Source organism: Pseudophryne corroboree, chromosome 5 (genome assembly GCF_028390025.1).
Source record: "Pseudophryne corroboree isolate aPseCor3 chromosome 5, aPseCor3.hap2, whole genome shotgun sequence".
Taxonomy (NCBI): Eukaryota; Metazoa; Chordata; class Amphibia; order Anura; family Myobatrachidae; genus Pseudophryne; species Pseudophryne corroboree.
The window spans coordinates 833,222,242-833,294,330 of record NC_086448.1 but is presented as its reverse complement, the minus strand read 5'-3'; the positions used below and the strand labels follow the sequence as shown (position 1 = coordinate 833,294,330).

Below are 72,089 nucleotides of genomic sequence, written 5' to 3'. Positions count from 1 at the left end.
TCTCTCTCTCTCTCTCTCTCTCTCTCCTCTTTTCTCTTATATCTCCCATAGTATTATAGTATTGTATTGTATTTCATTTAGGTCAGAGTAGTATTGTCTTTTTGTATTTATTGTTTAGTTCTGCGGTTAGGAAGTCTCTGTTATATTGTAGTGTATCATTTGTACTGTTATCCCCTTTTACAAGTATATTAGATATAATACAGTTAATAGGCTTTGGAACCTAAACCAGTATCTGTGCATTTTCTATAGTGTTAAGTGTTCACTTGAGCGTCGGTGACGCTCAAGCAGCTTTGTAGTTAGTCAGGTTACACAAGGTTGCATTTACACCCTGTACTCACATTAAGGTATTCAGTGTATTTCATTGGTATAAGGTTTTAACATAAAGGTATAGTGTTGTGAGCGTCTGCATCGCTGGTGACCTCCTCGTGGTCTCGAGCGCACGCTACGCTACAGCGAATCATTCCCCTAGTCATAACCAATAACGTGTCCTGTGATCACTGGGCCGTGAGCGAACGTGACGCTTGAGCGTCTCGCCTACGGCTGAGCGATCGCTACGCCAATAGCGTACCATTACGGTACTTCTTAAGCAAACAGCGTACAGTGTTCTTAGCTTCATAAAGGGTTGTTTATACGACAAAAGTATTTTGCATTGTCAATGGACTTTCACCATTTGAGATACTGTTTGGCAGGCCACCGCTAACAGGCCTTTTCTTTCCACAAGAATTGCATGGACAGTACGCTTCTCTTACAGACTATGTTGTTCAGCTTCATAAGCAACTGACTAATTTGCATGGCAAAGTGTTTTCTTCTTTACCAGATCCACAAGACACATCTGGAACCCACCACCTACAACCTGGAGATTGGGTGGTAATAAAAAGACACGTCAGAAAACATCTGGAACCCCGATTTGATGGCCCATACCAGGTGCTATTGACAACAGCGACCTCCGTCAAGGTGCAGGGCAAGCCTAATTGGTTACATGCTTCGCACTGTAAGAAAATTAACTTTCAGGTCAATGATGCAAACTGGTCCTAAAAGCATGGGGCCCCCCGGGGAGAAGAGAACTGAATGGACTGTTAAGATACGCTTGTTTTTCAGCCTGCTTGTTTGTGCTTTATATCAGTGTGTGCAGGTGAAAGGAGAAAAGCAAAAGAACTCTATATGGCTTCTACATCAGCAGACAGCTAAGGAGCTGAACGCCACTGACTGTTGGATCTGATCTTATGTTCCTGCTAACCATAAAGGAATCCCTTTGATTGGTATCCCTATCTCGATGAATGATCTTAACCTCACAGATTATAGCTATAATGTTGAAATAGACATAAATCACACTGCTCACAATGCTCTTTCAGACCTAGGAATATATTTAGAAATTGCTGGTATAATCTCTCCACCCACTATGTGTATAGGGCCTATGTTTATTAACCACGTGGCCGAACTAAAAGGTCACCTAGTCAACTTACCTAAGGTATACGTTGGAGAAACAAATTGTAAAAATGCTGCCTTAGTGTTTAACACGGAATACAATGAAACGTTATGTGACAATGTGAATGGTAACTGTAACAATCAATGTTGGTGTGCAAATATGAAAGCTCTTTGTGCCCCTAGGTGTGCCTGTCCTAACCAGATGGATGAGAATGATTGGGATTGTAAGACCCAAGTGCACAATAATATGGTATGGTTTCAGAGCTGGTTGGGAAACCATGGTAAGATAATCCCTAGGGTGCTGAAGCAAGGCCTATACTATATTTGTGGAAATAGGGCATACTCATGGCTTCCTATGGGAGCTTGGGGGAACTGCACTATAGGAAGAGTTGTGCCAGCCATAAGACAACGTGAGAACATCTCTTTTACCAATATGATAGAAACAAGCCCTAGAGAGAATAGATACAAGAGAGAATTGTTTACTGCAGCAGATAAAGCCTGGATGTGGTTCCCTGCCTGGACAGGCTGGGGAATTGAATTAGCAAATAAGTTAAATAAATATGCAAATATTATGGATGGGATAATTAATGAGACCACAAGTGCCATCCATGCTATCAATGAAGAAATGGCTCAAATTAGGAAGGTGACCCTACAAAATAGGATGGCTCTGGATTATTTGTTAGCTATGGAGGGAGGAACTTGTGCTGTTATAGGGGAGGAATGTTGTACCTGGATTGAGGACTCACATGACCCCATAGAAGCGCACATGAATAAAGTAAAGGAATTACAGAAACAAGCTAGAGACATATCCAAGGAGGGATGGAATCCCTTCTCCTGGATGGGGTCAATTGGTGTATGGTTTAACAATCTATTATCGGATTTAATAAAACCCATAGTGGTAGTGATAGGATTGATTGTATTTCTTTTGATCGCTTGGAAATGCTTAATGTGCTGTATTTCTCATTTCAGGAAAAATGTGGATTCGCTCGCCTAATAGGAAGAATGATAACAGCCACAGAGATGACCGTCTGATGGCCCAGCCCAACTGCCCATCTCTTCTGAGAGACCCCTCAGTTGTTGTAAGAGTTGGGTGGAAGACATCATCTCTGAAAGAGGGTCCCGCAGGTGCACTTCGACAGTTTGGACACCACCCCAGAGGGAGTTTATCCCGAGAAGTGATTTCGACGAGTCAGTCATTCCGATTCCAGCGAATTGACCGAGTGGTCTCTGTGCCCTAGTGCACCTCTGGCTGCTGTTATTATTCTTACAGCTAGATAGATAGGTGTGTGAATGCTTCAATAAAGGTGTGTGAATGCTTAGCAGAATAGCAACCGCGAGGCAGTACTTAGTCAGTTCTTCCTCTTGCGTACATCCTGTCTCAATTGGTACTTTGTCACATAATAAAACCTGGGGGCATCAGAGTACTGGGTGGACCTAATTCGCCCGGGAAAAGCGGCTGCTAAAGGACAAGACTTTGACCTGCAGGTACCAATTGACTGCGGGGTGTGGCAACAGAGTCAGGGTAGGCCCAGGTGTGTTTGTGGCTATATCATCCCCAGTCACAGTCACACCACCTTCTTAGCATTAGTAGTACTGCCATTGTTACCTTTTAGTTTATGTTTTTATATATGTGTGATAATAAAATTATCAAAAGGGTGAGAATTGTTAAGGAAATTTAACAATTTATAGAATCTATTCTGACTTTTTAATATCATGTAATACGTAACAGACATTATTATGTAAGATGTTTTGCTGACAAAGATTGTAGGTACGTGACAAGAACTTGCTTTACTTTGCTAAGTCACCCTAGTCTTGCTGATTTGCGTCATGTGCCCACCCAGGACCAGATGGTGTTCGATAAGGAGGAATGGGCCTCAAGGCCTGCTATGATTGGTCCAAGCTTGGGTGGAGTAATTCTTTGTAATATGCAATATTAGGGGCCATCTATGCCATGTTCGTGAGGCAGATGGAGCTCCCTTGTAATTACTTGTAAGTGCATGCTGACTGTCACTTTATTGTAATCTTGCTCTGCCATTATCAATATAAACTCTGAATCTGACCACAACTGTCCACGTTGATTTTTTTCCACAACAGTAGGGGTAAGGACGTTAACCACCTCGGAACATCCTCCCTTATACGTCACCTGCAGCGCATTCATCATAAGTCAGTGACAAGTTCAAAAACTTTGGGCGACAGCGGAAGCAGTCCACTGACCACTAAATCCCTTCCTCTTGTAACCAAGCTCCCGCAAACCACACCACCAACTCCCTCAGTGTCAATTTCCTCCTTACCCAGGAAAGCCAATAGTCCTGCAGGCCATGTCACTGGCAATTCTGACGAGTCCTCTCCTGCCTGGGATTCCTCCGATGCATCCTTGAGTGTAACGCCTACTGCTGCTGGTGCTGCTGTTGTTGCTGCTGGGAGTCAATCGTCATCCCAGAGGGGAAGTCGGAAGACCACTTGTACTACTTCCAGTAAGCAATTGACTGTCCAACAGTCCTTTGCGAGGAAGATGAAATATCACAGCAGTCATCCTGCTGCAAAGCGGATAACTGAGGCCTTGGCAGCCTGGGCGGTGAGAAACGTGGTTCCGGTATCCATCGTTAATTCAGAGCCAACTATAGACTTGATTGAGGTACTGTGTCCCCGGTACCAAATACCATCTAGGTTCCATTTCTCTAGGCAGGCGATACCGAAAATGTACACAGACCTCAGAAAAAGACTCACCAGTGTCCTAAAAAATGCAGTTGTACCCAATGTCCACTTAACCACGGACATGTGGACAAGTGGAGCAGGGCAGACTCAGGACTATATGACTGTGACAGCCCACTGGGTAGATGTATTGCCTCCCGCTGCAAGAACAGCAGCGGCGGCACCAGTAGCAGCATCTCGCAAACGCCAACTCGTTCCTAGGCAGGCTACGCTTTGTATCACCGCTTTCCAGAATACGCACACAGCTAAAAACCTCTTACGGCAACTGAGGAAGATCATCGCAGAATGGCTTACCCCAATTGGACTCTCCTGGGGATTTGTGACATCGGACAACGCCAGCAATATTGTGCGTGCATTACATCTGGGCAAATTCCAGCACGTCCCATGTTTTGCACATACCTTGAATTTGGTGGTGCAGAATTATTTAAAAAATGACAGGGGCGTGCAAGAGATGCTGTCGGTGGCCCGAAGAATTGAGGGCCACTTTCGGCGTTCAGGCACCGCGTACAGAAGACTGGAGCACCACCAAAAATACCTGAACCTGCCCTGCATTCATCTGAAGCAAGAGGTGGTAACGAGGTGGAATTCAACCCTCTATATGCTTCAGAGGATGGAGGAGCAGCAAAAGGCCATTCAAGCCTATACATCTGCCCACGATATAGGCAAAGGAGGTGGAATGCACCTGTCTCAAGCGCAGTGGAGAATGATTTTAACGTTGTGCAAGGTTCTGCAACCCTTTGAACTTGCCACACGTGAAGTCAGTTCAGACACTGCCAGCCTGAGTCAGGTCATTCCCCTCATCAGGCTTTTGCAGAAGAAGCTGGAGACATTGTAGGAGGAGCTAACACGGAGCGATTCCGCTAGGCATGTAGGACTTGTGGATGGAGCCCTTAATTCGCTTAACCAGGATTCACGGGTGGTCAATCTGTTGAAATCAGAGCACTACATTTTGGCCACCGTGCTCGATCCTAGATTTAAAACCTACGTTGTATCTCTCTTTCCAGCAGACACAAGTCTGCAGGTGTTCAAAGACCTGCTGGTGAGAAAATTGTCAAGTCAAGCGGAACGTGACCCGTCAACAGCTCCTCCTTCACATTCTCCCGCTACTGGGGGTGCGAGGAAAAGGATAAGAATTCCGAGCCCACCCGCTGGCGGTGATGCAGGGCAGTCTGGAGCGAGTGCTGACATCTGGTCCGGACTGAGGGACCTGCCAACAATTACTGACATGTCGTCTACTGTCACTGCATATGATTCTCTCACCATTGAAAGAATGGTGGAGGATTATATGAGTGACCGCATCCAAGTAGGCACGTCAGACAGTCCGTACGTATACTGGCAGGAAAAAGAGGCAATTTGGAGGCCCTTGCAGAAACTGGCTTTATTCTACCTAAGTTGCCCTCCCTCCAGTGTGTACTCCGAAAGAGTGTTTAGTGCAGCCGCTCACCTTGTCAGCAATCGGCGTACGAGGTTACTTCCAGAAAATGTGGAGAAGATGATGTTCATTAAAATGAATTATAATCAATTCCTCCGTGGAGACATTCACCAGCAGCAATTGCCTCCAGAAAGTACATGGGGACCTGAGATGGTGGATTCCAGTGGGGACGAATTAATAATCTGTGAGGAGGGGGATGTACACAGTGAAAGGGGTGATGAATCGGACGATGATGATGAGGTGGACATCTTGCCTCCGTAGAGCCAGTTTGTGCAAGGAGAGATTGATTGCTTCTTTTTTGGTGGGGGCCCAAACCAACCACTCATTTCAGTCACAGTCGTGTGGCAGACCCTGTCGCTGAAATGATGGGTTTGTTAAAGTGTGCATGTCCTGTTTATACAACATAAGGGTGGGTGGGAGGGCCCAAGGACAATTCCATCTTGCACCTCTTTTTTCTTTCATTTTTCTTTGCATCATGTGCTGTTTGGGGACAATTTTTTGGAAGTGCCATCCTGTCTGACACTGCAGTGCCACTCCTAGATGGGCCAGGTGTTTGTGTCGGCCACTTGGGTCGCTGAGCTTAGTCACACAGCTAGCTCATTGCACCTCTTTTTTTCTTTGCATCATGTGCTGTTTGGGGACAATTTTTTTGAAGTGCCATCCTGTCTGACACTGCAGTGCCACTCCTAGATGGGCCAGGTGTTTGTGTCGGCCACTTGGGTCGCTTATCTTAGTCACACAGCTACCTCATTGCGCCTCTTTTTTTCTTTGCATCATGTGCTGTTTGGGGACAATTTTTTTGAAGTGCCATCCTGTCTGACACTGCAGTGCCACTCCTAGATGGGCCAGGTGTTTGTGTCGGCCACTTGTGTCGCTTAGCTTAGCCATCCAGCGACCTCGGTGCAAATTTTAGGACTAAAAATAATATTGTGAGGTGTGAGGTGTTCAGAATAGACTGAAAATGAGTGGAAATTATGGTTATTGAGGTTAATAATACTATGGGATCAAAATGACCCCCAAATTCTATGATTTAAGCTGTTTTTTAGGGTTTTTTGAAAAAAACACCCGAATCCAAAACACACCCGAATCCGACAAAAAAATTTCGGTGAGGTTTTGCCAAAACGCGTCCGAACCCAAAACACGGCCGCGGAACCGAACCCAAAACCAAAACACAAAACCCGAAATATTTCCGGTGCACATCACTAGCACTGCAAATCATTTAAAAATACGCAATGTGTGTATGGTTTAATGTGCTAATGAGTGACACTGTAAGTTATTCATCAGACAATGCGTTTAAGTTTAAACGCCCCCTAAAAAAACGAGCCAGGCGCAACCTCCGCGGCACCTGTACAACCTGCTGAACATGTTCACTTACCTGGGCCTGATTTCTTGAGCAGTCTCAGGTATCCCCCAGCAACCAGAAAAACAGTAGCACACACAACAGCAGCCATTTCAGAGTGAGAGTTATTCAAAATGTGCCTGGGACTGTTTTATAGGGCCAAACATTCAGGTGTAAATAATGGATAATTGAATACACATGTAAACACGCTTATCAAAAGCAGGTCTACTTTTTTTAGCACTTTTTTACGTTTTGTAATTTATCATGACCGCAAAGGCATTTTCACGGTACACATTACAAATACGAATGGTTAGTAAATGACCGTGATTCATACCTAAACAGCCGCGTTTGACCGATGGTGTATTTATTCGTATTTTTTTTCTAAAACTTCCAAAGAAATACGAATGCCCTCATCACTGCCGTGATTTTTGCTTAGTAAATTCCCGAGATGACACTTTGAAGAAAAAACACCATCTCGGTCAAAATCGGGACCTTAGTAAATATACCCCACTGTGTCAGATCCCAATTACCCTACCAGTATGTGTATGGAGTGTGGGAGGAAACACACAAAGAAAATACAAACTCCACACAGAGAGTGCTCAGGTCAGGAAGGGAACTCATAACCTCAGGTCTGTGTGGCAGTCATTGTTACTTTTGTATAACAGGACATTCTGCGCAATTGTACATCCCCCGCCATCCTCATTCTTACTGGTAGTAATAAGTGAGCTATATGAGATTCTGTATTACCCTAGTCAGGCTATGCCCCCAGATGTGGGGAACCGGGTCACATTGGGCCCATATAAAGCAGATGGTACCCTGTACACAGGTTACTGTGACTCCTGCATTGGGAAACCATGTGTGGGTGACTGTGGGGCAGAGAGGTGAGGGTACAGGATGGTATAAGTACCAGCTCTATGGTATACTGCCAATACTAAACAGCACCTTTATTGTGTGACTTATATGTATCTGACACCCAACAGTGATACACAAACACACAACACCCAGACCGGCCTGAGAGAGTGACACAATTACAGGATAAATAATAGTGACTTCAAGATCATTTATTGTACAACGGATCCATCACTGATTTATTACTGATGTCTTTATATAGGAATAAGCTTGTAAATGAAAAATAGACAGTGTTGTGTATACATATCTTCATTCTGACATGTGTACAGCTGTACTGCGCCTGGGAGTATACAATAGACATGTGTACAAGCTGTACTGCACCTGGTAGTGTACAACAGACATGTGTACAAGCTGTACTGCACCTGGGAGTGTACAATAGACATGTGTACAAGCTGTACTGCACCTGGGAGTGTACAATAGACATGTGTACAGCTGTCCTGCACCTGGGAGTATACAATAGACGTGTGTACAAGCTGTACTGCACCTGGGAGTACACAATAGACATGTGTACAGCTGTACTGCACCTGGGAGTATACAATAGATGTGTGTACAAGCTGTACTGTACCTGGGAGTGTACAAGCTGTACTGCACCTGGGAGTGTACAATAGACATGTGTACAAGCTGTACTGCACCTGGGAGTGTACAATAGACATGTGTACAGCTGTCCTGCACCTGGGAGTATACAATAGACGTGTGTACAAGCTGTACTGCACCTGGGAGTACACAATAGACATGTGTACAGCTGTACTGCACCTGGGAGTATACAATAGATGTGTGTACAAGCTGTACTGTACCTGGGAGTGTACAATAGACATGTGTACAGCTGTCCTGCACCTGGGAGTATACAATAGACGTGTGTACAAGCTGTACTGCACCTGGGAGTACACAATAGACATGTGTACAGCTGTCCTGCACCTGGGAGTATACAATAGACGTGTGTACAAGCTGTACTGCACCTGGGAGTATACAATAGACATGTGTACAGCTGTCCTGCACCTGGGAGTATACAATAGACGTGTGTACAAGCTGTACTGCACCTGGGAGTACACAATAGACATGTGTACAGCTGTACTGCACCTGGGAGTATACAATAGATGTGTGTACAAGCTGTACTGTACCTGGGAGTGTACAATAGACATGTGTACAAGTTGTACTGCACCTGGGAGTGTACAATAGACATGTGTACAAGCTGTACTGTACCTGGGAGTATACAATAGACATGTGTACAAGCTGTACTGCACCTGGGAGCATACAATAGACATGTGTACAAGCTGCACTGCACCTGGGAGCGTACAATAGACATGTGTACAAGCTGTACTGTACCTGGGAGTGTACAATAGACATGTGTACAAGCTGTTCTGCACCTGGGAGTGTACAATAGACATGTGTACAAGCTGTACTGCACCTGGGAGTATACAATAGACATGTGTACAGCTGTACTGCACCTGGGAGTATAAAATAGACATGTGTACAAGCTGTACTGCACCTGGGAGTGTACAATAGACATGTGTACAAGCTGTACTGCACCTGGGAGTATACAATAGACATGTGTACAAGCTGTACTGCACCTGGGAGTGTACAATAGACATGTGTACAAGCTGTACTGCACCTGGGAGTGTACAATAGATGTGTGTACAAGCTGTACTGCACCTGGGAGTATACAATAGACATGTGTACAAGCTGTACTGCACCTGGGAGTATACAATAGACGTGTGTACAAGCTGTACTGCACCTGGGAGTGTACAATAGACATGTGTACAAGCTGTACTGCACCTGGGAGTGTACAATAGATGTGTGTACAAGCTGTACTGCACCTGGGAGTATACAATAGACATGTGTACAAGCTGTGCTGCACCTGGGAGTATACAATAGACGTGTGTACAAGCTGTACTGCACCTGGGAGTGTACAATAGACGTGTGTACAAGCTGTACTGCACCTGGGAGTGTACAATAGACGTGTGTACAAGCTGTACTGCACCTGGGAGTATACAATAGACATGTGTACAAGCTGTACTGCACCTGGGAGTGTACAATAGATGTGTGTACAAGCTGTACTGCACCTGGGAGTATACAATAGACATGTGTACAGCTGTACTGCACCTGGGAGTGTACAATAGACATGTGTACAGCTGTACTGCACCTGGGAGTATACAATAGACATGTGTACAAGCTGTACTGCACCTGGTAGTGTACAATAAACGCAGAGCCGGATTAAGGGGGGGGGGGGGGGTCCCGGGGATACGTACCCCGGGCCCCCCTTTCCAAAAGGGCCCCCTGCCACACCACAGATCGGATCTCTCTTCAATCCAATCTGCGGTGCTGCGCTCACGAGCCCCGGGTCCCCGCTGCCCTCAGAGGCGGATTTACCGCAAGCCATCCAAAGTGGATGCCTAGGGCCCGGTGAGTACCAGGGTCCGCCTGACTCACAGCATGCGCAGGCTGTTTTCATGGTCCCGGCAGGCTGTCAGTGTTTAGACAGCTGCCAGTGACCTGCTCCTCCAGCAGTCGCCTGTATCCTGTCCTGACTCCTTCCTGTTTCATGTGACGTCACACGCAGTCAGAGAGGAGCCGGTCGGGGCACGCTGCAACTGCCGCTGCTGGGAGGCGGGAGCCTGGGAGTGGGACCTGGTGATGGCTTTGTGTCCGGAAGCAGACTGTAACAGAGGGAGCGGTTTTGACATCCACAGTGAAGGTGCCGCACTGTCCTGCTGGTTAAAGGTGAGAGGGAGGTGGAGAGACGCCCTGATGCAGTATAGATGGGCAGAGGGGGCATTTGTGGCATTGGAGGGAGGATACTAATGTGTGACTGGTTATCCTGGGGTCTGGGAGTGAGTGGGTATGTGTTACAATGAGGTGTGAATAGGAATATGCTACAGTGAGTGGGTTTGTGTGACAGTGAGGGGTGAGTGGGAATGTGTGACAGTGAGGGGTGAGTGGGAATGTGTGACAGTGAGGGGTGAGTGGGAATGTGTGACAGTAAGGGGTGAGTGGGAATGTGTGACAGTGAGGGGTGAGTGGGAATGTGTGACAGTAAGGGGTGAGTGGGAATGTGTGACAGTAAGGGGTGAGTGGGAATGTGTGACAGTGAGGGGTGAGTGGGAATGTGTGACAGTGAGGGGTGAGTGGGAATGTGTGACAGTAAGGGGTGAGTGGGAATTTGTGACAGTAAGGGGTGAGTGGGAATGTGTGACAGTGAGGGGTGAGTGGGAATGTGTGACAGTGAGGGGTGAGTGGGAATGTGTGACAGTGAGGGGTGAGTGGGAATGTGTGACAGTGAGGGGTGAGTGGGAATGTGTGACAGTAAGGGGGGAGTGGGAATGTGTGACAGTAAGGGGTGAGTGGGTTTGTGTGACAGTGAGGGGTGAGTGGGAATGTGTGACAGTAAGGGGTGAGTGGGAATGTGTGACAGTGAGGGGTGAGTGGGAATGTGTGACAGTGAGGGGTGAGTGGGAATGTGTGACAGTGAGGGGTGAGTGGGAATGTGCGACAGTGAGGGGTGAGTGGGAATGTGCGACAGTGAGGGGTGAGTGGGAATGTGCGACAGTGAGGGGTGAGTGGGAATGTGCGACAGTGAGGGGTGAGTGGGAATGTGCGACAGTGAGGGGTGAGTGGGAATGTGCGACAGTGAGGGGTGAGTGGGAATGTGCGACAGTGAGGGGTGAGTGGGAATGTGCGACAGTGAGGGGTGAGTGGGAATGTGCGACAGTGAGGGGTGAGTGGGAATGTGCGACAGTGAGGGGTGAGTGGGAATGTGCGACAGTGAGGGGTGAGTGGGAATGTGCGACAGTGAGGGGTGAGTGGGAATGTGTGACAGTGAGGGGTGAGTGGGAATGTGTGACAGTGAGGGGTGAGTGGGTTTGTGTGACAGTGAGGGGTGAGTGGGAATGTGTGACAGTGAGGGGTGAGTGGGAATGTGTGACAGTGAGGAGTGGGAATGTGTGACAGTGAGGGGTGAGTGGGAATGTGTGACAGTAAGGGGTGAGTGGGAATGTGTGACAGTGAGGAGTGGGAATGTGTGACAGTGAGGGGTGAGTGGGAATGTGTGACAGTAAGGGGTGAGTGGAAATGTGTGACAGTGAGGGGTGAGTGGGAATGTGTGACAGTGAGGGGTGAGTGGGAATGTGTGACAGTGAGGGGTGAGTGGGAATGTGTGACAGTGAGGGGTGAGTGGGAATGTGTGACAGTGAGGGGTGAGTGGGAATGTGTGACAGTGAGGGGTGAGTGGGAATGTGTGACAGTGAGGGGTGAGTGGGAATGTGTGACAGTGAGGGGTGAGTGGGAATGTGTGACAGTGAGGAGTGGGAATGTGTGACAGTGAGGGGTGAGTGGGAATGTGTGACAGTAAGGGGTGAGTGGGAATGTGTGACAGTGAGGAGTGGGAATGTGTGACAGTGAGGGGTGAGTGGGAATGTGTGACAGTGAGGGGTGAGTGGGAATGTGTGACAGTGAGGGGTGAGTGGGAATGTGTGACAGTGAGGGGTGAGTGGGAATGAGTGACAGTGAGGGGTGAGTGGGAATGTGTGACAGTGAGGGGTGAGTGGGAATGTGTGACAGTGAGGAGTGGGAATGTGTGACAGTGAGGAGTGGGAATGTGTGACAGTGAGGGGTGAGTGGGAATGTGTGACAGTGAGGAGTGGGAATGTGTGACAGTGAGGGGTGAGTGGGAATGTGTGACAGTGAGGGGTGAGTGGGAATGTGTGACAGTGAGGGGTGAGTGGGAATGTGTGACAGTGAGGGGTGAGTGGGAATGTGTGACAGTGAGGAGTGGGAATGTGTGACAGTGAGGGGTGAGTGGGAATGTGTGACAGTGAGGAGTGGGAATGTGTGACAGTGAGGGGTGAGTGGGAATGTGTGACAGTGAGGAGTGGGAATGTGTGACAGTGAGGGGTGAGTGGGAATTTGTGACAGTAAGGGGTGAGTGGGAATGTGTGACAGTGAGGGGTGAGTGGGAATGTGTGACAGTGAGGGGTGAGTGGGAATGTGTGACAGTAAGGGGTGAATGGGAATGTGTGACAGTGAGCGGTGAGTGGGAATGTGTGACAGTGAGGGGTGAGTGGGAATGTGTGACAGTGAGGGGTGAGTGGGAATGTGTGACAGTAAGGGGTGAGTGGGAATTTGTGACAGTAAGGGGTGAGTGGGAATGTGTGACAGTGAGGGGTGAGTGGGAATGTGTGACAGTGAGGGGTGAGTGGGAATGTGTGACAGTGAGGGGTGAGTGGGAATGTGTGACAGTGAGGGGTGAGTGGGAATGTGTGACAGTAAGGCGTGAGTGGGAATGTGTGACAGTGAGGGGTGAGTGGGTTTGTGTGACAGTGAGGGGTGAGTGGGAATGTGTGACAGTGAGGGGTGAGTGGGAATGTGTGACAGTGAGGGGTGAGTGGGAATGTGTGACAGTGAGGGGTGAGTGGGAATGTGTGACAGTGAGGGGTGAGTGGGAATGTGAGACAGTGAGGGGTGAGTGGGAATGTGTGACAGTGAGGGGTGAGTGGGAATGTGCGACAGTGAGGGGTGAGTGGGAATGTGCGACAGTGAGGGGTGAGTGGGAATGTGCGACAGTGAGGGGTGAGTGGGAATGTGCGACAGTGAGGGGTGAGTGGGAATGTGCGACAGTGAGGGGTGAGTGGGAATGTGCGACAGTGAGGGGTGAGTGGGAATGTGCGACAGTGAGGGGTGAGTGGGAATGTGCGACAGTGAGGGGTGAGTGGGAATGTGCGACAGTGAGGGGTGAGTGGGAATGTGCGACAGTGAGGGGTGAGTGGGAATGTGCGACAGTGAGGGGTGAGTGGGAATGTGCGACAGTGAGGGGTGAGTGGGAATGTGCGACAGTGAGGGGTGAGTGGGAATGTGCGACAGTGAGGGGTGAGTGGGAATGTGCGACAGTGAGGGGTGAGTGGGAATGTGCGACAGTGAGGGGTGAGTGGGAATGTGCGACAGTGAGGGGTGAGTGGGAATGTGTGACAGTGAGGGGTGAGTGGGTTTGTGTGACAGTGAGGGGTGAGTGGGAATGTGTGACAGTGAGGAGTGGGAATGTGTGACAGTGAGGGGTGAGTGGGAATGTGTGACAGTAAGGGGTGAGTGGGAATGTGTGACAGTGAGGAGTGGGAATGTGTGACAGTGAGGGGTGAGTGGGAATGTGTGACAGTAAGGGGTGAGTGGAAATGTGTGACAGTGAGGGGTGAGTGGGAATGTGTGACAGTGAGGGGTGAGTGGGAATGTGTGACAGTGAGGGGTGAGTGGGAATGTGTGACAGTGAGGGGTGAGTGGGAATGTGTGACAGTGAGGGGTGAGTGGGAATGTGTGACAGTGAGGAGTGGGAATGTGTGACAGTGAGGGGTGAGTGGGAATGTGTGACAGTAAGGGGTGAGTGGGAATGTGTGACAGTGAGGAGTGGGAATGTGTGACAGTGAGGGGTGAGTGGGAATGTGTGACAGTGAGGGGTGAGTGGGAATGTGTGACAGTGAGGGGTGAGTGGGAATGTGTGACAGTGAGGAGTGGGAATGTGTGACAGTGAGGGGTGAGTGGGAATGTGTGACAGTAAGGGGTGAGTGGGAATGTGTGACAGTGAGGAGTGGGAATGTGTGACAGTGAGGGGTGAGTGGGAATGTGTGACAGTGAGGGGTGAGTGGGAATGTGTGACAGTGAGGGGTGAGTGGGAATGTGTGACAGTGAGGGGTGAGTGGGAATGAGTGACAGTGAGGGGTGAGTGGGAATGTGTGACAGTGAGGGGTGAGTGGGAATGTGTGACAGTGAGGAGTGGGAATGTGTGACAGTGAGAAGTGGGAATGTGTGACAGTGAGGGGTGAGTGGGAATGTGTGACAGTGAGGAGTGGGAATGTGTGACAGTGAGGGGTGAGTGGGAATGTGTGACAGTGAGGGGTGAGTGGGAATGTGTGACAGTGAGGGGTGAGTGGGAATGTGTGACAGTGAGGGGTGAGTGGGAATGTGTGACAGTGAGGGGTGAGTGGGAATGTGTGACAGTGAGGGGTGAGTGGGAATGTGTGACAGTGAGGGGTGAGTGGGAATGTGTGACAGTGAGGAGTGGGAATGTGTGACAGTGAGGGGTGAGTGGGAATGTGTGACAGTGAGGAGTGGGAATGTGTGACAGTGAGGGGTGAGTGGGAATGTGTGACAGTGAGGAGTGGGAATGTGTGACAGTGAGGGGTGAGTGGGAATGTGTGACAGTGAGGGGTGAGTGGGAATGTGTGACAGTGAGGGGTGAGTGGGAATGTGTGACAGTGAGGGGTGAGTGGGAATGTGTGACAGTGAGGGGTGAGTGGGAATGTGTGACAGTGAGGGGTGAGTGGGTTTGTGTGACAGTGAGGGGTGAGTGGGAATGTGTGACAGTGAGGGGTGAGTGGGAATGTGTGACAGTGAGGGGTGAGTGGGAATGTGTGACAGTGAGGGGTGAGTGGGTTTGTGTGACAGTGAGGGGTGAGTGGGAATGAGTGACAGTGAGGGGTGAGTGGGAATGTGTGACAGTGAGGAGTGGGAATGTGTGACAGTGAGAAGTGGGAATGTGTGACAGTGAGGGGTGAGTGGGAATGTGTGACAGTGAGGAGTGGGAATGTGTGACAGTGAGGGGTGAGTGGGAATGTGTGACAGTGAGGGGTGAGTGGGAATGTGTGACAGTGAGGGGTGAGTGGGAATGTGTGACAGTGAGGGGTGAGTGGGAATGTGTGACAGTGAGGGGTGAGTGGGAATGTGTGACAGTGAGGGGTGAGTGGGAATGTGTGACAGTGAGGGGTGAGTGGGAATGTGTGACAGTGAGGGGTGAGTGGGAATGTGTGACAGTGAGGGGTGAGTGGGAATGTGTGACAGTGAGGAGTGGGAATGTGTGACAGTGAGGGGTGAGTGGGAATGTGTGACAGTGAGGAGTGGGAATGTGTGACAGTGAGGGGTGAGTGGGAATGTGTGACAGTGAGGGGTGAGTGGGAATGTGTGACAGTGAGGGGTGAGTGGGAATGTGTGACAGTGAGGGGTGAGTGGGAATGTGTGACAGTGAGGGGTGAGTGGGAATGTGTGACAGTGAGGGGTGAGTGGGTTTGTGTGACAGTGAGGGGTGAGTGGGAATGTGTGACAGTGAGGGGTGAGTGGGAATGTGTGACAGTGAGGGGTGAGTGGGAATGTGTGACAGTGAGGGGTGAGTGGGTTTGTGTGACAGTGAGGGGTGAGTGGGAATGTGTGACAGTGAGGGGTGAGTGGGAATGTGTGACAGTAAGGGGTGAGTGGGAATGTGTGACAGTGAGGGGTGAGTGGGAATGTGTGACAGGGGGTATGACAGCATACACTGACTGGACAGGGGCCTGCCTGCTACATTTGAGCAGGGGAGGGGGGGGGATAAAAGGCTACCGTCACTTTAAGAGTTAGCTACGGCTAAACAGGGCTGATAAGAGAGGATGAAGCCTGTTAGTGAGATAACAGCCCAGCTCTGCATATTCAAATACCTCTAGGTGCTATTCAGCTGCCCCAGTGACACAGAAAAGGATACATTTTGCTGGTTAGTTTTGCAGATGTGTAACACAGATTTGGCCATTCAGTTGCAACAATGTGAAAAAGGTTAAAAATAGACTAAATTAATTAAGAGATGATAATCTTAAACCTTAATAAAAAATAAAATAAATAAAACATCTTGAAAATGTACCCCTTCACCTGTTAGGAGGTCCCGCATCCCATTACTTATACAGCGCCAGCATATTATATTGTGCTTTACAACTGCACTATATTATTACATAGTAATAGCTGAAGAGATCAACACACACACCGCTGACAAGTAATGTAAGGGGCATAAATCAGAAACGTAACTATAGTGCTATAGATTGAGGAAAAGGGCCCCAAATAGGTGTCTTGCTTAGGGCCCCCTGAGATCTAAATCCACCTCTGGCTGCCCTGTCCCCCCTCCTCCTTCAGTTCAGCGTGCGGCGCGCCAATGACTGAGCCGTAGGCTTGCTGAGCCGGACAGCAATTGGACAGCTGAGCTGTCGCTCAGCTGCCCTGACTACAGCTCTAAGAAGAGTGCTCTAACAGCTGTAGTCAGGGCAGTTGAGCGACGGCTCAGCTGTTCAATTGCTGTCCGGCTCAGCAAGCCCGCGACTCAGTCATTGGCGCGCCGCACGCTGAACTGAAGGAGGAGGGATTCTTAGAGCGATGTGGATATATATATATATATATATATATATATATTTTATTTTTTTAGTCCATGGGGGCCCCCTGCTCTTTAGTGCCCCAGGCCTCCCGGGGCCTTAATCCGGCTCTGAATAGACGTGTGTACAGCTGTACTGCACCTGGGAGTGTACAATAGACATGTGTACAAGCTGTACTGCACCTGGGAGTATACAATAGACGTGTGTACAAGCTGTACTGCACCTGGAAGTGTACAATAGACATGTGTACAAGCTGTACTGCACCTGGGAGTATACAATAGACATGTGTACAAGCTGTACTGCACCTGGGAGAATACAATAGACATGTGTACAAGCTGTACTGCACCTGGGAGTGTACAATAGACATGTGTACAAGCTGTACTGCACCTGGGAGTATACAATAGACGTGTGTACTAGCTGTACTGCACCTAGGAGTGTACAATAGACATGTGTACAGCTGTACTGCACCAGGGAGTGTACAATAGACATGTGTACAGCTGTACTGCACCTGGGAGTATACAATAGACGTGTGTACAAGCTGTACTGCACCTGGAAGTGTACAATAGACATGTGTACAAGCTGTACTGCACCTGGGAGTATACAATAGACATGTGTACAAGCTGTACTGCACCTGGGAGAATACAATAGACATGTGTACAAGCTGTACTGCACCTGGGAGTGTACAATAGACATGTGTACAAGCTGTACTGCACCTGGGAGAATACAATAGACATGTGTACAAGCTGTACTGCACCTGGGAGTGTACAATAGACATGTGTACAAGCTGTACTGCACCTGGGAGTATACAATAGACGTGTGTACTAGCTGTACTGCACCTAGGAGTGTACAATAGACATGTGTACAGCTGTACTGCACCAGGGAGTGTACAATAGACATGTAGCTCTTACTGCACCTGGGAGTATACAATAGACATGTGTACAAGCTGTACTGCACCTGGGAGCAGTGGCGGATCCAGGGGGGGGGCACCCAGGCACGTGCCCCCCCTGTCATTTTTTTTTTTTTTTACGGACGAGAAGCTTTTTAAGCTCCTTACACTGTCCGAGTGACAGTGTGAACCTGGCTGCTGCCGCTGGTGGCTGCCTGTAGGGGGAGCTGCAGCGGAAGCGCAGCTCCTCTCAGGCAGTTCAAGGGGCCATGAGACAGAGCTACGTGAGGCAGTGGCTGCTGTCTTCGGCTCCCACAGTAATGTAAGGTGAGGAGGGGGTTCAGTTTACTATTAATTAGTGTGTGTATTGCTATGTAAATGTATAGAATGTGTGTGTAACTATGTATATATGCTGTATGCATGTGTACTGTGTGTGCATATATGCTGTGTGTGTGTGTGTGTGTGTGTGTGTGTGTGTGTGTGTGTGTACAGTATGCTGTGTGCATGTATAGTGTGTGTGCATGCTGTGTGCATATATACTGTGTATATGTATGTACAGTGTGTGTATGTATAATATGCTGTGTGCATGTATACTATGTATGTGCATGCATACTATGTATGTATGTTTGCATGTATACCGTGTTAGTATGTATGTATGTATGTATGTATACTGTGTGCATGTATACTGTGTGTGTGTGTATGATGTGTGCATGTAAACTGTGTACGCATGTATGCTGTGTACAGTATGTGTGTGTATGTCGATGTACAGATGTTCTGTGTGCGTATATATATTTATATATATATATATATATATATATATATATACATACACACACCTTGTGCACGTACGGACCCCCCCCCCCCCCCATGAAAATCCTGCGTTTGCCACTGATACCATACAGTAACAGGGTGCGTAGTCAGCTGTGTTAGCGTGCATTGCCTCCGTGTCCCTTACAGCAGCGCCAGTCCCGGCTCCCGGCAACGTCGCACATCTGCTGTAATTAGGATGCGACACTGCCACAGCCTGACAGGGGATCTGGGAGAAGAAAGCAGGCTTTGCTGCTGTGAGGTGGGTGGACGTAAGGGGACAGGTAGATGCTGGAAACAGGACGGGGGACAGAGGGCATAGGCGTAGGAACGGGGGGGGGGGGCAGCTTGACCCCCCCCACACACAAACATGATGCGTCGCCCCTTTCTGTACTAGCCGTCTGTCTCTCAATTGGTGATGTATTACTGGAGGAGGCATGGCTGTGGGCCACGCCTTCTCCCAGTAATGTATCACCATTGAGGAGACAGCTGGGTATTACAGAAGAGGGGACACCGCCCACGGGGATGCAGAGGTAAGCGCCCCCCCGCACTGAAGGAGAGCGACCAGCACCACAGCGGAAGCGGAGGGGAGGGAGGGGAGGGAGGGGGGGGGGTGTTTGAAGGAGAGGAGATCGGCACAACAGCAGGGGCGCCAGAATGAAATTCAAACTTGCCCCCCCAGTGTGAAATCATTCTGACGCCCCTGACAGAGGGCACTATATTAAAAACACACTGGACCACTCCAACAAAAATGGGGACTATAAAAAAAATAATTACAGAAAGGGACGCTGTAACTAAAAACACACTTGCCCTGTCCCCTACCAGGCCTGTCCCCGCACACTTGCCCTGTCCCCGCACACTCACCCTGTCCCGTACCAGGCCTGTCCCCGCACACTTGCCCTATCCCCGCACACTCACCCTGTCCCCGCACATCGCCTTGTCCCCTACCAGGCCTGTCCCTGCTCACTTACCGTCCCCGCACTCTCATCCTGTCACCCACTGCCCTAGTACTCCATGCCCCCAGCGTGATGAAAACGAGGGCGTGACGCATGGGTATGGCATTCTCTGTGAGGCCAAACCCCTTGTTACAATGCCACACTCTTCACAGGAGCATGTGCCGAACCCCCCCCCTTCCTTCCCCTATTGTGGTGCCCCCCCTGTCATTTTGTTCTGGATCCGCCCCTGCCTGGGAGTATACAATAGACATGTGTACAAGCTGTACTGCACCTGGGAGTGTACAATAGACGTGTGTACAAGCTGTACTGCACCTGGGAGTATACAATAGACATGTGTACAGCTGTACTGCACCTGGGAGTGTACAATAGACGTGTGTACAGCTGTACTGCACCTGGGAGTATACAATAGACATGTGTACAAGCTGTACTGCACCTGGGAGTATACAATAGATGTGTGTACAAGCTGTACTGCACCTGGGAGTATACAATAGATGTGTGTACAAGCTGTACTGCACCTGGTAGTGTACAATAGACATGTGTACAAGCTGTACTGCACCTGGTAGTATACAATAGACATGTGTACAAGCTGTACTGCACCTGGTAGTGTACAATAGACATGTAGCTGTACTGCACCTGGGAGCGTACAATAGGAAACCCACTGATGCCATCCCTACCAACATGGGAACACATTTCAGACACACTAGGTATGGCCATCGACCACCGATGATTCCTAATCATCGATAGTTTATGGCCGATGTCGAATGCTTTTGCCAATCGATGGGAGAGAACCAGATAGTTTCCCTCCATCAATGTCATAGCGTAAACAAATGCCAGGACTCGGAGCATAGCTCCGCCCCCAACACCCGTGAAGCCCTGCCCTAGGCTGTGATTAGCCCGTGGATCATTCACTGAAATAACAGGAATGACCATCGATGAGTGAAACCATCGATGGTCTCCCATAGCATAGTTGATGGCCATCAATGGCCACTCAGAGTTTCACCATCAATGGCAACCATCGATGGTGAACACACGATGGCCATCCCGAAGACACAATGGTCATCTTGTTACACAGGGGCTCAGATGTACCTGTAGCTCCACCCACTCAGAATCTTTCACCTGTCAGATTTCTCTCCCTGTGATGTCACCAGTATCTGGGTAGATTTCTTATGGTAATTTCTCCCGGCTCCTGACTCCCCCACATATAGTTATACATCCATCCCATACAAGGAAAGCAGCATGGAGGGGCTCAGTGAGGGCGGCAGTGTAGGTGTGTAAGTGTCTGATGGGGTCACACAGAGAATAAAAGGACATCTGTCCTGCCCCATAATCCAGATAAACCCTCACTCTGTCACAGGGGGTATTGTCAGGTATTGAGATCCACTTACTGTCATGTAACACTAAGTACTGATTATTACACCTTTCCAAACACCAGGACTTGTTATTATATCCAATGTATGACTGACTCCCTCTCCTGTCTATACTGGGATAACACATCCCCACCATCCACACCACTGACTTACTGACATCCACCTCCCAGTAATGTCGCCCTGAGGAGAATCTCCTGCTGCTTATTACCTGATACCACTGAAATCTCTCTGGTGTTACTGGGTGATTCTGACTTGGTGTCCAGGATGCAGTTTTCCTGTCACCTGATATCTGTATATAATCACCAGCTGTGGTTACATCCAGTAATATGTCTGTAGCCTCCTGCACATAGATCCCTGTATTTATACCTGTTATTATATCAGATAATGTGTGTAATGTCCCTGAGATGAGACCCACATCCAGATCTCCTGCACCACGGACCTGGTTATCATGTCTCTCTGTGTCCTCAGTGTCACACAAGTCCCCTGTGTCTGGTTCCTGTAAGACAGTCACTGGATCACCCATGTTACACAGCTCCTCAATGTGACGCATCTTCCCGGACAGCTCGTCCTTCTTTATTTCCAGCTGCTGGATCAGATCAGAGACTGAGAGTGAAACGCGCTGTTCCTGCCTGGAGATCTCACTCAGGACTCTCTTCTCCAGGTCCTCCAGCTGTCTCCTGATGTCTCTAAACAGGGCAGTGACTGTCTCTATTACACCAGCTGCTTTTCCCTGATCTTCTTTCCTGCACTCCTGCAGACTCTGCACTCTTTTCTCAGTCTCCGCTCTCTTTGTGGTCAGTTTCTGCAGAGCATTCCTCAGCTTCTCCTTCTTCTTCTCAGAGGCCTCATCCAACATCTCCACCAGGTGTCCCCGGTGTTCTCCGGCCAAACTGCAGGACCCACAGATACAGACAGAGTCCTCAGTGCAGTAATACTCCAGGATCTTCTTATGGACGGAGCATTTCCTGTTCCCCAGGGCAGTGGTGGGATCACATAAGACGTGCTCTGGTGACTTGCTGTGTACTCTCAGGTGATTATCACACAGAGAAGCCTCACACAGCAGACAGGATTTAGCAGCAGGTACAGGAGAGTGAATACAGTAAGTGCAGAGGATCCCAGTCTTCTCCTGATCTGGGCGAGTAGACAGGAAACTCCCCACTATGTTACACAGCGTTATGTTCCTCTGCAGTGCAGGACGCTCCTGACACTCTGCTCTGCAGTCAGGACAGCTATATACTCCAGCCCCCTCCTGTGTATCCAGCACACGATCAATACAGACCCGGCAGAAGTTGTGGCCACATCTCAGTGATACGGGATCTGTATAAATGCTCAGGCAGATGGAACAGTCCAGCTCCTGTCTCAGATCAGCAGACGCCATCGCTGCAGCAGGAGAGAGAAATGAAAGTGAAAGTGTCTGACACTCAGATACCCGTACAGTCACATTCTGCACACAGGGGGAGGGGGAGCTGTCACTCAGATTATAGCTGCAGGATCAGTTATACTAAGGGACGCACCCACAATATAAAGAGACATCATGCAGAACAATCTACTTAGGGGTATATGTATTAACTTTATTTTTTACAAAAATAATGTGAAAAGGGGAGTTTTCTGAATTCACACCTTTTTCACACTGTGTTAGATTGACTGAAGTATACTGAAGGGCTGTACTACTGTACACTACTGATCACATTTTTTAGTAAGCAGATCACATTTCCCATACATGTAATAGGAAATGTGATCTGGCATCATGTACAAAAAAAATAATTGTAAAATAATACTGGAGGAAGCCCTACTGATAATAACACTATCTTCAGATAGCGTTATCCACAGGTCCCCTCCGGTTCCCGGCTCCCATTGGTGTTTCTATAATGGGTGCAGTGTGTGTGGTGCACACGGGCCCCTGAGTCCCGGGGGGGGCCCACACCGCACCCATTTCTCCTATACTTACTTTCCGGAGTCCATCGCTGACTGTGTGTGGGCCCCTCCTCTCCCATAGCTGTTACGCCGCTGCTAGCGCACTGACCACTAGAGACTCTGGTACAGTGCAAGAGTCTACAGCGCTCAGAGCGCTAGCAGCGGCGCGCCGGCTGCGGGAGAGGTAGGGCCCACACACGGAGTCTGCACACGGGTCCCCTCCTCTCTAGAGATGCCCATGCCGGCTCCTGCTCTTTTTGACCTGTCATCTGATGTCTGAGCTGGTGTCTGTGATCAGCCTGTACACGCACACATATATATATATATATATATATAATTCACATACCAGTGCGGCACTCAGCAATCAGAAAACGGAAGCGAACAACCATGTGGTAACAACGTTTCAGTGCTCTTTATTCAGCACTATCTTCAGGATACATTAAACAAACAAAGATACAATCTTACCTTATGTACACTTGCACCCATGTGAAGAGGCCGTGGTCAGGCGTCCCGCCGGAAGCCCCGACTCGCGTCCACTCAAAATGACGTCACCCCCAAGGGGGCGATGCCGTGCACCATCACCATAGCAACATCTAAACAAAAAATGACATGTATAGCAGCAGCTAATCAGATAATCCAATTAAAGAGACAACATTAGTAACAATATCATATTACTGATAGAAACATATCATAGAGCATAAAAACACATACTAAAAGCATGCCAGGCTGAAGTTTTCATTGAGACCACGAGGACTCAAAACTGATAAGCGGTGGATCCATTGTGCTTCTCTCTGCAGAAGCAGACGGTTCCTATCACCTCCCCTACGTGGTTTAGGTACAAAATCGATCATTCTGTACCGGAGCGATGCTAAACTATGTTTCTGTTCTGCAAAGTGGCGAGCTACTGGGTGATCCAATTTACCTTTCCCTGCCAAAGCTGCTCGAATCGTGGAACGATGCATGGTCATACGTTCCTTGAATGTACATTGTGTCTTCCCAATGTAAGACAATCCGCAAGGGCATAAAATTTGGTAGATCACATATGAAAACTCACAAGTAAGAATAACATCCATTTAACAACATGGATGTTATGCCATGTTTCACTAGGGGACGTAACCTTCGGGACCTCCTAGTGCGTACAGATATTACTGAATACGATAAAACATCAGGCACACATTTTCTATCAAATAAAAAACATGGATGTTTCCGCTGTGGTTGCACCACATGCAATTTCATGCTAGTGGGTGATTCTTTTTCTCACCCTCACTCTGGCAAGAATTATACCATCAATTATCATCTTACTTGTGAGTCTTCATATGTGATCTACCAAATTTTATGCCCTTGCGGATTGTCTTACATTGGGAAGACACAATGTACATTCAAGGAACGTATGACCATGCATCGTTCCACGATTCGAGCAGCTTTGGCAGGGAAAGGTAAATTGGATCACCCAGTAGCTCGCCACTTTGCAGAACAGAAACATAGTTTAGCATCGCTCCGGTACAGAATGATCGATTTTGTACCTAAACCACGTAGGGGAGGTGATAGGAACCGTCTGCTTCTGCAGAGAGAAGCACAATGGATCCACCGCTTATCAGTTTTGAGTCCTCGTGGTCTCAATGAAAACTTCAGCCTGGCATGCTTTTAGTATGTGTTTTTATGCTCTATGATATGTTTCTATCAGTAATATGATATTGTTACTAATGTTGTCTCTTTAATTGGATTATCTGATTAGCTGCTGCTATACATGTCATTTTTTGTTTAGATGTTGCTATGGTGATGGTGCACGGCATCGCCCCCTTGGGGGTGACGTCATTTTGAGTGGACGCAAGTCGGGGCTTCCGGCGGGACGCCTGATCACGGCCTCTTCACATGGGTGCAAGTGTACATAAGGTAAGATTGTATCTTTGTTTGTTTAATGTATCCTGAAGATAGTGCTGAATAAAGAGCACTGAAACGTTGTTACCACCTGGTTGTTCGCTTCCGTTTTCTGATTGCTGAGTGCCGCACAGGTATGTGAATTATGTGAATGTTTCTGTGAAGGCACCGGCGTGATTAATACATTAGTTTTCATGAGTGCCGGACTGATGCTCTACTATATATATATATATATATATATATATGTATATATGTGTGTGTGTGAAAGTAGAGAAAAGGGTGCCTTCAAGTGTCTAGGTAATTGTATACAGTGTATACCCAGTGTGGATAGGAGATGAACACTACTTATCTGGAGCGTATAATTTCCTTCATGAGACCAACGATGGAACATAAAAGAGATAAAGGAAATATAACATAGCGCGTACCGTTTTCATGCAATTATCATACCATTGTTTAGCACAGAACCAGTTGTATATAAAAAACCTTATAAGGATGGGCAGATCCCATCATTTAAAATTCACAGCCAGGGATAATTAAAAGGTTTTTACAAATTTTAATACAACACATAAAAAACTAATGGTAGAAATGCAAGCGTACAGGATAAGAAATTCAATCGAGCTTATCTGTCCATATAGGAAAACAGGTACATCGAAATCTTTCATAAATATCCGTGGAAATGGTAGCAATGCAAACGTACAAGAAATAAATAAATATAAGGTTTACAGTCCATATGAGAGGTTCAGGTACAGCAGTTCTAACGCGTTTCGTCAATGGTTAGACTTATATATATATATATATATATATATATATAAAAATAAAAGTTACACCACAGGCTGATCCCATAGTGCAGGCTGCTGCCTGGCTCCTGCTCCCTGCTGCTCAGTATCCGGTCTCTAGGACGACCACACTTAGGCCGACAGTCATTAGGTCAACCATTATTGGTCGACATGCATTATGTCGACATGGTCACTAGGTCAGCATGTACTAGGTCGACATGACAAAAGGTCGACATGAGTTTTTCCCAATTTGTTTTTCATTTTTGAACTTTTTCATACTTTACGATCCATGTGGAATACAATTGGGAATGGTAACCTTGCCCGAAGCATGGTGAGCGAACACGGTGCACTAATTGGGGTTCCCGGTCACTCTATGAAAAAAACACCCCCCCAAAAAAAAAATAAAAAAAATCCATGTCGACATTTTGTCATGTCGACCTTATGCTGGTGTCGATCTATTTTGTGTGTCGACTTAGTCACTGTTGACCAATAGTGGTCGATCTAGACACTGATGACCTAAGTGTGGCCAACCCTATGAACCACACTCCTGCTGCTCGGATCTACCATCCCCGCTGCTCCTGCCTTGAGTCCCACTGCCCAAAATCCCCCCCTTGCTGTTACCCTGCTCCTCCCTGCTGCCCTAGCTCCCACCCTACTGTTACCCTACCTCTCCCTGCTGCCCTGACCCCCCCCCCTTGCTGTTACCCTCCCACTCCCTGCTGCCCTAGCCCCCCCTACTGTTACCCTACCCCTCCCTGCTGCCCTAGCCCCCCCCCCCCCCCCCCCCTTGGTTACCCTCACCCTCCCTGCTGCCCCAGCCTCCTAGCAACGGGGACAGGACAGCCCACTAATTCCTCTAATCCTCCAGTGACGTTACAGGTTGGTAACACTGGTGACCCCTTGCACAGAGGTAAGTCCCCTACTAATTCTATTATGTATTGGGGTGGTCCTAGCTAGGAACGGGGCAGGCTCACTTATTTCAACTACCTTATATATCTGTGTATAGGGCTGTACAACAAATACACCTTTATGTGAATATTCTTGGATTTAATACAGTTTATGTTTCAAGAGTTTAAACTTGAGCTCGTTGGTGCACACGACGTCCTTTCTTATTTCGGTAATGTTTCCGGAGTAATATTTGGCTGGAGTACATAGCAATAGCTGGTGTAAGCTTTACTGGTGGTACAAGGAGTTTCTATTGCCCATCAGGGTGATGCCGAGGCTTTTCCAGAGCATTAGGTACATCCTCACGAAAGCTGCAATTGCTGCTGGATTCTTGCCATTGAGTAGTGGTTACACTTACACCCCATGTGTACTGGATGTGGGCACTGAGCCAACATAAACCAGTGTACAGGTGCTTCCCAATGTCTCTCTCTCTCTCCTGAGACAGGTGGAACCACAGGCAGAACTCCCGGGGGTAATAGAGTCAGCTGCCGCCGGGCTCCTGCTGAAGGGGGCACCGCTCCTCTATTGTCTCCCGTTCCATGTGTGCTAACCTGTATTTGCTACTGATTTACAGTTTGTTGGCGACACCATTCAATTAACTATTTTAATCAGTTAATTGTTAGCCGACAATGTTTGTTCTGTGGTTAATTAATAGGCGCAGATATCTCTTCCCTGGCTGACTCCCCCCCTAGTCCCTGCACCTTAAAAGTCACATTCTCTATATTTTAGACATATATTTTGCATTTGCCATACCCAGGCTTTGAACCCAAGACTTATCACATTGGAGACAGACACCTTACGGATGGAGCTATTTGTCCCTGCATAGGAAAATGTAATTACTTGTGTGTATCAGGCACCATGCGGCATCCGGGACTCTGAATAAGGCATCACACTCCTAAGCCCGCCCCCAGACTCCCATTGGCTAGCTTCCCAGGAGTCTGGGGATGGGTATACAAGGAGTGTGATGCATTATGCTGAGTCCCGGGTGCCGCACAGCGCCTAATACACACAGCGCTGCCGGTTCCTGGAGGAACAAGCCAGCACATATATAAAATACATCATAACATGTATGTTTATATGTGCTAAGCGGTTCTCCCCTGTACTATGTGGCCGGAGCTGCGGCTGCACTGCCCAACTGTTGCGCCCTCTCACCAGTCACTTGCCTGACGCTGGTCATGTGACCTGCTCCTGACCAGCAGCGGCTCTTGCCACGGGCAAGCAGGCTTTTTGCCCGGGGTTCTGCTACCCTGAGGGCGCCACCGTGGCAAGAGCTGCTTGCAATCCACCCTCCCTCTCTGCTCCCCGCTCCCTGGCTGCAGTGAGCGCCGTGTGTCAGTGAGTCGCTGCTATCGAAGAGACGTCATGACGTCTCTCCCATAGAGAGGAGCCGGCGCCTGGAGACAGCAGCAGCAGCAGCGGCAGCAGCGGTCCGGAAGCGGGAGCGAGGCTGGTAAGTATTGTGATTTTTCTTTTAGGGTTTCAAAGTGGTGCTACTACACATACACATACTGGGGGCACTACTTACTGGGGGCACATACAGAGGGCACATACTGGGGGCAATACTACTGGGGGCACATACAGGGGGCACAGCTACAAGGGGCACTACTACAGGGGGCACGTACTGGGGGCACAGCTACAAGGGGCACTACTACTGGGGGCACATACAGGGGGCATAGCTACAAGGGGCACTACTACTGGGGGCACATACAGGGGGCATAGCTACAAGGGGCACATCTACAGGAGGCACAGCTACAGGGGGCACTACTACAGGGGGCACTACTACAGGGGGCACAACTACTAGGGGCACAACTACTAGGGGCACAGCTACAGGGGGCACAGCTACTGGGGGCACAGCTGCTGGGGGCACAGCTGCTGGGGGCACAACTACTGGGGGCACAGTTGCTGGGGGCACAGCTACTGGGGGCAAATCAATAAGGGGGGCACAAGTACATGGGGCACAACTACTGGGGGCACAGCTACAGGGGGAAAATCAACTGGGGGCCACAACTACTTGGGGCAAATCTGGGGGCACAGCTGCTGGGGGCATAACTGTGGCCACAACCATCCCCTATGACGCCACAACTCTGTTTTACCGCGGGGGGGGCGCCAGTGGAAATTTTCGAACTGGGCGCCACAAGGTGTAGAACCGGTACCTGCTCCTGACCTCACGCGCAGCTGCAGAGGCTGCTGGGAATTGTATGTCCATACAATGACAGACATGCGCTGTGACGCGATACACTGTGTCAGACATAACACCTGGCATAGCGCAGTATTGCACAGCAGTGTCAGACATAACACCTGGCATAGCGCAGTATTACACAGCAGTGTCAGACATAATACCTGGCATAGCGCAGTATTACACAACAGTGTCAGACATAACACCTGGCATAGCGCAGTATTACACAGCAGTGTCAGACATAATACCTGGCATAGCGCAGTATTACACAGCAGTGTCAGACATAACACCTGGCATAGAGCAGTATTACACAGCAGTGTCAGACATAATACCTGGCATAGCGCAGTATTACACAACAGTGTCAGACATAACACCTGGCATAGCGCAGTATTACACAGCAGTGTCAGACATAATACCTGGCATAGCGCAGTATTACACAGCAGTGTCAGACATAACACCTGGCATAGAGCAGTATTACACAGCAGTGTCAGACATAATACCTGGCATAGCGCAGTATTACACAGCAGTGTCAGACATAACACCTGGCATAGCGCAGTATTAGACAGCAGTGTCAGACATAACAACTGGCATAGTGCAGTATTACACAGCAATGTCTGACATAACACCTGCCATAGCGCAGTATTACACAGCAGTGTCAGACATAACACCTGGCATAGCGCAGTATTACACAGCAGTGTCAGACATAACACCTGGCATAGTGCAGTATTACACAGCAGTGTCAGACATAACACCTGGCATAGCGCAGTATTACACAGCAGTGTCATACATAACACCTGGTATAGCGCAGTATTACACAGCAGTGTCAGACATAACACCTGGCATAGCGCAGTATTACACAGCAGTGTCAGACATAACACCTGGCATAGTGCAGTATTACACAGCAGTGTCAGACATAACACCTGGCATAGCGCAGTATTACACAGCAGTGTCAGACATAACACCTGGCATAGCGTAGTATTACACAGCAGTGTCAGACATAACACCTGGCATAGCGCAGTATTACACAGCAGTGTCAGACATAACACCTGGCATAGCGCAGTATTACACAGCAGTGTCAGACATAACACCTGGCATAGCGCAGTATTACACAGCAGTGTCAGACATAACACCTGGCAATGCGCAGTATTACACAGCAGTGTCAGACATAACACCTGGCATAGCGCAGTATTACACAGCAGTGTCAGACATAACACCTGGCATAGCGCAGTATTACACAGCAGTGTCAGACATAACACCTGGCATAGCGCAGTATTACACAGCAGTGTCAGACATAACACCTGGCATAGCGCAGTATTACACAGCAGTGTCAGACATAACACCTGGCATAGCGCAGTATTACACAGCAGTGTCAGACATAACACCTGGCATAGCGCAGTATTACACAGCAGTGTCAGACATAACACCTGGCATAGCGCAGTATTACACAGCAGTGTCAGACATAACACCTGGCATAGTGCAGTATTAAAAAAGCAATTGTTTCCCCAGCACACTGAATGGATAACAGTAACCAGATATAAATCCCACATGATAATAGAATTCAGAGATCTTCGTTACACATATTTGCGCAAATGTGTGGTTAAGCCCCAAAGCCGCATCAAGGCCTCTCTGTATATTTGGGGTCCCTAGCGCTATATCTAGGTGCAGGGTGTGGCACCCCAAAACACCAGAATGAGCCAGAAAGCACAGCGTGACATACCAGTGTAAAAAACTATAGTGTTAATAAATTAGTATTTAGGAAGCCGAAGCTATAGAGAGGGTGATACAAACATGAAATGTAATTAAATAGAGACATAGTGTTAGAAAATTAATAAGTGAAAAGTGTTAATAGAATGTAAAGGTATGCCACACTAAAGCCATCCAGCTCAGCCAGTCCAGAGGCACCACACCTCACACCTCCATTACCCCAATCTGGGTCTAATATTAACCAGCAAGGAGTCACATGATAATGGCTCCTTACTAAAATATGTCTAAGCTAAGAGCTACTTACCTTGGAGCAACCCCATAATGCTCCATGTGGCATGTCAGGGCCTGCACCTCCTCCTAATGCAGAAACCTCTCTGCCTCTCACAACAGACATATAGATTGGTAAATGCTCAATTAGCTTAGTGATATCATTCAGGTGCTCGAAAGGAAGGGGTATTTCTGAGCAAGAAAAAAAGCAATTGTTTCCCCAGCACACTGAATGGATAACAGTAACCAGATATAAATCCCACATGATAATAGAATTCAGAGATCTTCGTTACACATATTTGCGCAAATGTGTGGTTAAGCCCCAAAGCCGCATCAAGGCCTCTCTGTATATTTGGGGTCCCTAGTGCTATATCTAGGTGCAGGGTGTGGCACCCCAAAACACCAGAATGAGCCAGAAAGCACAGCGTGACATACCAGTGTAAAAAACTATAGTGTTAATAAATTAGTATTTAGGAAGCCGAAGCTATAGAGAGGGTGATACAAACATGAAATGTAATTAAAATGGAGAAATAGTGTTAGAAAATTAATAAGTGAAAAGTGTTAATAGAATGTAAAGGTATGCCACACTAAAGCCATCCAGCTCAGCCAGTCCAGAGGCACCACACCTCACACCTCCATTACCCCAATCTGGGTCTAATATTAACCAGCAAGGAGTCACATGATAATTAGAGATGAGCGGGTTCGGTTTCTCTGAATCCGAACCCGCACGAACTTCATGTTTTTTTTCACGGGTCCGAGCGACTCGGATCTTCCCGCCTTGCTCGGTTAACCCGAGCGCGCCCGAAGGTCATCATGACGCTGTCGGATTCTCGCGAGACTCGGATTCTATATAAGGAGCCGCGCGTCGCCGCCATTTTCACACGTGCATTGAGATTGATAGGGAGAGGACGTGGCTGGCGTCCTCTCCATTTAGATTAGAAGAGAGAGAGAGAGAGATTGACCTGATTTACTGGAGCTTAGGAGTACTGTAGAACTGTAGAGAGTGCAGAGTTTACTAGTGACTGACCACAGTGACCACCAGACAGTGCAGTTTTATTTAATATATCCGTTCTCTGCCTGAAAAAAACGATACACAGTGACTCAGTCACATACCATATCTGTGTGCACTGCTCAGCCCAGTGTGCTGCATCATCTATGTATATATCTGACTGTGCTCAGCTCACACATCTTATAATTGTGGGGGAGACTGGGGAGCACTGCAGTGCCAGTTATAGGTTATAGCAGGAGCCAGGAGTACATATTATTATTAAAATTAAACAGTGCACACTTTTGCTGCAGGAGTGCCACTGCCAGTGTGACTGACCAGTGACCTGACCACACTGACCACCAGTATAGTTAGTAGTATAGTATACTATATTGTGACTGCCTGAAAAAGTTAAACACTCGTATCTGACTGTGCTCAGCTCACACATCTTATAATTGTGGGGGAGACTGGGGAGCACTGCAGTGCCAGTTATAGGTTATAGCAGGAGCCAGGAGTACATATTATTATTAAAATTAAATAGTGCACACTTTTGCTGCAGGAGTGCCACTGCCAGTGTGACTGACCAGTGACCACCTGACCACACTGACCACCAGTATAGTTAGTAGTATAGTATACTATATTGTGATTGCCTGAAAAAGTTAAACACTCGTCGTGTGACTTCACTTGTGTGGTGTTTTTTTTTTATTCTATAAAAAACTCATTCTGCTGACAGACAGTGTCCAGCAGGTCCGTCATTATATAATATATACCTGTCCGGCTGCAGTAGTGATATATATATATTTTTTATATCATTATTTATCATCCAGTCGCAGCAGACACAGTACGGTAGTTCACGGCTGTAGCTACCTCTGTGTCGGCACTCGGCAGTCCGTCCATAATTGTATACCACCTACCCGTGTTTTTTTTTTCTTTCTTCTTTATACATACATACTACTACTACATCTCTTTATCAACCAGTCTATATTAGCAGCAGACACAGTACAGTACGGTAGTCCACGGCTGTAGCTACCTCTGTGTCGGCACTCGGCAGTCCGTCCATACCACCTACCCGTGGTTTTTTTTTCTTTCTTCTTTATACATACATACTACTACTACTACATCTCTTTATCAACCAGTCTATATTAGCAGCAGACACAGTACAGTACGGTAGTCCACGGCTGTAGCTACCTCTGTGTCGGCACTGGGCAGTCCGTCCATAATTGTATACCACCTACCCGTGTTTTTTTTTTCTTTCTTCTTTATACATACATACTACTACTACATCTCTTTATCAACCAGTCTATATTAGCAGCAGACACAGTACAGTACGGTAGTCCACGGCTGTAGCTACCTCTGTGTCGGCACTGGGCAGTCCGTCCATAATTGTATACCACCTACCCGTGGTTTTTTTTTCTTTCTTCTTTATACATACATACTACTACTACATCTCTTTATCAACCAGTCTATATTAGCAGCAGACACAGTACAGTACGGTAGTCCACGGCTGTAGCTACCTCTGTGTCGGCACTCGGCAGTCCGTCCATAATTGTATACCACCTACCCGTGGTTTTTTTTTCTTTCTTCTTTATACATACATACTACTACTACATCTCTTTATCAACCAGTCTATATTAGCAGCAGACACAGTACAGTACGGTAGTCCACGGCTGTAGCTACCTCTGTGTCGGCACTGGGCAGTCCGTCCATAATTGTATACCACCTACCCGTGGTTTTTTTTTCTTTCTTCTTTATACATACATACTACTACTACATCTCTTTATCAACCAGTCTATATTAGCAGCAGACACAGTACAGTACGGTAGTCCACGGCTGTAGCTACCTCTGTGTCGGCACTCGGCAGTCCGTCCATAATTGTATACCACCTACCCGTGGTTTTTTTTTCTTTCTTCTTTATACATACATACTACTACTACATCTCTTTATCAACCAGTCTATATTAGCAGCAGACACAGTACAGTACGGTAGTCCACGGCTGTAGCTACCTCTGTGTCGGCACTGGGCAGTCCGTCCATAATTGTATACCACCTACCCGTGGTTTTTTTTTCTTTCTTCTTTATACATACATACTACTACTACATCTCTTTATCAACCAGTCTATATTAGCAGCAGACACAGTACAGTACGGTAGTCCACGGCTGTAGCTACCTCTGTGTCGGCACTCGGCAGTCCGTCCATAATTGTATACCACCTACCCGTGGTTTTTTTTTCTTTCTTCTTTATACATACATACTACTACTACATCTCTTTATCAACCAGTCTATATTAGCAGCAGACACAGTACAGTACGGTAGTCTACGGCTGTAGCTACCTCTGTGTCGGCACTGGGCAGTCCGTCCATAATTGTATACCACCTACCCGTGGTTTTTTTTTCTTTCTTCTTTATACATACATACTACTACTACATCTCTTTATCAACCAGTCTATATTAGCAGCAGACACAGTACAGTACGGTAGTCCACGGCTGTAGCTACCTCTGTGTCGGCACTCGGCAGTCCGTCCATAATTGTATACCACCTACCCGTGGTTTTTTTTTCTTTCTTCTTTATACATACATACTACTACTACATCTCTTTATCAACCAGTCTATATTAGCAGCAGACACAGTACAGTACGGTAGTCCACGGCTGTAGCTACCTCTGTGTCGGCACTCGGCAGTCCATCCATAATTGTATACTAGTATCCATCCATCTCCATTGTTTACCTGAGGTGCCTTTTAGTTGTGCCTATTAAAATATGGAGAACAAAAATGTTGAGGTTCCAAAATTAGGGAAAGATCAAGATCCACTTCCACCTCGTGCTGAAGCTGCTGCCACTAGTCATGGCCGAGACGATGAAATGCCAGCAACGTCGTCTGCCAAGGCCGATGCCCAATGTCATAGTACAGAGCATGTCAAATCCAAAACACCAAATATCAGTAAAAAAAGGACTCCAAAACCTAAAATAAAATTGTCGGAGGAGAAGCGTAAACTTGCCAATATGCCATTTACCACACGGAGTGGCAAGGAACGGCTGAGGCCCTGGCCTATGTTCATGGCTAGTGGTTCAGCTTCACATGAGGATGGAGGCACTCAGCCTCTCGCTAGAAAAATGAAAAGACTCAAGCTGGCAAAAGCAGTAGCACCGCAAAGAACTGTGCGTTCTTCGAAATCCCAAATCCACAAGGAGAGTCCAATTTTGTCGGTTGCGATGCCTGACCTTCCCAACACTGGACGTGAAGAGCATGCGCCTTCCACCATTTGCACGCCCCCTGCAAGTGCTGGAAGGAGCACCCGCAGTCCAGTTCCTGATAGTCAGATTGAAGATGTCAGTGTTGAAGTACACCAGGATGAGGAGGATATGGGTGTTGCTGGCGCTGGGGAGGAAATTGACCAGGAGGATTCTGATGGTGAGGTGGTTTGTTTAAGTCAGGCACCCGGGGAGACACCTGTTGTCCGTGGGAGGAATAGGGCCGTTGACATGCCTGGTGAAAATACCAAAAAAATCAGCTCTTCGGTGTGGAAGTATTTCACCAGAAATGCGGACAACAGGTGTCAAGCCGTGTGTTCCCTTTGTCAAGCTGTAATAAGTAGGGGTAAGGACGTTAACCACCTCGGAACATCCTCCCTTATACGTCACCTGCAGCGCATTCATAATAAGTCAGTGACAAGTTCAAAAACTTGGGCCGACAGCGGAAGCAGTCCACTGACCAGTAAATCCCTTCCTCTTGTAACCAAGCTCACGCAAACCACCCCACCAACTCCCTCAGTGTCAATTTCCTCCTTCCCCAGGAATGCCAATAGTCCTGCAGGCCATGTCACTGGCAATTCTGACGAGTCCTCTCCTGCCTGGGATTCCTCCGATGCATCCTTGCGTGTAACGCCTACTGCTGCTGGCGCTGCTGTTGTTGCTGCTGGGAGTCGATGGTCATCCCAGAGGGGAAGTCGTAAGCCCACTTGTACTACTTCCAGTAAGCAATTGACTGTCCAACAGTCCTTTGCGAGGAAGATGAAATATCACAGCAGTCATCCTGTTGCAAAGCGGATAACTGAGTCCTTGACAACTATGTTGGTGTTAGACGTGCGTCCGGTATCCGCCGTTAGTTCACAGGGAACTAGACAATTTATTGAGGCAGTGTGCCCCCGTTACCAAATACCATCTAGGTTCCACTTCTGTAGGCAGGCGATACCGAGAATGTACACGGACGTCAGAAAAAGACTCACCAGTGTCCTAAAAAATGCAGTTGTACCCAATGTCCACTTAACCACGGACATGTGGACAAGTGGAGCAGGGCAGGGTCAGGACTATATGACTGTGACAGCCCACTGGGTAGATGTATGGACTCCCGCCGCAAGAACAGCAGCGGCGGCACCAGTAGCAGCATCTCGCAAACGCCAACTCTTTCCTAGGCAGGCTACGCTTTGTATCACCGCTTTCCAGAATACGCACACAGCTGAAAACCTCTTACGGCAACTGAGGAAGATCATCGCAGAATGGCTTACCCCAATTGGACTCTCCTGTGGATTTGTGGCATCGGACAACGCCAGCAATATTGTGTGTGCATTAAATATGGGCAAATTCCAGCACGTCCCATGTTTTGCACATACCTTGAATTTGGTGGTGCAGAATTTTATTAAAAACGACAGGGGCGTGCAAGAGATGCTGTCGGTGGCCAGAAGAATTGCGGGACACTTTCGGCGTACAGGCACCACGTACAGAAGACTGGAGCACCACCAAAAACTACTGAACCTGCCCTGCCATCATCTGAAGCAAGAAGTGGTAACGAGGTGGAATTCAACCCTCTATATGCTTCAGAGGTTGGAGGAGCAGCAAAAGGCCATTCAAGCCTATACAATTGAGCACGATATAGGAGGTGGAATGCACCTGTCTCAAGTGCAGTGGAGAATGATTTCAACGTTGTGCAAGGTTCTGATGCCCTTTGAACTTGCCACACGTGAAGTCAGTTCAGACACTGCCAGCCTGAGTCAGGTCATTCCCCTCATCAGGCTTTTGCAGAAGAAGCTGGAGGCATTGAAGAAGGAGCTAAAAGGGAGCGATTCCGCTAGGCATGTGGGACTTGTGGATGCAGCCCTTAATTCGCTTAACAAGGATTCACGGGTGGTCAATCTGTTGAAATCAGAGCACTACATTTTGGCCACCGTGCTCGATCCTAGATTTAAAACCTACCTTGGATCTCTCTTTCCGGCAGACACAAGTCTGCTGGGGTGCAAAGACCTGCTGGTGACAAAATTGTCAAGTCAAGCGGAACGCGACCTGTCAACATCTCCTCCTTCACATTCTCCCGCAACTGGGGGTGCGAGGAAAAGGCTCAGAATTCCGAGCCCACCCGCTGGCGGTGATGCAGGGCAGTCTGGAGCGACTGCTGATGCTGACATCTGGTCCGGACTGAAGGACCTGACAACGATTACGGACATGTCGTCTACTGTCACTGCATATGATTCTCTCAACATTAAAAGAATGGTGGAGGATTATATGAGTGACCGCATCCAAGTAGGCACGTCACACAGTCCGTACTTATACTGGCAGGAAAAAGAGGCAATTTGGAGGCCCTTGCACAAACTGGCTTTATTCTACCTAAGTTGCCCTCCCACAAGTGTGTACTCCGAAAGAGTGTTTAGTGCCGCCGCTCACCTTGTCAGCAATCGGCGTACGAGGTTACATCCAGAAAATGTGGAGAAGATGATGTTCATTAAAATGAATTATAATCAATTCCTCCGCGGAGACATTGACCAGCAGCAATTGCCTCCACAAAGCACACAGGGAGCTGAGATGGTGGATTCCAGTGGGGACGAATTGATAATCTGTGAGGAGGGGGATGTACACGGTGATATATCGGAGGATGATGATGAGGTGGACATCTTGCCTCTGTAGAGCCAGTTTGTGCAAGGAGAGATTAATTGCTTCTTTTTTGGTGGGGGTCCAAACCAACCCGTCATATCAGTCACAGTCGTGTGGCAGACCCTGTCACTGAAATGATGGGTTGGTTAAAGTGTGCATGTCCTGTTTATACAACATAAGGGTGGGTGGGAGGGCCCAAGGACAATTCCATCTTGCACCTCTTTTTTCTTTTATTTTTCTTTGCGTCATGTGCTGTTTGGGGAGGGTTTTTTGGAAGGGACATCCTGCGTGACACTGCAGTGCCACTCCTAGATGGGCCCGGTGTTTGTGTCGGCCACTAGGGTCGCTAATCTTACTCACACAGCTACCTCATTGCGCCTCTTTTTTTCTTTGCGTCATGTGCTGTTTGGGGAGGGTTTTTTGGAAGGGACATCCTGCGTGACACTGCAGTGCCACTCCTAGATGGGCCAGGTGTTTGTGTCGGGCACTTGGGTCGCTGAGCTTAGTCACACAGCTACCTCATTGCACCTCTTTTTTTCTTTGCGTCATGTGCTGTTTGGGGAGTGTTTTTTGGAAGGGCCATCCTGCGTGACACTGCAGTGCCACTCCTAGATGGGCCAGGTGTTTGTGTCGGCCACTAGGGTCGCTTAGCTTAGTCATCCAGCGACCTCGGTGCAAATTTTAGGACTAAAAATAATATTGTGAGGTGTGAGGTATTCAGAATAGACTGAAAATGAGTGGAAATTATGGTTTTTGAGGTTAATAATAATATGGGATCAAAATGACCCTCAAATTCTATGATTGAAGCTGTTTTTTAGGGTTTTTTGAAAAAAACACCCGAATCCAAAACACACCCGAATCCGACAAAAAAAATTCGGTGAGGTTTTGCCAAAACGCGGTCGAACCCAAAACACGGCCGCGGAACCGAACCCAAAACCAAAACACAAAACCCGAAAAATTTCAGGCGCTCATCTCTAAAATGGCTCCTTACTAAAATATGTCTAAGCTAAGAGCTACTTACCTTGGAGCAACCCCATAATGCTCCATGTGGCATGTCAGGGCCTGCACCTCCTCCTAATGCAGAAACCTCTCTGCCTCTCACAACAGACATATAAGGGTATATGCAATTGCGGTCGAATTCCCGAAATTGTCGAATTTCGGGTCATTTTCGACCAAAAAAAAAAATCGCCTATGCAATTCAGTGCTTTCCGACCAAAAAACGGACTTTCAAAATTCGACTTTTTGAAATTCGAATTTTTGCAAATTCGACTTTTCTGCAATGATACAAGTGCTGCAATTCGACCAAAGCATATTCAATTCAAGTTTGGAAATTCGACAGCAGGGCTTTTAGACAGCAAATTCGTCATTTTCAATCCGCCACACTTTGGAGGGTGAAAACAAATAAAAAAAAATTTAAACATGTTTTTTTTTGTGTTTTTTTTTCTGGGAATAGAAGATCTATTTATATTAGAAGGGATTAGGTACTTTTTTTTTTTTTTTTTTGGAGGCACAAATATTATTTATATATTTTTTAAAATATTATTTTTTTTTTATTTTTTTTTAATGCTGGAACGGTAAAATCATAAAAAAAAATGGCGTGGGGTCCCCCCTCCAAAGCATAACCAGCCTCGGGCTCTTCGAGCTGGTCCTGGTTCTAAAAATGCGGGGAAAAAATTGACAGGGGATCCCCCTTATTTTTAAAACCAGCACCGGGCTCTGCGCCTGGTGCTGGTGCCAAAAATACGGGGGACAAAAAGAGTAGGGGTCCCCCGTATTTTTAACACCAGCATCGGGCTCCACTAGCTGGACAGATAATGCCACAGCCGGGGGTCACTTTTATGCCGTGCCCTGCGGCCGTGGCATTAAATATCCAACTAGTCACCCCTGGCCGGGGTACCCTGGGGGAGTGGGGACCCCTTCAATCAAGGGGTCCCCCCCCCCAGCCACCCAAGGGCCAGGGGTGAAGCCCGAGGCTGTCCCCCCCCATCCAATGGGCTGCGGATGGGGGGGCTGATAGCCTTTGTGAAAATTAAAAGATATTGTTTTTTCCAGTAGTACTACAAGTCCCAGCAAGCCTCCCCCGCAAGCTGGTACTTGGAGAACCACAAGTACCAGCATGCGGGAGAAAAACGGGCCCGCTGGTACCTGTAGTACTACTGGGAAAAAAATACCCAAATAAAAACAGGACACACACACCGTCGACAGTAAAACTTTATTTCATACGTCGACACACACATACTTACCTATGTTCACACGCCGACATCGGTCCTCTTCTCCATGTAGAATCCACGGATACCTGAAAAGAAAAGTTCAATATACTCACCTCAGCCATGGTCCAGAGATAAATCCACGTACTTGGCAAAAAAACAAAGCGAACACCCGCTCCATGCCGGACTGAAAGGGGTCCCATGCTGACACATGGGACACCTTTCCACGAATGAGACCTGTCAGTGACAGCTGTCACAGACAGGTCTCTAAGCCAATCAGGAAGCGCAACTTCGTTGCGCTCACCTGATTGGCTGAGCGCTGTCTGCACTGTGACAGCGCATCGCACAGCTCCCTCCATTATATTCAATGGTGGGAACTTAGCGGCTAGCGGTAAGGTCACCCGCCGGTCAGCGGCTGACCGGCGGGTGACCCCACCGCTACCCGCAAAGTTCCCACCATTGAAAGTAATGGAGCGGCTTTGCGAGGCGCTGTCACAGTACAGACAGCGCTCAGCCAATCAGGTGAGCGCCACGGCAGTAGCGCTTCCTGATTGGCTGAAGGGACATCAGTGACAGGAGTCACGTGATGTCCCGGCATTCGGGAGAAAGGGGTCTGATGTGAAAACATTGGACCCCTTTCTAGTCCGGTATGGAGCGGGTGTGCGTTTTCTTATTTTAAACAAGTACGTGGATTTATCTCTCTGGACGCTGGAAGGTGAGTATCATTTTTTCACAGGTACCCTCGGATCGACGGAGACCGTGGCAGTCGGCGTGTCAACATAGGTAAGTATGTGTGTGTCGGTAGTGTGTAATAAAGTTTTACTGTCAAGGTGTCTGTGTCCTGTTTTTATTTGGGTATTTTTTTCCCAGTAGTACAACAGGTACCAGCGGGCCCGTTTTTCTCCCGCATGCTGGTACTTGTGGTTCTCCAAGTACCAGCTTGCGGGGGAGGCTTGCTGGGACTTGTAGTACTAATGGAAAAAACAATATCTTTCTATTATCACAAAAGGCTATCAGCCCTCCCATCCGCAGCCCATTGGATGGGGGGGGACAGCCTCGGGCTTCACCCCTGGCCCTTGGGTGGCTGGGGGGGGACCCCTTGATTGTAGGGGTCCCCACTCCCCCAGGGTACCCCGGCCAGGGGTGACTAGTTGGATATTTAATGCCACGGCCGCAGGGCACGGCATAAAAGTGACCCCCGGCTGTGGCATTATCTGTCCAGCTAGTGGAGCCCGATGCTGGTGTTAAAAATACGGGGGACCCCTACTCTTTTTGTCCCCCGTATTTTTGGCACCAGCACCAGGCGCAGAGCCCGGTGCTGGTTTTAAAAATACGGGGGATCCCTGGCCAATTTTTCCCCTGCATTTTTAGAACCAGGACCAGCTCGAAGAGCCCGAGGCTGGTTATGCTTTGGAGGGGGGACCCCACGCCATTTTTTTTCCGGGTTTTTCCCGTTTTTTCCCGTTTTTTAAAATCGCGGCAAAATCCGCCAAATCGGCCGATTTTCGCCCGCGATTCTGGCGAATCCGTTTTTCATTGAATATGGTGAATTCCGGAAGCCACCTTCCGGAATTCACCTGGCGAATTTGGTCGAATTAAAAAACGGCGATAATTGCCGCGAATTCGACCGCAATTGCATATACCCCATAGATTGGTAAATGCTCAATTAGCTTAGTGATATCATTCAGGTGCTCGAAAGGAAGGGGTATTTCTGAGCAAGGAAAAAAGCAATTGTTTCCCCAGCACACTGAATGGATAACAGTAACCAGATATAAATCCCACATGATAATAGAATTCAGAGATCTTCGTTACACATATTTGCGCAAATGTGTGGTTAAGCCCCAAAGCCGCATCAAGGCCTCTCTGTATATTTGGGGTCCCTAGCGCTATATCTAGGTGCAGGGTGTGGCACCCCAAAACACCAGAATGAGCCAGAAAGCACAGCGTGACATACCAGTGTAAAAAACTATAGTGTTAATAAATTAGTATTTAGGAAGCCGAAGCTATAGAGAGGGTGATACAAACATGAAATGTAATTAAAATGGAGAAATAGTGTTAGAAAATTAATAAGTGAAAAGTGTTAATAGAATGTAAAGGTATGCCACACTAAAGCCATCCAGCTCAGCCAGTCCAGAGGCACCACACCTCACACCTCCATTACCCCAATCTGGGTCTAATATTAACCAGCAAGGAGTCACATGATAATGGCTCCTTACTAAAATATGTCTAAGCTAAGAGCTACTTACCTTGGAGCAACCCCATAATGCTCCATGTGGCATGTCAGGGCCTGCACCTCCTCCTAATGCAGAAACCTCTCTGCCTCTCACAACAGACATATAGATTGGTAAATGCTCAATTAGCTTAGTGATATCATTCAGGTGCTCGAAAGGAAGGGGTATTTCTGAGCAAGAAAAAAAGCAATTGTTTCCCCAGCACACTGAATGGATAACAGTAACCAGATATAAATCCCACATGATAATAGAATTCAGAGATCTTCGTTACACATATTTGCGCAAATGTGTGGTTAAGCCCCAAAGCCGCATCAAGGCCTCTCTGTATATTTGGGGTCCCTAGCGCTATATCTAGGTGCAGGGTGTGGCACCCCAAAACACCAGAATGAGCCAGAAAGCACAGCGTGACATACCAGTGTAAAAAACTATAGTGTTAATAAATTAGTATTTAGGAAGCCGAAGCTATAGAGAGGGTGATACAAACATGAAATGTAATTAAAATGGAGAAATAGTGTTAGAAAATTAATAAGTGAAAAGTGTTAATAGAATGTAAAGGTATGCCACACTAAAGCCATCCAGCTCAGCCAGTCCAGAGGCACCACACCTCACACCTCCATTACCCCAATCTGGGTCTAATATTAACCAGCAAGGAGTCACATGATAATGGCTCCTTACTAAAATATGTCTAAGCTAAGAGCTACTTACCTTGGAGCAACCCCATAATGCTCCATGTGGCATGTCAGGGCCTGCACCTCCTCCTAATGCAGAAACCTCTCTGCCTCTCACAACAGACATATAGATTGGTAAATGCTCAATTAGCTTAGTGATATCATTCAGGTGCTCGAAAGGAAGGGGTATTTCTGAGCAAGAAAAAAAGCAATTGTTTCCCCAGCACACTGAATGGATAACAGTAACCAGATATAAATCCCACATGATAATAGAATTCAGAGATCTTCGTTACACATATTTGCGCAAATGTGTGGTTAAGCCCCAAAGCCGCATCAAGGCCTCTCTGTATATTTGGGGTCCCTAGCGCTATATCTAGGTGCAGGGTGTGGCACCCCAAAACACCAGAATGAGCCAGAAAGCACAGCGTGACATACCAGTGTAAAAAACTATAGTGTTAATAAATTAGTATTTAGGAAGCCGAAGCTATAGAGAGGGTGATACAAACATGAAATGTAATTAAAATAGAGAAATAGTGTTAGAAAATTAATAAGTGAAAAGTGTTAATAGAATGTAAAGGTATGCCACACTAAAGCCATCCAGCTCAGCCAGTCCAGAGGCACCACACCTCACACCTCCATTACCCCAATCTGGGTCTAATATTAACCAGCAAGGAGTCACATGATAATGGCTCCTTACTAAAATATGTCTAAGCTAAGAGCTACTTACCTTGGAGCAACCCCATAATGCTCCATGTGGCATGTCAGGGCCTGCACCTCCTCCTAATGCAGAATATTTCTGCATTAGGAGGAGGTGCAGGCCCTGACATGCCACATGGAGCATTATGGGGTTGCCACATGGAGCATTATGGGGTTGCTCCAAGGTAAGTAGCTCTTAGCTTAGACATATTTTAGTAAGGAGCCATTATCATGTGACTCCTTGCTGGTTAATATTAGACCCAGATTGGGGTAATGGAGGTGTGAGGTGTGGTGCCTCTGGACTGGCTGAGCTGGATGGCTTTAGTGTGGCATACCTTTACATTCTATTAACACTTTTCACTTATTAATTTTCTAACACTATTTCTCTATTTTAATTACATTTCATGTTTGTATCACCCAGAGCCGGCCCTAGGTATAGGCAAACTAGGCAATTGCCTAGGGCATCTGGTATGTCTAGGGGCATCAGCAGCTTCTGCTGATTAAAATGATATGCGGCATGCCTATATTCTGTGTGTAGCATTTCGTACGCAGATACAGCCACAGTATCACACAGTATATAGGCATGCCGCATATCATTTTAATCAGCAGAAGCTGCTTGTGTATCCTAGCCACATAGCAATGCAAATAAGATGCATTTTCATAAAAAATAGGCACCCGACGTTAGCAGAGCTGCCAGTTGACTCACGCTGGGAACTACATGTGTCATTATGTGTATAAGGGCATTAATAATGTGTAACATATGTGTAGGGGGCACTATGTGTGTCATTATGTGTATAAGGGCACTAATAATGTGCGGCATATGTGTAAGGCCAAATGTGCACACTGTTCTTATTTAAATTACAGGGGGTAGGAAAACAAAAAAAAAGGACTGCTATGGGTGGGGGGTGATGGTGCTGGGAAAGGGGTGCAAGGTCAGAGGCGGAACTAGCGGTGGTGCTAGGGGGCACCAGCCAAAATCTTGCCTAGGGCATCATATTGGTTAGGGCCGGCTCTGGTATCACCCTCTCTATAGCTTCGGCTTCCTAAATACTAATTTATTAACACTATAGTTTTTTACACTGGTATGTCACGCTGTGCTTTCTGGCTCATTCTGGTGTTTTGGGGTGCCACACCCTGCACCTAGATATAGCGCTAGGGACCCCAAATATACAGAGAGGCCTTGATGCGGCTTTGGGGCTTAACCACACATTTGCGCAAATATGTGTAACGAAGATCTCTGAATTCTATTATCATGTGGGATTTATATCTGGTTACTGTTATCCATTCAGTGTGCTGGGGAAACAATTGCTTTTTTTCTTGCTCAGAAATACCCCTTCCTTTCGAGCACCTGAATGATATCACTAAGCTAATTGAGCATTTACCAATCTATATGTCTGTTGTGAGAGGCAGAGAGGTTTCTGCATTAGGAGGAGGTGCAGGCCCTGACATGCCACATGGAGCATTATGGGGTTGCTCCAAGGTAAGTAGCTCTTAGCTTAGACATATTTTAGTAAGGAGCCATTATCATGTGACTCCTTGCTGGTTAATATTAGACCCAGATTGGGGTAATGGAGGTGTGAGGTGTGGTGCCTCTGGACTGGCTGAGCTGGATGGCTTTAGTGTGGCATACCTTTACATTCTATTAACACTTTTCACTTATTAATTTTCTAACACTATTTCTCCATTTTAATTACATTTCATGTTTGTATCACCCTCTCTATAGCTTCGGCTTCCTAAATACTAATTTATTAACACTATAGTTTTTTACACTGGTATGTCACGCTGTGCTTTCTGGCTCATTCTGGTGTTTTGGGGTGCCACACCCTGCACCTAGATATAGCGCTAGGGACCCCAAATATACAGAGAGGCCTTGATGCGGCTTTGGGGCTTAACCACACATTTGCGCAAATATGTGTAACGAAGATCTCTGAATTCTATTATCATGTGGGATTTATATCTGGTTACTGTTATCCATTCAGTGTGCTGGGGAAACAATTGCTTTTTTCCTTGCTCAGAAATACCCCTTCCTTTCGAGCACCTGAATGATATCACTAAGCTAATTGAGCATTTACCAATCTATATGTCTGTTGTGAGAGGCAGAGAGGTTTCTGCATTAGGAGGAGGTGCAGGCCCTGACATGCCACATGGAGCATTATGGGGTTGCTCCAAGGTAAGTAGCTCTTAGCTTAGACATATTTTAGTAAGGAGCCATTATCATGTGACTCCTTGCTGGTTAATATTAGACCCAGATTGGGGTAATGGAGGTGTGAGGTGTGGTGCCTCTGGACTGGCTGAGCTGGATGGCTTTAGTGTGGCATACCTTTACATTCTATTAACACTTTTCACTTATTAATTTTCTAACACTATTTCTCTATTTTAATTACATTTCATGTTTGTATCACCCTCTCTATAGCTTCGGCTTCCTAAATACTAATTTATTAACACTATAGTTTTTTACACTGGTATGTCACGCTGTGCTTTCTGGCTCATTCTGGTGTTTTGGGGTGCCACACCCTGCACCTAGATATAGCGCTAGGGACCCCAAATATACAGAGAGGCCTTGATGCGGCTTTGGGGCTTAACCACACATTTGCGCAAATATGTGTAACGAAGATCTCTGAATTCTATTATCATGTGGGATTTATATCTGGTTACTGTTATCCATTCAGTGTGCTGGGGAAACAATTGCTTTTTTTCTTGCTCAGAAATACCCCTTCCTTTCGAGCACCTGAATGATATCACTAAGCTAATTGAGCATAGCGCAGTATTACACAGCAGTGTCAGATATAATACCTGGCATAGTGCAGTATTACACAGCAGTGTCAGACATAACACCTGGCATAGCACAGTATTACACAGCAGTGTCAGACATAACACCTGGCATAGCGCAGTATTACACAGCAGTGTCAGACATAACACCTGGGATAGTGCAGTATTACACAGCAGTGTCAGACATAACACCTGGCATAGCGCAGTATTACACAGCAGTGTCAGACATAAGACCTGGCATAGCGCAGTATTACACAGCAGTGTCAGACATAACACCTGGCATAGCGCAGTATTACACAGCAGTGTCAGACATAATACCTGGCATAGCGCAGTATTACACAGCAGTGTCAGTAGCGCCATTATACCTGGCTGTTAGCTGCAGGATAAACTGAAACATATAATGTATTGGATTACTTTCAGCCTGGTTGTCTCTGACAGGAATAAGCCCCGTGGCCCTTTGCTAAACCCTCAGAAACCCCTCGGAATATATAATAATCTGTGGGGACGGAGCTCAGTGAATTTGGAAGTTCAAACAATTGTAACGTTCAGCAGATCACGTTGCGTCATCCTCGTGTTCACAGAAAGTGTCTCACACACAGATACAATGTGAGGCGGCCGCACATGAGGAAGTCTTCCAAAGAAAATGAGTGACTAAGAAAAGCCGGCATCTCGCAGAACGTCAGATACTAAATATTTAAAACGTAATCTAGGAGGAAAACCTGCGCACATTGGATAAGTGTTGGTGCCTCATTAATATTTTTACTGAACAGGGCTTGAAATACAGACAATGTTTTCCGCACCTTAAAACATACGTAACCCCTGTTGCACCCTCTGTGGGTTTATCTCTCAATGGGGCCCATTTGCCAAACAATATTTGCGTCTATTTTCCTGAAAACACCAGTTTTTGGGGGTTAGCTGGAAATATTACGTTTCCCCTGAATGTATGTAGGAGGAGAGTATCAGGTATCAGGAATGGAGGGATCGGAGACACCAGCTGCGTTCCCTCCATTCCCGTCATCAGCCACAAATATTACACCTTATGACCTGATTCAGATGTTTCCACCATTGCTGGCCAGCTCCACCTACCGCGCTTCTTCTTACATTACTATCCCCGTGGACTACAGATGGGAACGGTAACATGTGCTGAGTGCAGCAGTGGTGTGAGGCACCTGTGCCGGAGCATGGCGAGGTTCCACGTGCTGCAAGGTAAAATTATACACCAAACAAGAAACATGAAAAGCTCATGTCGGCCTTCTCATGTGTTGATCATTTAGGCGTCGACCTTTTGAACCTGTTGACCTTTTGACCATGTCAACCTTGTTTTAGGGATGAGTTTGGGGCGCGGTGCCCCCTGGGCTGGTGGGGCGGGGCTGCTATGGGGTATCACACTGTAATGCAGTCAGGAGCTTGGGAAATATGACAACATTACAGCCCCATAAACCAGATATCATTTTATTTCACACTTTTTGTAAAACTTTCAAATATTTTTTCTACTAATATTACTGCCCCCCCTCTTGGCGCCTCTGCTGACATCTCACACCTGGGTCTTTGTGCCTATCTCAGATCTAATCGCAGCAGCAAATCTGTTAGCTAATGGGCAAAACCATGGGGGTAATTCCAAGTTGATCGCAGCAGGATTTTTGATAGCAATTGGGCAAAACCATGTGCACTGCAGGGATGGCAGATATAACATGTGCAGAGAGAGTTAGATTTGGGTGGGTTATATTGTTCTGTGCAGGGTAAATACTGGCTGCTTTATTTTTACACTGCAAATTAGATTGCAGATTGAACACACCCCACCCAAATCTAACTCTCTCTGCACATGTTATATCTGCCTCCCCTGCAGTGCACATGGTTTTGCCTAGTTGCTATCAAAAATCCTGCTGCGATCAACTTGGAATTACCCCCCATGTGCACTGCAGGGGGGCAGATGTAACATGTGCAGAGAGAGTTAGATGTGGGTGGGTTATATTGTTTCTGTGCAGGGTAAATACTGGCTGCTTTATTTTTACACTGCAATTTAGATTTCAGTTGGGACACACCCCACCCAAATCTAACTCTCTCTGCACATGTTACATCTGCCCCACCTGCAGTGCACATGGTTTTGTCCATTAGCTAACAAATTTGCTGCTGCGATCAGATCTGAGGGCCTAATTCAGACCTGATCGCTAGACTGCGTTTTCGTACAGCCTGCGATCAGGTCTAAACTGCGCATGCGTATGCAGCAATGGGTTTGTGCGAAGAATCCATTCGCACGGGCGTTCGCAAGGAGGTTGACAGAAAGAAGGCGTTTGTGGGTGTCAACTGACCGTTTTCTGGGAATGGTTGGAAAAACACAGGCATGTCCATGTATTTGCAGGGATGGTTCCTGACGTCAATTCCGGGACCGGACAGGCTGATGTGATCGCAGCGGCTGAGTAATTCCTGGGCTGCGCAGAGACTGCACAAGATCTGTTTGTACAGCTCGGCTACACATGCGATCGCACACTTGCACAGCAAAAATATACTCCCCTATGGGCGGTGACTATACGAACGCAGGACTGCAAAAAAACCCTAGTAAGCGAACAGGTCTGAATTAGGCCCTTTTTGTGCCTTTAATTGTTAATATAAGCGTATATGACCTCATTGTTACTAAGCATTTCATGTGTCAGGTTTTAAATAAACGTGAATATTTTGGATAAGTAAAACAGTAAACAGCAGAGGCCCAAATACACACAGGTCACTGTGATGCTGTGATGTCCTGTATGGCTGTCACTGGGATGCAGTGTGTACTGTATGGCAGTCACTGGGATGCGGTGTGTAATGTATGGTGGTTACTGCAATGCTATATGTACTGTATGGCAGTCACTGTGATGCTGCATGTACTGTCTGGCTGTCACTGGGATGCGGTGTGTAATGTATGGTGGTTACTGCAATGCTATATGTACTGTATGGCAGTCACTGTGATGCTGCATGTACTGTATGGCTGTCACTGGGATGCGATGTGTAATGTATGGTGGTTACTGCAATGCTATATGTACTGTATGGCAGTCACTGTGATGCTGCATGTACTGTATGGCAGTCACTGGGATGTGGTATGTAATGTATGGTGGTTACTGCAATGCTATATGTACTGTATGGCAGTCACTGTGATGCTATATGTCCTGTATGGCTGTCACTGGGATGCGGTGTGTAATGTATGGTGGTTACTGCAATGCTATATGTACTGTATGGCAGTCACTGTGATGCTGCATGTACTGTATGGCAGTCACTGGGATGTGGTATGTAATGTATGGTGGTTACTGCAATGCTATATGTACTGTATGGCAGTCACTGTGATGCTGCATGTACTGTATGGCAGTCACTGGGATGCGGTGTGTAATGTATGGTGGTTACTGCAATGCTATATGTCCTGTATGGCAGTCACTGTGATGCTGCATGTACTGTATGGCTGTCACTGGGATGCAGTGTGTACTGTATGGTGGTCACTGTGATGCTGTGTGTACTGTATGATGTCACTCTGATGTTACATGTACTGTCTGGCTGTCACTGGGATGCAGTGTGTACTGTATGGTGGTCACTGTGATGCTGTGTGTACTGTATGATGTCACTCTGATGCTGTGTGTACTATTTGGCAGTTATTCATATGCTGTGTGTATCATATGGCTGTCATTCTGATGCTTTGTGTATTGTATAGCGGTCACTGTGATGTTATATGTACTGTATGGCTGTCACTGTGATGCTGTGATGTCCTGTATGGCTGTCACTGGGATGCGGTGTGTAATGTATGGTGGTTACTGCAATGCTATATGTCCTGTATGGCAGTCACTGTGATGCTGCATGTACTGTCTGGCTGTCACTGGGATGCGGTGTGTAATGTATGGTGGTTACTGCAATGCTATATGTCCTGTATGGCAGTCACTGTGATGCTGCATGTACTGTATGGCAGTCACTGGGATGCGGTGTGTAATGTATGGTGGTTACTGCAATGCTATATGTACTGTATGGCAGTCACTTGGATGCTCTGTTTACTGTATGGTGATTACTGTGTTCTAGCCATAATGCTTTATACTGCTTTAATATTGTGTGTGTCTGTGGGTATTAATGTAATCTCAGGAGCAATTATTGATGTAAATTGGATACAAATAATGTATTTAGATGTTGATGTTTGAATTTTGAAACACTTGGCTTATGATGTCTATTTTTCCATCTTGGCTGCCACTCATGTGAAATGCTGGCTACTGTCCGCCACTGGGCATGACACAATGGCTTACCTGCTTTCCCTTAGTCTCTACAGAAACTCTGACACAGATATGCTGAACTGGACTGGATCCAGAATTATTCTGAACCAGGCTGGACCCAGGCTTGAGGTGAACCATGTCAGTATCCGGAGCCTTACCTCCGGTGCGGTCTCCCAGGGTTGCCATCCCGGTGGTTGGCGCGGCTGCGACAGCGGGGAGCTGCTTGCAGCGGTTCCTTGGGCACATGTGCGGCTTCCGGAGGTCCCAAGCCGGGTCCTGGTGAGCTGGGCGCTGTGGTGGGTAGTCGCTGCATCAGAGCCCTCTGGCAGTGACTCTGTTTCAGAAAGTCAGGGCCGGAGCTGTGTTAGCTAAAGTGCTGCAGCTGAGAATGTCCCCAGTGCTGGGGGCGGCCATGTTGGAGACCAGAGATCTGCCAATTGAATTCACACTCTGCTTCCAGCCAATCCGGTGCAGTCTTCCATTATAAAAAGGGGGCTGGCTCAGGGAGAGAGTGCCTGCACTTTAAGTTGCTTTCCTGTGAAAGGTGCTCCAGCTCTGTGCTCCCAGGCTGCTCCTGGTTCACCGGTTTTGGTGGCTATCCTCAGTTCGTGACCTATCGCTGCTGAAGTCTTGTCGCTTAACCCATCTCCACTCGTGGAGGCGCTCACGGGCTCCTGGTCATTAAGGGGCTTCGGGTGCTAAATGGCAGTCTTCGTTTCTTCAGAACCTGAGTTCTTCAGCCTCGCTTTCCCAGCCCAAGCCACAGTCTTCGTTTCTTCAGAATCTGAGTTCTTCAGCCTCGCTATCCAAGCTCAAGCCACAGTCATTCAGTTCTTCAAAACCAGTCTCCTTCAATCTCGTCTACCAGTCACAAGCCATGGTCTTTTAGTTCTTGAAAACCCAGCCTCCTTCAGCCTTGTCTACCAATCTTAAACCACAGTTTTTCAGTGCCTCACATACCGGTGATCTTCAGCTCCATTCCTCAAATCGTTTAATCATTGACTCCAGTTCTTTTCCCGTGTCTTTCAATTCTTCAAGTATCGGTGTACAGTTGTTTCTTCATTAAAGATACAGTTAACCTCCTACAGAGTCCTCACTCTTTCTTCTGCTCACCAGCCAACTCTACACTTACTAGGCCTCCACCTCATGAGGAAGAACTACATTCAACCACCTCACCTACTTCCTACACAGTCAGCTGTCCTCCCAGCTCAAGCTCGGTTGTCGGAACCCCAATCTTTGCAGAGCGTGACAGTAAGCACTGGCCCCACGGATCCGACGAATGAGCAGGCTACCGGGGCAATGCCTCTGCTGACATCCTGTCTCGATTAAACAAACAGGAGGCCTTGCAGGCACAGATTGTTCAATTCATGCAGAATATGTCATCCTGTTTAGATTCTCTTCATGTCGCCATATCCACATCACAGACTCCAGCTCCAGCTCCTAACCCTCCAGCTTCCAATCCTCCAGTATCCATGCCGGTTCCGCGTTACCACTCAGAAAATTCGATGGCAGTCCAAAGCAATGCCGTGGCTTTCTTAACCAATGTGAGATTCAGTTCGAGTTACAGTCAGCCAATTTTCCATCTGATCGATCAAGGATTGCATACATCATATCCCTCTTAACCGGGCAAGCTCTGGACTGGGCTTCGCCATTGTGGGAGAGATGTGATCCCTTACTCTCAAACTACCCAGATTTAATGGCAGTTTTTCATAGGATCTTTGATGAGCCAGGCTGGACCACGTCTGCTTCCCTGGAGATCCTGCGACTGCGTCAAGGAACCCGCTCCGTAGCCCAGTACGTGATCCAATTCCGTACTCTTTCTTCTGAACTGAGCTGGAAAGAGGAAGCTCTCATTGCTACCTTTTGGAATGGTCTCTCTGACAGGTTAAGGATGACCTGGCCACTCAAGACGTGCCAACTAAACTTGACAAGTTAATCTCTTTGTGTAATAAATTGGATTTGAGATATAAAGAACGTTGTCTTGAACGTACAAGGTTTGAGCGACCAAAACCACAGGTTAAGCTAGGAGTATTCCCCCGAACAACCTACCAGAAAAGAGTCTTTGTTGTTTATTTGTCTGGAGCTTCCTTCCTCTTCTCTTCATGTTACAGCACTTTTGGATTCAGGAGCGGCTGAAAGTTTCATTACTTCCGCCTTATTTCAACATTCCAAAATACCGACCGTTCGTCTAGAGCGAGCTATCTCTATCACCGCGGTAGATGGAAGTTACATTCCCGAAGGGATCATCACCCTCCGTACTGTTCCACTGAAGATGAAAGATGGAATTCTCCATTCTGAAGCCATCTCCTTTCTGTTAATTCCCAAAGCCTCTCAAAAAATAATCCTTGGATTCCCGTGGTTACAAAAACTGTGGATGTGCTCGCCTGGGGGAAGACGTGTACCCAAACTTGCCTGTCTACTGTCAAGCCACTTAGTTCTCTACATACTTCCAGCCTTCCAGACGCCTATAAACCTTTCTCAGACGTCTTCAGTAAGCAGGGGGCAGATACTCTGCCTCTTCCTCGCAGTTGGGACTGTCCTATTGATTTACTGCCTGGTAAAACACCTCCAGAGGCTGAACTTACCCATTATCCCTCCCGGAAACCCAAGCGATGTCAGAGTACATACAGGAGAATTTGGCCAAATGATTTCTTCGTCCCTCTTCTTCTCCAGCTGGGGCGGGGGGGGGGGGGTTTCATTAAAAAGAAAGATGGGGGCCTGTGGCCTTGTATCGACTACCGGGGGCCTTAATGAAGTTACAATCAAGAACAGATACCCCTTGCCCCTGATCCCCGAACTGTTCGACCGAGTAAAGGGAGCTACCATTTTCACCAAATTGGACCTACGCGGAGCTTATAACCTTATACGCATTCGCGCAGGAGACGAGTGGAAGACTGCGTTCAATACCCGCAACGGGCATTACGAATATCTGGTGATGCCCTTTGGCATGTGCAATGCTCCAGCAGTCTTCCAGAATTATGTCAATGAGTTATTTCAGTATCTCCTCTATAAGTGCCTGGTTGTGTATCTGGACGATATCGTGATATTTTCCAAATATCTGAATGTCCATCGAGAACAGGTCAAAGAAGTCTTGAAACGTCTAAGAGAGAATCAACCCTTTTGTAAACTGGAGAATTGCACGTTAGAGGTTACCGCCATCTCCTTTTTATGTTACTGTACATCATTTCCGGGAGGGAATTACAGATGGACCCTGCCAAAGTCCAGGCAATCAGAGATTGGACCCTTCCTGTCACTCTGAAGGAAATCCAGCGTTTTTTGGGCTTCGCCAATTTCTATAGAAAATTCATTAAAGATTACTCTTCCATCATTGCTCCTATTACAGCACTAACGAGAAAAGGGGCTAACCCGGCAGCTTGGCCACCTGAGGCACTAAAATCTTTTTTGTTTCTTAAAGAGGCCTTCTTCTCTGCTTCTATCCTTCGACAACGCGATCTTAGTCTTCCCTTTCAGGTGGAGGTGGATGCTTCTTCAGTAGGAGTGTGAGCCGTCTTATCCCAGTTCTTCGAGGACCAGAAAGCTCATCCCTGTGCTTATTTTTCCCGAAGATTCTCTCCGGTGGAACAAAACTAAGTTATTGGGGAACAAGAATTGCTGGCTATAAAACTTGCCTTTGAGGAGTGGAGGTACTTGCTAGAAGGAGCTCAGCACCCAATCTCTGTAACCACAGACCACAAAAATCTTTTATATCTTCAGACTGCTCGATGTTTAAACCCACGGCAAGTCAGATGGGCACTCTTCTTCTCCCGTTTTTCTTTCAAGCTCAGTTATCATCCGGGTTCGCTCAATTGGAAAGCAGATGCACTTTCTCGCTCATTAAATTCAGATGAGTCCACAGATCTTCCGGACAGACAATTCATCCTGGATCCTGCCTCTTTGCTGCAACCCATACTGCTCCACTTCCTCCTCCTGGAAGAACCTTTGTTGCACCGGAACTTCGAAAAAGACTGCTCACGTGGGCTCATACCTCAGCTTGTATGGGACATGCGGGTAGCCTCAAGACTCTTAAATTCATTCAACACTCCTACTGGTGGCCTCATCTGAAGACAGATGTTTGGGAATTCATAGCTGCCTGTCCAAAGTGCGCTCAACATAAAAGCCCAAAAGGATCGCCACCTGATCTGCTTCATCCCCTACCAGTCACACAGAAACCTTGGACACAGATCTCCATGGACTTCATAACTGATTTGCCAGTCTCTAGAGGACGAAACACCATTTGGGTCATTGTGGACCGGTTCTCCAAAATGGCACACTTTGTCCCACTCTCAGGGTTACCATCTGCGTCACAGCTGTCGAAACTGTTCATATCAGACATCTTCCAGTTACATGGCCTTCCACAAGAGATTGTTTCCAATCGTGGGTCTCAGTTCGTGGCTAAATTTTGGAAAGCGTTGTGCTCGGCCCTTGGGATAAAGTTGAATTTTTCTTCTGCATACCATCCCCAATCGGACGGCCAGACTGAGAGAGTGAACCAAGACTTAGAGACCTTCATGCGAATCTTCGTGTCTTCTTCTAAGGATGATTGGCTGGACTATCTCCCATTCGCTGAATTTGCTCACAACAATCTGTATCATTCCGCTACCAATTCCACACCGTTTTATGTGAATTATGGATTCCACCCACGTGCTCTCGAAGTCCCTGCTGTGGAGTTAACTCTTTGACAATTTTCTAAGTCATGGAAACAAGTTCATGAGGCTTTGCTCAAAACATCCAATAAATACAAACTCTTTGCAGATCGGAGACGAAAGGCAGTTCCTAGCCTCAAAGTGGGAGATCAAGTCTGGATTTCCACTCGGAACTTAAGACTCAAAGTTCCCTCTAGGAAATTTGCCCCCAGAATCATTGGACCATATCCTATAGAAAGAGTATTGAATCCAGTATCATACAAGGTCACGTTGCCTCCTTATTTGAAGATCCCTAATGCTTTCCACATCTCCTTACTGAATCCTCTCATACTTAATTGTTTTTGGGCTGCACTTCCTAAGCCTCCCAAGGTTCAAGCTGCTCAAGGAGAAGAATTTGAGGTTCACAAGATCCTTGACTGCCGTAGAAGATATGGTCGCCTCCAATATCTTATTGACTGGAGGTCTGTCAGTATCTGGAGCCTTACCTCCGGTGCGGTCTCCCGGGGATTGCCATCCCGGTGGTTGGTGCGGCTTCGGCGGCGGGGAGATACTTGCAGCTGGTCCTTGGGCACGTGTACGGCTTCTGGAGGTCGGGGCCTGGTGAGCTGGGCACTGCAGTGGGTAGTCGCTGCATCAGAGCCCTCAGGCAGTGACTCTGTTTCAGGAAGTCAGGGCCGGAGCTGTGTTAGCTAAAGTGCTGCAGCTGAGAATGTCCCCAGTGCTGGGGGTGGCCATGTTGGAGACCAGAGATCTGCCAATTGAATTCACACTCTGCTTCCAGCCAATCCGGTGCAGTCTTCCCTTATAAAAGGGAGCTGGCTCAGGGAGAGAGTGCCAGTACTTCAAGTTGCTTTCCTGTGAAAGGTGCTCCAGCTCTGTACTCCCAGGCTGCTCCTGGTTCCCCGGTTTTGGTTGCTATCCTCAGTTCATGGCCTATCGCTGCTGAAGTCTTGTCACTTAACCCGTCGCCACTCGTGGAGGCGTTCACGTCTCCTGGTCATTAAGGGGCTTCAGGTGCTAAACGGTGGTCCCTGCGGGCATCTCGCTAGCCCAAACCACACAGTTTTTGTTTCTTCAGAATCTAAGTTCTTCAGCCTCGCTTTCCAAACCCAAGCCACAGTCTTCGTTTCTTCAAAATCTGAGTTCTTCAGCCTCGCTCTCCTAGCTCAAGCCACAGTCTTTCAGTTCTTCAAAACCAGTCTCCTTCAATCTCGTCTACCAGTCACAAGCCATGGTCTTTCAGTTCTTCAAAACCAGTCTCCTTCAATCTCATCTACCAGTCACAAGCCATGGTCTTTCAGTTCTTCAAAACCCAGCCTCCTTCAGCCTTGTCTACCAATCTTAAACCACAGTTTTTCAGTGCCTCAAATACCGGTGATCTTCAGCTCCATTCCTCAAATCATTTAATCATTTATTCATTGACTCCAGTTCTTTTCCCGTGTCTTTCAATTCTTCAAGTATCAGTGTACAGTTGTTTCTTCATTAAAGATACATTTAACCTCCTACAGAGTCCTCACTCTTTCTTCTGCTCACCAGCCAACTCTACACCTACTAGGCCTCCACCTCATGAGAAAGAACTACATTCAACCACCTCACCTACTTCCTACACAGTCAGCTGTCCTCCCAGCACAAGCTCGGTTATCGGAACCCCAATCTTTGCCGAGCGTGACAAACCAGACTGGATCTGGAGTTACTCTGAACCGAGCTTGAACAGGGCTTGAGATAAACTGGATTGGTACTGGTCTCATTCTGTACTGGACTGGAACAGGAGCCAGAACACCTTGCTTCACAGTAGACTCAGGGATTAAACTCTGAGGAGCACAGAGACTAGTCTATGGAAAACATTGCACTGGTAATCCCAGGCAGTCCTTTTAAAGGTCCCAACATTTTCCTATTGCCATGGGAAGGTCAGGTGCTCAGATTCCCAGATGGCATTAGCGGAGCCATGGTCAGTTGACCATGAGCAACATGGCGGTGTCCATACTCTGGTGCTGGTGGGATTCTGGCCATGGGGAACGCTGGAGCCCACCACTCTATCCACACACAGCCGCTGGCGAGAACATTGAGAAGGAGAATGCAGACGATGGGGCTCCAGCCAGTGGTGAATTTCCCTTTAGGAATGTGAGGCACGTGCCTAGGGGCGGCACTTGTTGGGGTGTGGTACTTGTTGGGGTGTGGTACTTGTTGGGGGATGGTACTTGTTGAGGGGTGGTACTTGTTGGGGGTGGCTTTTGTTGGGGGGTGGTACTTGTTGGGGGGTGGTACTTGTTGGGGGGCTGCTTTTGTGGGGGGTGGTACTTGTTGGGGGGTGGCTTTTGTTGGGGGGTGGTACTTGTTGGGGGGTGGTACTTGTTGGGGGGTGGTACTTGGATGCTTGTGTTGGTACTGTCAGCCCGAAATGTTCCAGTAACTGCAAATTATTTCCACTGTGCTGCATCATATGCCATCTTGAATGTAGTGTAAGTGGGTAGTACATACACATATTGCCACTGTAAGCTGTCCCACTAAGTAAATATGTATATATAATTACTAAAAAAAAGTCAGTAAGTGGCTTTTTAATTATTTTATTAAATAGGCTATCATTAAATCAGGGCTTCTATCCAATCAATGAAAATAATAAAATTAAGCAAGGGGGTGCGGCACTTACTGTTGTGCCTAGAGGAGCCCTCACACCTAAATCTGTCCCTGGCTACAGCACATTGTGGGGACGACCAGACAGCGAGCAAGTGAGCAGGTAAGTTCCGAGTCTGCACCTGGAGTCTCAGGTTCCACTTCTAGCATTAGAAACCATATTAGGTAAATGAAGACAGAAATATTTGTGAAACACTGAGAGCTACATGAGTGCCCATCCCTGCGCTAAAAGAGTCCGACTCAGACGCCACACCCCATGGCTCCTACTCCGTGTCCTCCTATTTAGTCTGGACGCTACAGACTCCAAAGGCCCATGGTGGAAGTTCCCCTCTCCTCAGTTACCCCTCGCTGTACCCTGGCCTGGCATTTGTCTTGGCGGCCAGTCTTGAGATCTGGATGCACATTACATTCAGCAAAGCACCAGCGCATTGTGATCAGCACTGTCCGCCATTACTCATCCACAATGACAGACGTCGTCATTATCACAGAAGGCAGAAGTCGGTATTGTGGTCACAACTTTCCATCTCTAGTTTTATTTTTCATTTTAACTTGAAGAGAACTAAGTTTCCTAGAAATTACTTTTGTGTTGGCAACAATTAAATGGAAGTCATTATCTATAGATCAGTATCTGCATGATATCACATCCTGCAACACATGGTCTTACAGGAGGAGGAACTGTACACGGTATAAAGGTGGAGAACAGAGCCAGAGACCTGAGGATTCCTCTAACACAGCGCAAGATGAGGAGCTGGGGGCTGTCTCTGCTCTTACTCTCTGCAGTCACATTAGACAGCTGTCTCTCTCAGGCTCTGGGACGTGACATCCAGGATGACACGAGGATAATAGAGGCCGTGAAACGCTTCAACCTGGAGGAAAATATCCCGTATCTATATAAACCCCTGGATTTTTTCCGCCCTACACTCCTGAAGGTACAGTATGGGTTCCGGGTTCTCTCTGTGCTAAAGAAATTGCAATATATTCAGTGCTTTACAAGCCACTAAACCCAGCTACCTCTGTAGGACAGGTCAGTATTATTAGGCTCATACATTCCTGGGAACCAGGGGTAGAACACTGCATTGCCAGGACATAGCAAAACATGGGCGGGGCAATTTATTTATTTATTAACAGTTTCTTATATAGCGCAGCAAATTCCGTTGCGCTTTACAATTGGAAATAACAATGATATAACAAACTAGGTGATAACAAACAGACATAGAGGTAGGAGGGCCCTGCTCGCAAGCTTACACTCTATAGGGAAATAGGCAATGATACACAAGGATAGGTGCTATTTATTGCATAGTTGTCCGCCAGATTGCAAAGGTTCTTGGTGGGCTGTATGATATAGTCATATAGCAATGATGAACCAGGGACGAGAGGAAGGATGAGAAGATGTGAGGATATGTGTGGACTGTGCAGGGTGGATGCAATTTGATAGGAAGGTTTATGAAAGTTATGTGGGCAGTTCTGGAATTTGATAGGCTTGCCTAAAGAGGTGAGTTTTCAGGGAACGCTTGAAGGTTTGGAGACCAGGGGAGAGTCTTATTGTGCGTCGTAGGGCATTCCATAGGGGGGATGCAGCCCAAAGAAAGTTCTGTGGGAGCGAGTGATCTGTGCAGATGAGAGACGTTTTTCTTAGTAAGACCAGTAAGTAGACTATTACAATATTAATGCGGGAGATAATGAGAGCATGGATCAGAGTGTTTGCAGTGTCTTGTGTAAGATATGGTTGTATTTTGGATATGTTTCTTAGATGTATGTAACATGATCTTGAGACAGATAGAATGTGGGAATAAAGGACAGATCAGAGAGAAGGATGACACCTAGGCAGCGAGCTTGTGGGGTAGGGATGATTGTTGAGTTCTCAACAGTGATAGAGATATCAGGTTGGAAATTACTATTGGCCGGTGGAAATATAATGAATTCTGTTTTGGAAATATTAAGTTTGAGGTGGCGAGATGACATCCAAGATGAAATGGCAGAGAGGCATTCAGTGACACAGCCCAATACAGATGGTGATAAATCAGGGGAGGATAGGTAGATCTGAGTATTATCTATGTACATGATGCTGAAATCTGAAAGATCTGATTAGCTTAAACAGAGATGTGGTATAGCCTGAGCCTTGCGGTACTCCAACTGATAGAGGTAGAGAAGAGGAGGTGGAGTCAGAGAAGTGGACACTGAAGGAGCGATTAGATAGGTGGGATTAGGAACCAGGAGAGGGCTGTGTCCTGAAGACCTAGGGATTGTAGTGTCTGTATGAGAAGTGGTCACAGTGTCACATGCAGCAGAGAGATCTAGAAGGATGAGAAGTGAGTAATGTCCTTTAGATCTAGCAGTGACCAAATCATTCACTACCTTATAGTCAGCGCACATTAGCCTTCCTGTCTATTATATAGCATGGTAATACCAGGAGAGGCTCTTGCCGTGGGCAAACAGGATTTTTGCCTGGGGCGCCGCAGCCATAAGGGCGCTGCCGCCGCTGCACCACCTGACCCTCCCACATGCTGCTGCGCGGTGCGCCTGACGTCATCGTGCACAGCACGGCATTATGGGAGCAGCCGCAGACGCTAGAGGTCCTAATTGACCTCTAGTGTCTGTGCGGCGCTATGGGAGAGACGTCATGACGTCTCTCCCATAGATCCGAGGAGCGGCGGCAGAAACAGCCGCAGCGGTCGGGAAGCAGGAGTGGGGCTGGTATTTTTTTTTTTAATCGACGCTACTAGGGGCACATCTACAGGGCGCACATCTACAGGGGGCAAAACAAGTGGGGGCACAGCCACAGGGGCACATCTACAGGGGGCAAAACTACTGGGGGCACAGCTACAGGGGGCACAACTCTACTGGGGGCACAGCTATAGAGAGCACAGCTACAGGGGGCACAACTCTACTGGGGGCACAGCTACAGGTGGCACAACTACAGGGGGCAAATCTACTAGGGGCACAAATCTGCTGGGGGCAAATCTACTGGGGGCACAGCTACAAGGGGCATAACTGTGGCCACGCTCCTTCCCGTTGAAGCCACGCCCTTATTTTTTTTACGTGCACTTACGGCGCACAGTAACCCTGTTTTGCCTGTTGGGGGGGGGGGGGGGGTGCCAAAAAGTCTAGAACCGGCCCTGTGTAATACACTACTTAGCAGGAAGGTAGAGAAAATATGACATACAGTCCCCAAACCACAATCTTAGCTTCTCTCTCCGTATAGGTACATTGTGAAATGCGTCAGAGTATAAAGTGTTTTTTTTAATATCGTTCATCAAGTCTATTCTCGAGTAGAGGAAATGGAAAGTAAGAACCAATCTCCAGCAGCAAATACACATACAATGTATAGTAATGAAACTGCACGTCTTCTCAGTCACTTACAGTTATATATAATCCTCAAAAATGATTATCATAGATATACGTAAAATTATATTTTATTCAAATAATGCTGATTTTATGATATACAACACTAAGAAGAAGCGTAGTACCGCCGGAATGTCAGTACTAATAATACATCAATGTATAGAATCAGTAACAGCTCAAAAATGTAAATATCATTCTAAAAACTGTATCCAATCCAATAATAGCAAATAAATGTGATGTTCTCATATAAACTGGAAGCTAATCAGCGTGTTTCATCATAAAGAATATTCTTCTCTGTAATATCATAATTTATAGGGTATTAATTATTCCATCGGGTTTTGTGTACACAGTCATCCAGTACTGTATTAATGTATGGGCACTCTGGGCAGCTGCCTAGGGCCCCACACACCTTGGAGGAGGGGATGGCTGGGATGCTTCTGGGCTGGTGCCTCCGGAGCTTCTTAGGAGCAGGTAGAGAATGTTGCCTGGCTGCTCTATGTATAATACACAATCAGAGCGGCCGGGGAGCAGCTTTCTCTGCCTGCCTCTCAGCCGGCTGCCCTATGCACAGAGCGAGGGGCCCCACACTCCATGTAGTCACACAGTGAATGAATGGCAACATGCAGACTGAAGGATGGTTGGAGCTATACACCAATCAGGGGGATGACAGCCAGTCACTGTATGGAAGCATGTGGAGAGATGGTGTGGGACCGTTATTTTAAATATTTGTGCAATGGCGGGTATTGTCACTGGATTTAAGTGAAAATCAAAACAGCAGTTTATAAAAGTGTGCCCTGTACAGAGGCAAAACTACCAGTGTATTGCACCGGGGCCCCTGAGGACAAAGGGGCCCACTATTAACCAGCAATGAGTTATCCCTGCCCCCCCATCCCCCAGACCATTTTGAGCATTGTCGGATGACTGGCACACTGCAGAGAGCAGGGTGGGTCCCACTGCCTGAGGGACCTGCCCCATACCTTAGGTAGGCGGGGCTGACCTTATGTGTGCGGGACTGATAGAGGAGTCCTGCCACCTACCAGCGCTGATATCACAGCCACTTACTGCCTCTAGTTATCAGACAGCTGTACATGTTTCTGAGTCACTGCTGTCTGTGTGATTATAGGCAGCTCACACCTGGTATAACTGGCACTGTCAGAGTCTGCCTGACCGAGTGTCCAACTGAGGAAAGCACTATGGACGGTGATCCCTGCCACAAGCAGAGCAAAGGCCACTGTGTTCCTGCCCCCACCAAGATACATGCCCCTGTTCTTCACACCGCATAGGACATTGTGCTTGTATCCCTGCCACCCACAGCCTCCAACTGTTACCCACTGCCTCCCCCTGCCTTACGCTGTCACCCACTGCCTCTCCCTGTCACCCATTGTCTCTCCCTGTCACCCACTGCCTCCGCCTGTCACCCACTGCCTTCCCCTGTCTTATGCTGTCACCCTCTGCCTCTCCCTGTCACCCACTGTTTCTCGCTGTCACCCACTGCCTCCACCCGTCACCCACTGCCTCCCCCTGTCTTACGCTGTCACCCACTGCCTATCCCTGTCACCCATTGTCTCTCCCTGTCACCCACTGCCTCCCCCTGTCTTACGCAGTCACCCTCTGCCTCTCCCTGTCACCCACTACTGTGTGGCATATTGTGAACTTGGCTTTGGTTAGAGGAGGGGGGCCCAAAATTTATTTTTGCCCCTGGGCCCCCCACTCACAAGTTCCGGCCCGGTATACTAAGTATTTAATAGCTTTAGCTGCATACAGTATCATGAACTGTCGTCGGATCTGAGCCAAAAGACGTTCACTGACCTCTTCTCAGCATCAATAAGTGGATAAAGTGTCATTGTCTATAAGATCTCAGCTTTCTACATTTTCCAAATCCTTTATTTTCAGGAGGAGGGGAATTCTCGGACATTGAAATTCGGAATTAGAGAGACGGTCTGCCCCAGACATGCAAAAAGAGATTTACTAAAATGTGAATATCAAAAACGTGGGGTAAGTATTTAGAAGGTAAATAAAATGTATATATTCTAATGAACTGTGGGCCTCATTCAGTAAGGATCGCTACTGAGACTGAAATAGTCGTAGTGTTAAAACTGCTACTGGTAAAAATCGCATGCGAGGAGCCGCCAAGAAAGGTAAAAGGCGCCCATCGCTGCATTCGCAAATTTGCGCTTGCTGTCACATTACTGCAATCAGAGCTGGATTAAGGGGGGTGGCCCTGGGGTAAGTACCCCAGGCCCCCCTTTTTAAAAGGGTCCCCTGCCACCCGCTATTAATCTAAGCTCCACCCCCTGTGTCTTGCACTTCCACGCATCGCACTAGTGTCATGTGATAGTTGTGAAGCAGTAAATCCCGCACAGCTCTCCGGATTAGTTGGCACAGTCCTGATTTGAAGGAATTATCTCATGGTCCCACAAGCTGGCACCAGGTCCGTAGCTAGGGGGTGTAAGTGATGCCACCACCCAGGGAGCAGGGTGGAGGACGTGGCGCTATCGAAGCCCCTGTGGCACCTGTATTTGGCCAGCAGAGTGCCTGGAGCGCTCCCAGTGATCAGCTCCCTCTTTCCATGATGTCATGACACTAATACCCTGCTATGACGCTGGTTGGCAACTTGTCTGCACTCATGGAAAGTGGTGCGGTATTTCCAAACAGGAATCTCACCAGGGTGACAGGTGCCACGCACGGCCGGAACCGGTGCTCCTGGCTATACAAAGTGTCGTTGGAGTCAAGGAAAATGGCTGGTGCAGAAGCACTAAGATGGCCGTGTCCTGAACGTGGCATGTGTAAAGTGACAGAGCTGAGTGTGATCAATGTGAGGAGAGCGGTCACATTTCCTTACAGCGTTATGATGTGTATCTATACGCTGTCAGATGTCCGGTGAATGCGGCGTTGGAGTGACAGGACACTGTTACTAATTATTATGTATTGGGTTTTGCAGAAGGTTCAGGAGTGCACCATTGTGTTGGCTGAGACAGACGCAGATAAGATAACCTGTCAGGTAAGAGACTGGGGTTGGTGGTCCAGGACCAATTCAATTTATTTATGGTCACTGTCATAGACAAAACCAGAGCAGGCGGCTGCCAATCATAACATATGTGGAGAAACAGAAGCGGATCCTGTCCCTCACCCCATAACTGACCCTAAGGGGGACGTATAAACACAATTTACTAAGTTGATATTGATTTCTGAAGTTTAGGCCCTGGGTTGCCGTGATAAAAATTCTTATAATCCAGGATGCTGTGACTCAAAAAGTTTGGGAACCACTGGGCTAGACCATAAGTGGGGGCATGTTGACCCAGGGCCGCGCCATGAGGGGTGACTGCTGGGACTCCAGCCCTGGGCCCTGACCGCAGACTGCATGGAGGGACAGTGTCAGCGGCATTTCAAGCTGTCTGTGAGCCAATTGGAGCTAGTGGACCGGCATCCAATCAGGAACGGCTGCGGCTCCGCAAGCTCTGATTGGCTCGTGGCTGGCTCCAAATATGAAATACCACCAGTGCTGTCTCTCTATGGCTGCCTGCTCTGGACTACTTCCCTGTCCTGCTGCTACTGCTGTGTTCCGAGCCCACCGTGGTCATGCTTAGGTGCACCATCTGATGTCCTGTGACCGTCTCCCAGGACCAGAAACTGGTACCCAGAATGGTAATAAAGTGGGGGCTTCAGGGGGAACGTAAGGCGAGGGGGTGGGGGGCTTTGTCTTTTCTGTCAGTCCCAGGCCTCACAATTTCTGAAGGCAGCCCTGGGATGACCACACATACTTGGTACATCTGCTGAATCAGTGCAATACTGTAGATCAGGCATTCCCAACCTCGGTCCTCAAGCCACACTAACAGTCCAGGTATTAATGATATCCAGGTTTGAGCCCAGGTGACTTAATTAGTATCTCACTTATTATGTTTTAACCGTCTGTGCTGAAACCTGGATATCAGTGAAACCTGCACTGTCAGTGTGCCTGAGGACCAAGGTTGGGATAGCCTGCCTAGGGGTTAGAAGTGGTATCCGGTCGACTGGTCAACTTCAGAATGTCGACACCACAATGTCAATAAGTTCTGAATGTCGGCCGACAGAATGTCAACATGGACGTTAAGTCAACAACAAATATGTCAACATACAGTTAGGTTGACATGGTTAAAATGTCAACACATTCAGAATATCTGCATTTAACATGTTGACATCAGAACGTCGACATATTTTTTTGTTGATTTTTAGGGTTAGTGATAGGTTTGGGTTTATGGTGAGGGTTAGGCTAAAATAAGCAAAAACCATATGATGACATTCTGGTGTCGACATTGGGAGCATGTCTGCAATTTAACCATGTCAACCTAAGGGAATGTTGAAATGTCAACATTTTGACAGTTGACAGTCAGAACCTGTCCATATTCTGGATGTCGACCGCCTGAGTGCCGACTAGTCATACCAAACACATCAGACGTAACTTTAGGTCTAAAGTAACAATGGGCCTAATTCAGACCTGATCGCAGCAGCAAAAAAAATATTTAATGGGCAACACCATGTGCACTGCAGGTGGGGCAGATGTAACATGTGCAGAGAGAGTTAGATTTGGGTGAGTTCAAACTGGAATCTAAATTGCAGTGTAAAAATAAAGCAGCCAGTATTTACCCTGCACATAAACAATATAACCCACCCAAATCTAACTCTCTCTGCACATGTTACATATGCCCCACCTGCAGTGCACATGGTTTTATCCATTAGAGAAAGATTTTGCTTTTGTGATCAGGTCTGAATTAGACCCAATATCATAAGAAACGTCATGTTCATGTTTCTCTCTCCCGCTGCTTTGGGAATAATAAGTGCGCAGGATGAACCCGCGCAAATCCCATTGGTCGGCAGCGGTGCACCCAGATGGCCAGTGCGCTTTCCCAGGCGCCTCTCCTAACTAGAGTGCAGCACGGGGTCTGTGCACTAGTGCGAGCCTCACATGGGATGTCCGACCTTCTCGCACGTTACAACCAGCAATGGACCCAATTCAGTAAGGATTGCTTTTTAGCAGAATTTGTAATCCTTTGCCTCGCATGCTGGGCGCCGCCCATCGCAGGGCAAGGCCGCCCAGCATCCTAACAGCTGCACCCCCATCTGTGACCCGCACTAATTGCGATCGTGCCGCAATTAGTGCGCTGTCATAGAAATTAGAGAAGCCTCCTACCGGCGTAGCCGCCATGTTTTTGATCAGAGCGGCTATGTGTGACGGCGCCCGGATAATGCCACCACATCCCCGTTTGGAAGCCCCCGCAACGCTCCATCTCCACTTTGGAAATGGAGCGTTGCCTCCCCGCGAACACCTCTGCCTGTCAAACAGGCACAGATGTTCAAAAAAAATACTGCGGGGCGATCACAGAAATTCCGGTTGGATTGCGACTTTTTGCTGTAAGAGATAGCGCTTGGTGAAACCCCCTATATGCATTTATGGGATCAATCAGACCTGATCGCTGAGCAGTGATTTTTGCACTGCTGCGATCAGATAGTCGCCGCCCATAGGGGAGTGTATTTTCGCTGTACAAGTGTGAGATCGCATGTGCTGCCAAGCGGCACTAACAGATCTTGTACAGTCTCTGCGCAGCCCAGGAATTACTCAGCCGCTGCGATCACATCAGGCTGTCCAGGGCCGGATTTGACGTCAGGAACCCTCCCTGCAAACGCTCGGACACGCCTGCATTTTTCCGGACACTCCCAGAAAATGGTCAGTTGCCACCCACAAACGCCTTCTTCCTGTCAATCTCCTTGCATTCGCTGGTGCGATCCCTTTTTTCGCACCAACCTGCCGCAGGGTGCTGATCCTCGTTGCAGCGGTCCATTGCGCCTGCGTAGTGTGGTGCATACGCTTGCGCAGTTCAAATCTGATTGCACGCTGTGCGAAAACGCACAGCAGCGATCAACTCTGAATGACCCCCTTAGTGAGAGTGAGACATTAGCACTGCCCTGATCACATGTAATAATGCATGTCATTGGGAGAATAAGATGACGCCTGAATGTGGCCCTGACTGGTCTTGAATGTCATTTCCAGTGGTGACAGACTACAAGTAATGTCTGACGTTATGAATTATCTTTTCTTCTTACACAAATTTGCCATGAATAGAAAGGTTTCTTTGTTCCTCCATTAAATCTTACCAGGAATATTAACTTCATTTCAGGAATATGACTTTTAAAGCTCTATGGGGGAGATGTATCGAGCCTTGGTGACTGACAGTGGAGACATTGGCCAAAGTAACCGATCAGTCTCTGTCAGTTATCTCGCACAGTCTCTGAAATGACAGAAGCGGAATCAGTCTCCGAGGCTTGATACGGCTCCCCCCCATTTGTTGTACAGTACATCGGAGTGAAAGTGCAGATAGAACTCACATTATATTCTCTCTTTTAGCTTTCGACGGCCCCTGGAGGACAAAGCAGTATTGCAATACAACACAAAAGACCATCACTTAGTCCGCACTCGAAATAACATGGCAGCTGACAAAGAAACCTTTATAAAGCAGTATTGCAATTCAGGCAAATCTCCTGTAACCTAAATCATGGCTGTCCGCTGTGTGCAGTGGCCTCAGTATTGTACATTTCCCTGTCGCTCATCATGAGCTCCCCCTTGTGGTACATAATGATATATAATGATGTGTTTTAACCCTTTATCGGTCCCATTGAAGAAAATAATTGTACGTGTTTTAAACACAAATACGTCTCCCAGAATGATGGCGCCAGCAGATAGTAATGGTCGGTCGGATGTTAACAAATGTCCACAACGTCTGAATTTCATCAGATTTAGATATTCCTGACGTACAGTAGTTGCAGCCATTTGGCAACAAAATCGATAAAGGGTTTTAAGAAGCAACAGTGTTAAATGGAAAATAACTAAATGGTAAATAATCCAATAAAATGGAATCGCAATTTTACATATTTAATAAATTGGAATATGAAAGATAAATATATATGTATAATGAATTTTGTTCTTACAGTGTGTCCCTTTGTATATCTTGTTTGCTTTATCGCACATTTATTTATATTATATATATATATATATCAGCGACTAAACATTTTATCTAGTAACAATTACATTTATTACAACTGTATTACTCTGCAATGGTGCAGGTGATGGCAGTGGTGCCGGGGTGCACAGGTGAGAGAGGACGGAGAGACACTCCTCTATGGGATATGAATAATAAGATGCACTTGGGCCCTGTAATGTGATGTGATGGGACTGTTCCTGTCATATAATGACCGACACTCACTGCCCGGCTGCAGCCCTGTGTGTCCTCTGTGATTACAACCCAGCACTCACTGCCCGGCTGCAGACCTGTGTGTCCTCTGTGATTACACCCCAGCACTCACTGCCCGGCTGCAGGCCTGTGTGTCCTCTGTGATTACACCCCAGCACTCACTGCCCGGCTGCAGTCCTGTGTGTCCTCTGTGATTACACCCCAGCACTCACTGCCCGGCTGCAGTCCTGTGTGTCCTCTGTGATTACACCCCAGCACTCACTGCCCGGCTGCAGACCTGTGTGCCCTCTGTGATTACAACCCAGCACTCACTGCCCGGCTGCAGACCTGTGTGTCCTCTGTGATTACACCCCAGCACTCACTGCCCGGCTGCAGGCCTGTGTGTCCTCTGTGAAATATGGGTTTCCTCCGCCCCTGTAGATTATACCCCAATACTCACTGCCCGGCTGCAGGCCTGTGTGTCCTCTGTGAGATTACGGCCCAGCACTCACTGCCCGCCTGCAGGCCTGTGTGTCCTCTGTGAGATTACGCCCCAGCACTCACTGTACAAGACGCTGCGTGACAGACAGACCATCACTGTCTCTGCATGTCACATGGAAGTGACAGGAGTTATTATATAGTGATAATTACAGGAACCTGGTAATGAGACACACCCACAGGACAGTCACTCAGCACCGGTAACACGCGCTATTCCAGTAACACACATTGGTGCAGATGTATTAAGTTATAACCTGGAGACGGCATAAGGAAGTGATAATCCAGTGATATGTGCAAGGTGATAAAGGCACCAGCCAATCAGCTCCAATATGTAAATTAACAGTTAGGATCTGATTGGCTGCTGCCTTTATCACCTTGCACATATCACTGGTTTATCACTTCCTTATGCCTTCTCCAGGTTAATAAATCTGCCCCAATGGGCCTAATTCAAAGTTGATTGCAGCAGCAAATTTGTTAGCAGTTGGGCAAAACCATGTGAACTGCAGGGGGGGCAGATGTAACATGTGCAGAGAGAGTTAGATTTGGGTGGGATGTGTTCAAACTGAAATCTAAATTGCAGTGCAAAAATAAAGCAGCCAGAAACAATATAACCCACTGAAATCTAACTCTCTCTGCACGTTACATCTGCCACACCTGCAGTGCACATGGGGGGTCATTCCGAGTTGTTCGCTCGTTGCCGATTTTCATTATGCTGCGATTTGTTGCTAAATGCGCATGCGCATGGTATGCAGAGCGCATGCGCTTAGTTATTTTACTAAAAATGTAGCTGTTTTACTGTAGCGTCTGTGGCGCTTTTCAGTCGTACTGGTGTTTGGTAAATGATTGACAGGAAAGGGGCGTTTCTGGGCGGCAACTCAGCCTTTTCCCGGCGTTGGCGAAAAAACGCAGGCGTGTCAGGGAAAAACGCGGGAGTGTCTGGAGAAACGGGGGAGTGGCTGGCCGAACGCAGGGCGTGTTTGTGACGTCAAACCAGGAACTAAACGGCCTGAGCTGATCGCAGTGTAGTAGTAGGTCTCGAGCTACTCAGATACCGCTAAGAATTTTCTATTCGCAGTTCTGCTGATTTTTCGTTCGCTATTCTGCTAAGCTAAGATTCACTCCCAGAGGGCGGCGACCTAGCGTGTGCAATGCTGCTAAAATCAGCTAGCGAGCGAACAACTCGGAATGAGGGCCATGGTTTTGCCCAACTGCTAGCAAATTTGCTGCTGCGATCAACTCTGAATTACCCCCATAGGTGTGCGCAGGGGGGCTGCCTGGTGTGCACAGGCACCCCCTAATGTCTGGCACCCCGATCTCACATGCCTGATGCAACGATCGCCGAGCAGGCTGATTACTGTCCCCTCTGCGCTGCACCCTGTCAGGACTGCATTACTGACTAGACGCCTGGGTTAATCAAGGATGCCACCGCCCACCCGTCACACCCGCCACATGCCCACCTCTCTCTTTCTATGCTATGCCAACTCCAGACACTGATGAGGATCAGCATGCAGCCAGCGTTCCTCTTAGGAAGACAAATTCAATACTGGCAGGTGGCTGGCAGCAGCATTGACACGTCACTCATTTTTCCAGCAGCAGCAGTACTAGTCTGTGACTGTCAGTGTCAGTGAGTGGCTGACTTGTAGTAAGCTGCTGCAGCTTGCAGGGGAAAGAGAGGGGTAGCCAGACCAGGCTGAGGAGGAGCAGTGCAATTGCAGTGAGTGCCATCATGGTTGTTTGTTTGGTGCACACCACAACATCTGACAATGTATCTGCTTTATTAGGATTGGTACAAGGGTGGATATTTTATATTGCGTTGACGTCAATAGATGGTGCTAGACACGCCCAAAAGTAGGTGCTAGACACACCCCTCCAACGGTGCACCCCCTAATGAAATGTGCTGCGCACGCCTATGATTACCCCCCATTATTTCCTCATTCCTGCATCTCCTTCCCCCGTCCTACATGAAGGTATCACAGGCAGTGTGAGTTGTGGGTGAGTCAGTTGTACCTCCCATTGTGAGTGAAGGGGTGTACCTGGGCTGTAATGTGGGGTCCTCATGTAAGGTAAATGCAGGGAGGGGGCGTCACTGGTGGTGCAGGCTACACAGAGATGTGCACAGGCAGCGTTACTCTGGTTGTCAATGATAGCGATGACAGTTATCAAAGCAGCAGCAGATAGGGGCCGTCCGATGCGCAGAGGTGCGTACGACCAAACATACGGTGACTATTCACAGTTAGCACCAGTAATCCTCTATGTGTATTACAGCAACCCAGGGGTCAGTGTGAGTCAGCCCCTATGTATATTACAGCAGGCCGGGCCAGTGTGAGTCAGCCCCTATGTATATTACAACAGGCCGGGCCAGTGTGAGTCAGCTGCTATGTATATTACAGCAGGCCAGGGGGGCAGTGGGAGTCAGCCCCTAGGTATTTTACAGCAGGCCGGGCCTGTGTGAGTCAGCCGCTATGTATATTACAGCAGGCCGGGCCTGTGTGAGTCATCCCCTATGTGTATTGCAGCAGGGCAGGCCAATGTGAGTCAGCCTCTATGTATATTACAGCATGCCGGGCCTGTGTGAGTCATCCCCTATGTGTATTGCAGCAGGGCAGGCCAGTGTGAGTCAGCCTTTATGTATATTAGAGCATGCAGGACCAGTGTAAGCCCCTAAATGTATTCCAGCAGGCCAGGGTGATGTGAGTCATCCCGTCTCTGTTCTACACCAGGACGGGTTTGTGTGAGTCAGCCCTTATGTGTATTACAGCAGGCCAGACCTTTGTGAGTCAGCCCCTATGTGTATTACAGCAGGTCAGGGCAGTGTGAATAAGCCTCTATGTGCGTGACGTCCTGCTACACAGGGAGGGCATCACCCGAAAGCGCCCCATCCCCCTAGTTTAGCAGTCACAGCAGAGCCACTGCTGCACAAGTGAGGGGGTCACCATGGTAACCCCGCCAGAGCTGTGGGCAGGAGAGAATGGGGCTATTAAACAGCAGGTGACTGTCCCTGTTGAGGAGGAGAGACCCGCTGTCTTGGTTGGACATTCCTGCTGCGTCATACATCCTGCTGGGTCAGTATTAGGGTTACAGCACAGGTGATGGTAATCATATAGTAAGAGGGAAGAGCAGGAGCAGAGCATTGTGTCCTCCTGGAGAGGTCATGTTGGGAGGTATGACATAGGTATGAGCACTGGGTCAGTATTGGGGTACAGCACAGGTGATGGTAATCATACAGTAAGAGGGAAGTGCAGGAGCAGAGCATTGTGTCCTCCTGGAGAGGGTCATGTTGGGAGGTATGACATAGGTATGAGCACAGGGTCAGTATTAGGGTACAGCACAGGTGATGGTAATCATACAGTAAGAGGGAAGAGCAGGAGCAGAGCATTGTGTCCTCCTGGAGAGGTTATGTTGGGAGGTATGCCATAGGTATGAGCACTGGGTCAGTATTAGGGTACTGCACAGGTGCCAGCAATCATACAGTAAGAGGGAAGAGCAGGAGCAGAGCATTGTGTCCTCC

General features: G+C 47.7%; 2 protein-coding genes across 4 annotated transcripts; one reads left to right on the top strand and one right to left on the bottom strand.

The window, feature by feature from the left end:
• Positions 1 to 18,058: 18,058 nt before the first annotated feature.
• LOC134928624 (protegrin-2-like) lies at positions 18,059 to 67,801 on the top strand. Of its 3 annotated transcripts, XM_063924550.1 has the most exons (5): positions 21,816 to 22,003; positions 58,160 to 58,468; positions 62,775 to 62,876; positions 63,823 to 63,882; positions 67,261 to 67,801. In XM_063924550.1, the coding sequence occupies exons 2-5, from the start codon at positions 58,172 to 58,174 to the stop codon at positions 67,336 to 67,338; spliced, it is 537 nt and encodes a 178-aa protein (XP_063780620.1). In that variant the 5' UTR covers positions 21,816 to 22,003; positions 58,160 to 58,171; the 3' UTR covers positions 67,339 to 67,801. The 3 variants fall into 3 exon arrangements, 2 of the variants coding, with proteins under 2 accessions (XP_063780621.1, XP_063780620.1); XR_010177955.1 differs by lacking the exons at positions 21,816 to 22,003; positions 58,160 to 58,468 and adding an exon at positions 18,059 to 18,170; XM_063924551.1 differs by lacking the exon at positions 63,823 to 63,882 and having other exon boundaries at positions 21,808 to 22,003.
• LOC134928623 (E3 ubiquitin-protein ligase TRIM39-like) lies at positions 20,129 to 22,351 on the bottom strand. Its single transcript, XM_063924549.1, has one exon. It carries the CDS (start codon positions 22,349 to 22,351, stop codon positions 20,771 to 20,773), a length of 1,581 nt encoding a protein of 526 aa, XP_063780619.1. The 3' UTR covers positions 20,129 to 20,770.
• Positions 67,802 to 72,089: the final 4,288 nt, after the last annotated feature.

What these genes read in the sequence shown, in the direction of transcription:
- LOC134928623 (XM_063924549.1), bottom strand. Translation starts at nt 22,351, where the DNA reads ATGGCGTCTGCTGATCTGAGACAGGAGCTGGACTGTTCCATCTGCCTG.
- LOC134928624 (XM_063924550.1), top strand. Translation starts at nt 58,172, where the DNA reads ATGATATCACATCCTGCAACACATGGTCTTACAGGAGGAGGAACTGTA. An exon ending in TCCGCCCTACACTCCTGAAG is followed by an intron (nt 58,469 to 62,774) that starts GTACAGTATGGG and finishes CTTTATTTTCAG; the next exon opens with GAGGAGGGGAATTCTCGGAC. An exon ending in GTGAATATCAAAAACGTGGG is followed by an intron (nt 62,877 to 63,822) that starts GTAAGTATTTAG and finishes TGGGTTTTGCAG; the next exon opens with AAGGTTCAGGAGTGCACCAT.